This window comes from Chenopodium quinoa, unplaced genomic scaffold (genome assembly GCF_001683475.1).
Source record: "Chenopodium quinoa cultivar QQ74 unplaced genomic scaffold, ASM168347v1, whole genome shotgun sequence".
Lineage (NCBI taxonomy): Eukaryota > Viridiplantae > Streptophyta > Magnoliopsida > Caryophyllales > Amaranthaceae > Chenopodium > Chenopodium quinoa.
In genome coordinates, this window is record NW_018744978.1 from 17,349 (window position 1) to 89,437 (window position 72,089).

The window sequence follows — 72,089 nt, forward strand, 5'->3', positions numbered from 1 at the left end:
AGATCCAAGAGTTGATCAACAAAAAACCGCCTGCTTCAGTCAAAGAGCAGGCGGCCAAAAAACCTTACACTTCACTGAAGAGGAAGCCAGTTCAAGGGCGAGAGGCGACTCCCCATCCTAAATCTAAGAAGCGGGAGCCGTCTGCTCTTGATTTCACAAAACTCCGTTATCCTACGGGAAATAGGAAACCGGTTCGTCATATTCAGGCGGATGGGTCAAAGCAAACGTTCACAGATGCTCGGCACCTGCTAGAGCAGAAGAAGAGTGACCGATTATCAGAGTCGGCTTCTACTTCAAATTTTCAGGACAGTTTGCGAAATGCCTCGATGAGGCCAACTCAGTCGTACCATGAGAGTCAGTCAGGCGGCACCTCCCGACAGTCTGGCTTTCATAGTGCGCAGGCGGTACCAAATTTGCCATTTGTGCCGCAACAACAATATTTTATGCAGCCACCTCCATTTGGTGGACCTGCAGCAAAAAACGTCCAACCTATGGACTGGCAGCTACGGCTGCTTAGACTTGGTGAACAGCCGTCGGCCTTCTCCAAGGAAATTACTGAAGCCGCTCAGCCGGCCAAAGTAAAAAATGTTTTAGTAGGCGCCTATGATGGCACTACTAACCCGGAAGACCATCTGATGGCATTCACCAACCTGATGTACCTTCAAGGGTTGGATGATCCCACTTGGTGCAAGTGTTTCCCAGCAACTCTCAAGGGAATTGCACAGCAATGGTTCGGCAACCTGCCGACTGGTTGTGTAAACAGTTTCAGGACGCTTGCTTACTTATTTGCCTCCAACTTTGCAATGAACATCCCTGCGAAGAAAACGACCCTTGATTTGGGAACAATTCAGCAGGGTGAAAAGGAGGGGCTTCGTTCCTACATCAGGCGGTTCAACCTGATGAGAATACAGATTCAAGGGTTACCGGATGAGGTAGCTTATACTGACTTTTTTAGAGGTCTCAAAGACGGGTCTACCTTCAAATTTGATTTAGTTCGAAAAAGGGTGGCGACTCTTCAAGAGGCCTTGATTGAAGCAGAAGCCTATATACAGGCGACTGATCTGTGTACAATGAAACAGTCGGACGGGAAGAGGTTCGACAATAGAGAAGGACGACAGAAACAGTCGTCCAACAAAGATGAAAAAAGAAAAGGGGTCTGGGCGGCTGATTCCTCTAAACAGCCGGCCAAGAAGAAAAAGGAATTCAAACCATACTCCCCAAAGTATGTGTTTAACAAGGATAACCAGTTTATCCTAAAAGAAATAAAGGGACGGCTCTCAATTGAGAAACCGCTCCCCATGAAGGGTTCTGCGAGCAACCGGAACCAAGACAAAATCTGTGCTTATCATGATGACATTGGTCATCACACCAACGACTGCATTAGTCTCATGCGGTACCTAGACCGCTTGGCTGATCAAGGTGATCTTGACACTTATGTCAAGAAATCTACGGGGAATACTTCCTCAAAAAAGCAGTCGGCCAAAAAGAATCAACAGGCCGACAGTTCCGATACAGATGATGCAGTCGTCTACACCATTGCAGGCGGCTTCTCAGGAGGCGGCCCCACTATTAGGGGCAACAAAGATAATATAAGGCGGTTAGATGTAAATTCCGTTCACCAAGAACGACCGTCCAAATATACATTTCCTGAGATTGTCATCACTGAAGAGGATCTAGGAGGAATAAGGGGGCCGCATGACGACCCTCTCGTTATTGAATGTAAAGTGGCCAACCAGAGAGTTGGTCGAATCCTCATAGATACTGGGAGCTCTTCAGATCTCATCAGCAGCAAATGTCTGTCAAAACTGAAATATCAGACGGACTGCATACATCCGGCCTCCCACCCTTTAATAGGGTTTGGAGGAGGAGTCGTCCACCCACTGGGACGAGTTGATCTACCCGTCCGCCTGGGCGAAAAAGGGGAAGGACGACACATGGTAGTCCGATTCCTAGTTGTAGAGGAACTCTCTGCCTACAACATGATTCTGGGTCGCCCAACCCTGAATAGTGCCAAGGCTGTTATAATCCCGTCACTTATGCTGCTTAAGTTTGAAAGGGACAATGGAACAGTCGGCTCCCTAAGGGGAGATCAGAGGATGGCCCGAGAGTGCTATCTCTCGGATGTCAAACCCACTGCTAAGGCCACTGGGTCAAGTGGAGAAAAAACAGACCTTGACAATGTCAAGGAAAGTGCGCCTGTTCAAGAAACAGGCGACAGAAAAAGAAAGGCGTCCCAGACAGAGTCCGCCAGAAAGGCAAGAAAATAGCAATCATTGGCAGAGGACCGGCCGGATGAGTTCCGCCCTCAGCCGGCTGGTGAGCATACGGACCTGATATTAGACGACTCCCGCCCTGACCGAACAGTCAAAGTTGGGACGACTGCTCTGGGAAACCTTGGTGATGACTTTCACAACCTGTTGAAAGAATACAAGGACATCTTTGCATTTGAAGTCCATGAAATGCCAGGCATTAGTCCTGATCTGGCAGTACACAAACTCGCTGTGGATCCGAAAAAGAAGCCGGTACGGCAAAAGAAGCGGAACCAGGGTGAAGAAAGAGGTCAGGCGGCCGCCGCCGAAGTCAAAAAATTACTTGATGCAGGGTTCATTCGGCAATGTTACTTCCCAGATTGGGTTGCAAATGTGGTACTTGTTAAAAAGCCGAATGGCACCTGGCGAATGTGTGTAGACTACACAGACTTGAACAAGGCGTGCCCCAAAGACAGTTACCCTCTGCCAAAATTGATAACCTGGTCGACTCAACAGCCGGCCATGCCTTGATGAGTTTTATGGACGCCTATTCTGGTTTTCATCAAATTCCTTTGTGGAAGAAAGATCAGGAGAAGACGGCCTTCGTCACTGATCAGGGATTATACTGTTATACGGTCATGCCGTTTGGTCTTAAGAATGCCCCGGCTACATTCCAACGAATGATAAACACAGTGTTCTTTGATCAGATTGGGAGAAACGTCGAGGCATACATTGATGATATGATTGTTAAGACTAAACTTCAGAAAGATCATCTGACGGACCTCCGAGAAACTTTCGCCACACTCAGGCGGCACCATGTCATGCTCAATCCCAAGAAATGTGTATTTGGAGTTGAGTCTGGGAAATTTCTCGGATTCCTTATCAACCAGAGAGGAATAGAGGCGAACCCTGAGAAGGTACAGGCGGTCATTGACATGCAGTCGCCTCGTACCGTCCGAGAGGTTCAGAAGTTAACAGGTTGTCTGGCGGCCTTGGGAAGATTTCTAAGCCGATCAGGCGACAAATGCCTATACTTTTTCCAGGCAATTAAGAAAAAGGCAAGGTTTGAATGGGGGCCGGATGCTGAGGCCGCCTTCCAGAAATTAAAGGTTCACTTGCATTCCTTGCCAAGGCTGGTCAGCCCTTTGCCCAAAGAAAATCTCTACATGTACCTGGCCGTCTCTGATCATGCGTTAAGCGCGGTGCTCCTTGCTGAAAGGGACGGCTGTCAACTTCCGGTCTACTTTGTCAGTCACGTACTGAAAAATGCCGAGTTGAGGTATCCCCTAGTGGAGAAATTTGGTCTTGCACTCTTCATGGCTGTTAAAAAATTGAAGCCCTACTTTCTGGCACATGCAGTCGTCGTGTATACCGACCAACCGATCAAACGGCCCCTTACCACCATGGAGTCCTCCGGACGAATGATCAAATGGGCCATAGAAATGCAGAGTCTCGAAGTTACTTTCGAGCCTAGAAAAGCAGTGAAGGGGCAAGCCTTTGCTGACTTTATTGTAGAGATGACTCGTCCTCCTGACTCTCAAGTTCCAGACCAAGTCTGGAAGGTATATGTGGACGGAAGCTCTACTTCAAACGGTTGTGGAGCAGGCGTCGTATGTCAATCTCCAGAGGGCGACAGGTTCGAGTATGCTCTACGCTTCAGTTTCCAGGCTTCAAACAATGAGGCAGAATATGAAGCTTTACTAGCCGGGATCCGCATGTGTAAGGCGGCCGGGGCAAGGAAAATAGACGCCTGTTCTGATTCACAACTGATAGTGAGTCAGTACAATGGCGAATACGAAGCAACACATCCGGCCATGATCAAATATTTACAGGCGGTCCGACAAGCAGTCGGCTCCCTTGAGGATTTCCATCTGATCCAAGTACCGAGATCAGAAAACAACCAGGCAGATGCACTCTCGAAATTAGCATCATCCGCCTCCTCCGATACTCCTCGAACTGTGTTTTGGGAAGTAATGGAGAAGAGAAGCATCGAGGAAAATCCTATTGGAATTCTAGACAGAAGCTCAACCTGGATGGATTCAATCAGGGCATATCTGACAAACGGTACACTGCCGGATGATCCTCAACAGGCGGCATCACTGAAAAAACGAGCCTCCTGTTTTGAAATGATACAGGGGGAACTGCACAAGAGGGGGCACCTTCAACCCTTCTTAAAGTGTGTTACTCCTGAAAAGGGACGAGAGATACTAGATGATCTTCACTCTGGTTTCTGTGCTTCCCATATAGGTGGTAGGATGCTTGCTCAAAGGGCAAGGCGGCAGGGCTACTTTTGGCCTACTTTGGAAGCAGATGCAATGGAGATGGTGAAAAAATGTGACAAGTGCCAAAGGTTTGGCAAATTAATTCACCGTCCGGCTACTGACCTCACTACCATTCACAGCCCACTACCGTTTGCTAAGTGGGGCATGGACATTCTGGGTCCATATACGCCTGCTACAGGCGGCAGAAGGTATATACTTGTTGCCGTTGACTACTTCACTAAATGGGTAGAGGCGGAGGCTGTAAAGGGAATCAAGACGAAAGATGTAATTTCATTCATTTGGAAAAACGTCATCACTCGGTTCGGGGTTCCCATGTCTATGGTTTTTGATAATGGTCCCCAATTTGAGACGCCTGTTCTCAAAAGCTGGTTGGGAGACCAAGGAATTGGACATTACTTTGCATCTGTCGGCCGTCCACAAGCAAACGGCCAGGTAGAAGCCTTTAATAAAATCATCTCAGACGGTCTCAAGAAAAAAATTGAACGAGCAGGCGGCCTATGGGCAGATGAACTACCACATGTTCTTTGGGCCATTAGGACGACTGAAAAAGGGGCGACTGGAGAAACTCCATTCCTCCTAACTTATGGTGCAGAAGCTGTTCTTCCAATAGAACACTACGAGCCGACTCTTCGAGTAATGCTATATGACGAAGAGGCAAACTGGGAAGCTATGCGCCTGGCATTAGACTCACTTCCTGAAAAGAGGGGCAATGCTGTTTTGCGCCATGAAATCTACCGCCTGAGAATGACTAGATCATACAACAAAAAAGTGCACAGGCGTCCACTCAAAGTAGGGGACTTTGTACTTAGAAAAATGGAAGCAGTTGGTAGGGCTAACGAGTCTGGCAAACTAACTCCCAACTGGGAAGGACCCTACCGAATCTATGCGGAAGTCAGGGACGGTACCTACCGTCTGGAAACACCAGACGGACAACCGTTGCCTCGAACTTGGAATGTAGATAACCTTAAGAAATATTTCTTTTGAATGATGTAAAGTAAAGAGCTACTTAATAAGTTGGCACTTACTATTCAATTTTGTATTACGAGGGGCATGCCGTCTGTACCTTTACAGTCGGCTACTCTCCATTGAGTTTCACTCTTTATCTTTACAGGGGCACGCCGTCTGTTCCATTACAGTCGGCTACTCTCCCTCGAGTATTTTACTCACAATACTTAGCTAAAAAGTTTAGGGCCTGGCCGATCCTGTAACTAACAGGCGGCTACCCTTCTTTTACTTAGCACATACGTTCACCAAGAACATACCAAGGCCACTGGCCGAATGATCAGACCAGGCGCCTAGTCAACTGATCTAACTTTTAAAAACTAATCCGACCTGTCCCAACATTATAGCAGGCGTCCGGCGGCATCCATTCGGATGAAATTCGTCGCAGAGAGCAGCTCCCTTTTGGGTGGAACATTGTTCTATAAACTAATTACACGGCACCTATACGACTGTCCCAAAGGGCAACCACGTAGCCGTTTTTGAGACAAGGATAACTCTATCACTAACCAAACCAGTGGTAGCAGTTGACATCTGAGTCAGATGACCGCCTGTATTACTTGGGATAAATGCAGGGGGTACCTATTGAGTTAATAGCCAACAAACGTTGGCGAATCAAGGGGTCTAGCCGGCCTACGCCGCCTGGTACCTCTACTTCTCAAACAAAAGTGACGGCGACTGAGTAACTCCAAAGTTAACTCATAGTCACTCCTTCAAATTTGGTATGGAACCTAAAAAGTTTGAGTCGTCCGCCTGTTTTATACAAACAAGGGCACTCGAACCCCTATTCCTACTGGATAACCTATTGAGTAAATAGCCAACAAACATTGGTGAATCAAGGGGTCTAGCCGGCCTACGCCGCCTGATACCTTTACTACTCAATCAAGATTGTGACGAAGACTAAGTAACTCCTATGTTAACTTAATAGTCACTCAAACTTAGTACTGAGCCTAAAAGGTACGAGTCGTCCACTTGTTTTTAATAAACAAAGGCTCTCAACCAATACTCTTGCTAGGTTAACAAATAACAAATTAGAGGCCAACATTGGCAATAAAGGGAAACAACCGGTACCCGCCGCTTGTTTTCCTACTTAAATTCCTTGGCTACTTGGTAATTCTATTTACTTGGTCAAATTGAATAAAGAGTTCGAATACCGATTGATTAAATGGCCGACTGATCATCTATCCTGGAAACAGACAACCAGTCGTCCAGGGGCATAGGCGGCATACTTACTATTTGTACCTGTCTTAACGTTCGGCCATACACAACAGTCTGTCTAGTGAGCAAATTTCAAATACTTAGACAAATTTGAACAAAAACAAAAAATTTGATTAAAATGAGCCGGCCATAAAAGACCAGCAGAATATTCAAAACCCCGGCCCCCTGGCCGGGTAATTACAAAGCAAACGGCACGCAGGCCGTGAAAAGAAAAAATATACTTAAAGCTTAAGAAGGGGGCAGTTCAGTATCAGCAGCAGCCGCCTGGTCAGCACTCTTCTTGCTGGACTCGGCCTTAGCTGCATCATCTTTTGATGCCTTACCCCCAAGTGGCACAAGCGCCACAACCGGCTCTTCCTCCTCCAACGCAACGTCCATCGCCTCTTCTTCAGCAGCCGCCAGGATCTGTTGATTATATATTTCCGAACACTGGCGGTACGTTCTTTCCCATGAGGCAAAGTCGGCACTGGGGAACAGTCGTTCCCAGGTCATGCGTTGGATTTGGGCGGAGTCTTCCACCATCTCCCGGACGAGCTCTTGTTTTTCTTGCTCGGCCTTGTCCGAGAGCTCTTGGGTAAGACTCTTCTCCTGGTTCACCAGGCGTTCTTTTACGTTAGCCAAAGATTTCTCCATGGCTTCGTAAGAGTGCATTTTCTGACGAAGGGGCTTCAGCTCGGCTTTAAGTTTGGTGACGGTCCCCTCCAGCTCGTCAACCTTCTTTTGGGCCGCCTCTAGCTGAGCCCGAACAGCGGCGGTCGCCTGCGCCTGATAATAAAGAAGATCAATGGTCAGTACTTCATTTTGGGCAATTTGAAACATTGCTTTATCACAGCTGGAGGCGGCCATAGCCTTTGCGGCCTTTACCTCTTTGTTTTTCCGATCAATCGGCTTGCGAAGGCTGTTGACTCGGAGCAGGGCCTAAGTACAAAGAAAAACAGGCGTCAGTTTCCAATCATAAGGGTTAACAGGCGTCCTGGAACTTCAAAAGGGTATACCTCAGCTAGGATCCCCGAAATTCCATCGAGGTCAAGGGTGCCGGCACCCTTGACCGCCTCCCTGTCAGAGGGAGGAACTACTTTAACCATTGACTTGGCTACCTCAACCAAGTCAAGTCCCTGGGGGCCGGCTGCATTAAGCAGAAGGAAAAACAAGTTAGACCTAATCAAGAAGGAAGCAAGAGTGAGTTTTTACAAGCAAGTGTCCATACATCTAGGCGGCCCCGCCTGGGTTTTTGAAGAAGTGGCCGGCTGCTTCTCAGCCGCCACTGTTTTCCTGGAAGACCCAGGAGAGCTTGCAACAGTCGTTCTCCGGGCCTTGGGGTCCGGCTGTTGCGAGGAAGAAGCCCTTGGAGTGCCAGACTGAAAACAAAAAGAGTTAGTATATGCATAATACAACTAAAAGGAGAAGAGTTTTCAAAGCTTACCAAGGGTGCCTCCTTGCTGGGGGAGTCGGCATACGACTGCTTCATTAGCGAGACCCGCAGCATGGCCGCCGCAGTCTTAGATGCTGTTATTTTACTCATGGCGTCGGCTGAAAGAAATAAACAGCAAAGTTAATAAAAATCCCAAGTAAACAAGGCGTGAGAAAACAGAGTATTCGTCAGGCCGGCTACCTCTAGAGCACCGACTGCCGAGGCCACAGGCGGCCAAGAAGTACTCATCATAGAGCCACTTGAAGCTCGGGACGCAGTGTAGGGGTACTTGCTCTCGTACCCCTGAAGTAGAGTTCACCCTAGTCTCTACTTTGAAGAGTCCTTTGTCTAGGATCTCTCTTTTAGCCTTTGGGGGAACAGGCGGCATGCTGCGGCCGCCTGCAAGAAGAGGCGGATCCCTGTTCCACTTGTTAAAACGTTTGTTCAGCCCCGTGTCTGAACTCTCGATAATAAGGAAGGTGTTCCGCCAATCCTTCCATTTGTTTGCCTTACCTCTCGTCATGAGGTAACCCCTGTGGCTTGTTAGTTGATACCAGCCGGTACCTCCCGACTTAGGGGTCCGGCTGAGATAGTTCATGTGGGCGAAAGCCTCAAAACTTGGCTCCACCCCGTTCAGTTCGCACCCGGCCACATAGCCGAGTACGTTTACCCAAGAGTTGGGGGCTAACTGCCATAACCCCAGATCATACCCATCTAAAATCCGCTGAACAGCCGGATGTAATGGGAAGCGCAGACCAGCTTTGATGGCCGCCACATAGCAGCCAAAACAGCCGTCACCATAGCTGGTACCAGCCGGCCAGACGACAGTATCTTCTGGATCCGGCACAAACAGTAAATACTCCGGGCTCATTTTGTGGTTAGCAATAAAGCTCGCCACGTTGTCTCGCATGGTTGCGATCCGGCCCCGGGGCACCCTGCAGTAGTAGGGGGTGTTTTCCTCTCTGTAAGAGGCGGACGGCTCTGCCCAATTATCCCCCTTCTCCACTGCATGGGAACTTCTCGCCTCTTGTAGGCGGTTATGTTTTTCTTCTGAGTCAGAAGAACTATGGTCAGAAGAACTATGGTCAGAAGAGCTGGAATCGGACTCGTCCCCTGACGAGTCCGAAGAGGACGACTCCTCCCCTCTCCTAGAGGGGCCCGCCTCCTCTCCCTTAGAAGGAGCAGAAGGTAAATTAGACATGTCCACGGTTAGATGAGAAGGGAACACCTTGGTCCCTCTCTCAGAACTGTCAGCTTGACAGTCGCCTCGTTCCACATCTGGCGCCTGGTCAGATGTTTCGCTAAGGAGTACCCTTTGGGAGGAGCCGTCTGAGTTTGATATTCTAGCAGTCTTTTTTGTTCTGGCCATCACGTTCTGCATAGACACAGATTCAGTCGGACTTTGTATAAAGGGCAAAGATGGGTCCAGAAAAGGGCAGGCGGCACTCCTAGTCCTAGATTCAGCCGTCCCCGGTGACCGGCTGATCACTAACTTAGGGCGTGTCGTGTGCTTCCATGGTGCCATTTCAAAAAATAAAAAGAAAATTAAGAGTAAGAGAATTGAGTTACCTGAACGGATGACAGTTGATGAAGTCCTGAAAGTTCGGGTCAGTCGGCTTGTCAGAACAGGCGGTAGGCAGAAAAAGTCCGAAAATGTCAGAGCAAGTTCAGGGGTCCGAATGTTCTCGCAAAAATTCTCAAATGTGAAAATGACCAAAGTCAGCACTTCCTTTTATAGGCAAAATGAGAAGGCGGAGGGTCGCTTCCGAATTCAAATTTGGGCGGAAGAATCTCCCGGCCGTCTGCAAGGTGACACCTGTAACGGGCCGTCGCCTGTCACCGTGCGACACCTGTCACAGGCGACACGTGACCAGTCGCGTGCCCCCTGTGAGGGGCAAATGATTAGGGGATTTTTATCCACCAAGCGCCGTTTGACAGGTGGACCAACCAGGTTCCGCCACGCGTCCTCCACGGACCACTTAAGACACGCCACGTGTCCACCCATGCCAAATGGGACAACCGGCCATCAAGGCCCATTTCAGTCTAGAAGCCCGTTCGGCCCTAGGTTTACCTTAAACCTAGAGAGTTGCACGCTTCCCAAGGCTATAAATACTCGATTAATCCTCATTAATCAAGGGACCGAATAATTTACGGAACACACTAATAACCGGCTGATCTCGCTAGCAAAGCAGATTACCTACATTAAATACTCTCACCTAGAGAGACCTTATTACTTTAATTTCTGTATTAATTACTCCTTAATCAGGTACTAACTTGACCGTTGGAGGCGGAGCTCTCAGGAGTCTCCGTTATTTTGCAGGTACAGGCGTCCGGTTCCAGTCTCGGAATTGTAACTCTCCCGCAGGACATCAGAAAACCCCAAAACAGTTGGCACCCCCAGCCACCAAAAAACCGAGCGAAAAACCCACCTAACCCATCCTTGAAACACCCCAGCCACCGAAAAACACCCTAGCCGCCGCTAGCAAGGAATGGGGTCGCAAACTAGGGTGGGGATCAGGGCGGGGGTCGTCGTGCAGGCGGAGTTCTGTGGGTCGTCGGGCAGGCGGAGTTCGGTGGGTCGTCTGGGTGTTGGAGTTGGTGCGGTGGGGGTATTGCGTGAGATAATTGCGGTGGCTAGGGTGGTTTTTGGGGAGGAGGAAGGGGGGATTAGGTGGAGCCGGCGGTTTTGGTGGGGTCAGGGGGTTTTGATGGGTTCCGGCAGGAGGTCAGGGTGTTCCAGCGGGAGGTCAAGGGCTGTCGACGGCTTTGGTTGGTGGTTCCATTGGTCGGTGGGGTTGGGTTGGGTTAGGATTTAAGGTTTTTTTCTTTTAGTTTTTGTTTTTATTTATCTTTTTTTTTAAACAAATCGCTGAGTGACACGTGTCCACAGTGAGCCCTACTAACGGATTCCATCCAAAAATCCGTTAGATGATGGTGAAATTAAATTTTTTTATTTTATTTTTTGTGGTGTTATAATAATAGTTTGAGATTTTGTGGTGTTATAATCCATTTTTGTAAAATTTATGGTGTTATTTTCTAATTTTTCCTAAATTATACTACCCCAAGTTTGAGATTGGCCACCTTAATTCGGAATTTCTTTGTCATGCCGATTTTCTATAACCTGGACAAGGAGTAATTAACATAGTGTTTCAAATATATTTTGATCATCCATTTGGGCACCATTGTCATTTTCTAAATTTAATCAGGAAAGAAAATAATATTACTATCATATCAATTAAAGTGTGGTTTTTAACTTTTTATTTGCCTTTGGTAGAGTAAATTTCTAAAGTATGTAAACCAAGGAGGATCGAAAAAATCCTTATGAATGAATAATGTTACATTGTATTATATTATAATGTAAATTGTAAATAAAATAAAATGAAACCTTATTATATTCTAGATATGGTGATTATCACGCTGTCAATATGACTAAATGATAATTTGGTGTCTTTTCATGGAAGACGTAGAAAGGGTGTCAAAATTTTGTGAGGGAAAAATAGATTTTTTAAAATAAGTAAATTTGATACCAACCATCTAATGTTCAAAATTAGGTGTCCCTGAAAAAAAGCTAAAACCATCAAATATATATAATTCTAATAAGACATATTTGTTGTCCTCCAAAGAATAAGGAATCGATCGACCTAACATTCTACTCTATTTTCTTTGTCTTGTTTAATTTCTTTCTAAGTATAAGAGAAAATACCCTCCTTATTCCAACTTTTGCTCTCTCCTTTCCAATCATAAGACAACAGGCCTTCTTATTGGGCGATAAAATAAAATTATAAATTGGAAAAATAAAGATAGATATTAAGTTTGTGTATGTTTTTCCTCATTAGGTGCATAATATTTGATTGAAGAGAGGGAGGTCTCTCTCTTCCTATCCATCCAAATGGGCTCTAGTGGAGAACTCTCTCTAGAGCAAATAAAGAACGAGAATGTCGATCTTGTAAGTACCAATTCAATAAGAATTTGAAATTGCTGAATGAGAATCATTTAATTTATTGTCAAGTAGTGTTTCGCATATATATATATATATATATATATATATATATACATTGGCGGACCTGCCCTTGTGCATGGTGAGTCAAATGACTCACCAGGGCCCAAAAAAAATTTCTAAGTTTTTTTTTTTTAAAAAAAAAAATATTATTTTCTTTGGTTGATTTTGTTGTTGTTTGTTTGGTAAACTTTGAACCTTTTGTTAATGTTGTTGGGTTTTTGATGAAATTTGAACCTTTTTGACCATGTGAATTGTAATCAGTGTTTATTTAGGGTGTTTATTGATGTTAATTATGTCTGTCAAATTGTCAATACACCATTGACTTTGGTAGATTTATATGGGGTTTTTGCATATGTGCTGATTTGATTGGCGATTCGGACGATTGCTTATGATATAGTCGACCCACCCTAATGATATAGTCAATTATGTCTGTCAAATTGTGAATACACCCTAATGCTTGTACAGATTTTAATCTTGTCAATTATTAGAGAGCTAAGCTTGTCATGTTGTCAAAAATTTTTTTTACATATTTGGTTATCGATTGTGACTCATCAGTCGGAAATTCCTGGGTCTGCCACTGTATATATATACACATTAAAAAAAACAGAAGAAGAAGAAAAAAGAGTTTCTAACGGTGAATGCATGGGTTTTAATATAATGTAGGAGCAAATCCCTGTGGAAGAAGTATTTCAACGATTGAAATGTACCAAAGAAGGCTTAAGCTCCACAGAAAAGAATGATAGGCTCAAAATATTTGGCCCAAACAAACTTGAGGAAAAGAAGGCAAGAAACATGTACTTATATGATTTGTTTCACGTTCCTTGTTCTCCAGTTTTTTTTTATAATTATTGTCGAGCTTTATATAACATGGAATGCATGAATAAGAATAAAACAATTGATAAAAATTGTGCAGGAATCCAAAATACTGAAATTTTTGGGGTTCATGTGGAATCCTTTATCATGGGTGATGGAGTTGGCTGCTATCATGGCCATTGTTTTAGCTAATGGAGGAGGCAGACCTCCAGATTGGCAAGACTTTGTTGGAATTGTTGTCCTACTTCTAATCAACTCAACCATTAGTTTCATCGAAGAAAACAATGCAGGAAATGCTGCAGCCTCTCTAATGGCCAATCTTGCTCCCAAAACCAAGGTAACATTGTGTTTTAATTTAATTTATTTTATTTTTGTTATAAATCTCCTTCATGTTTTTTCTTCCTAATTAATGCGTGTGTGTCCAGGTATTAAGAGATGGCAAATGGGGCGAGGAAGATGCATCTATTCTAGTTCCTGGAGATATTATTAGCATTAAGTTGGGAGATATCATACCAGCAGATGCTCGACTCTTAGAAGGGGATCCCTTGAAGGTAGATCAAGCTGCCCTTACCGGTGAATCATTGCCTGTCACTAAGAACCCTGGCAGTGGAGTCTTCTCTGGTTCTACCTGCAAACAAGGTGAAATTGAGGCTATTGTCATTGCTACCGGTGTCCACACTTTCTTTGGCAAAGCTGCTCACTTGGTGGATAGCACCAATCATGTTGGCCATTTCCAAAAGGTACGGTTATGATTTTTCTTAAAGATGATAATTAAGCTCTCTAAAGCGTATGTTATGTGATTGTGAGCTAATATTTAATTAATTTTTTGAATCAATATAATATGCAGGTGTTGACTTCCATTGGTAACTTTTGCATTGTCTCCATTGCTGTTGGTATGTTGATTGAGATTGTAGTGATGTTTCCCATTCAACGTAGGAGGTACAGGGAAGGCATTGACAACCTCTTGGTTCTTCTAATCGGAGGGATTCCAATTGCGATGCCCACAGTGTTGTCAGTGACAATGGCTATTGGTTCTCATCGACTATCCCAACAGGGAGCTATCACCAAGAGGATGACAGCCATTGAAGAAATGGCTGGTATGGATGTCCTCTGTAGTGACAAAACTGGTACCCTTACCCTTAATAAATTAACTGTTGACAAGGCCCTTATAGAGGTCTTCTCCAAGGGTGTAGACAGGGACACTGTGGTCTTGTTAGGCGCACGTGCCTCTAGAGTTGAAAATCAAGATGCCATTGATGCTTGCATAGTTGGGATGTTAAGTGATCCTAAAGAGGTGCATATACACTAAGATTATACATATTCCTCAATATATACTACTTATATATATTGTTTGATCAACTGTTATATATAGTTGTAGATTTAACTTCTTCAAAATTTCTTTTGTCTTATAGGCAAGAGAAGGAATAGAAGAGATACATTTCCTACCTTTTAATCCCGTCGAGAAGCGTACTGCCATTACTTACATTGACTCAAACGGAATTTGGCATAGGGTTAGCAAAGGTGCTCCTGAACAGGTAATAACTACCAAGAGAAAAGATATGGATGATTTTTTATACTCTAAAAAGTAATTTAGATTTAAAAAACATTCTCTTTATTCTTTTTTTCCCCTCTTTTTGTACCTTGTACAGATCATTGAGCTTTGTGACCTCAAGGGCGAGGCATTGAAAAAGGCTCATGCTGTGATTGATAGTTATGCTGATCGTGGACTAAGATCTTTAGCTGTTGCTAGGCAGGTAATGTATGATTTTTTTTTTTATTTATTTATTTTTATATTCTTTTTAAAGGGGAAAGAGAAACAGAGTATTATTTCCTTTTATATTTAATAAGTATTTTATTATAAAAAAAAAATTAATAAATTAAATTTACTCTGTCTTGGCTTAGACCGTGCCAGAGAAAACAAAGGAGAGTACTGGCAGCCCATGGGAGTTTGTAGGCCTCTTGCCACTCTTTGATCCTCCAAGACATGACAGTGCAGAGACTATTCGCCGGGCACTTGATCTCGGCGTCAATGTTAAGATGATCACAGGTGACCAGCTTGCTATAGGAAAAGAGACCGGTCGTAGGCTTGGCATGGGCACCAACATGTATCCTTCTTCTACCCTTTTAGGACAAAACATGGACGAGTCTATTGCTTCAATTCCTGTAGAAGAGCTCATCGAAAAGGCTGATGGTTTTGCTGGAGTGTTCCCCGGTATAACACGTACCCTTCCTGTCTCAAAATTCAGAACCAATGGCTTATCTTGTTTTTTTATAACACAATATATTATATGCAGAACACAAGTATGAGATTGTAAAAAAGCTGCAAGAAAGGAATCACATTTGTGGTATGACTGGAGATGGTGTGAATGATGCCCCTGCGCTAAAGAAGGCAGACATTGGTATTGCAGTGGATGATGCGACAGATGCGGCTAGAAGTGCATCAGATATTGTGTTAACCGAGCCAGGCCTGAGTGTGATAGTTAGTGCAGTATTGACTAGTAGGGCCATCTTTCAAAGGATGAAGAATTACACTATATATGCCGTTTCAATTACCATCCGTATAGTATTTGGGTTTCTCTTAGTTGTCCTTATATGGAAATATGACTTTCCTCCTTTCATGGTCTTGATCATTGCCATCCTCAACGACGGTACCATAATGACAATATCTAAGGATAGGGTGAAGCCCTCACCAGTGCCTGATTCCTGGAAACTCAATGAGATCTTTGTCACTGGAATCATTCTCGGCAGTTACATGGCTCTCACTACTGTTGTATTTTTCTTCATGGCACATGATACTGATGTATTCACTGTGAGTCAATCTAATTAACTGATATAATCTTAGAGTCGGATCCTAATTTAATATCCGTATCTAACTAGTAATATGTTGGTTACGTTGTGCAGGATTGGTTCGGTGTAAGACCAATCAAGGCCAATGATGATGAACTAACAGCAGCTTTATACCTTCAAGTGAGTATCATCAGTCAGGCGCTCATATTTGTTACCCGCTCAAGAAGTTGGTCTTTTGTAGAACGCCCGGGTATTCTTCTAGCTTTTGCCTTCCTTGCTGCTCAACTAGTAGCTACACTCATTGCAGTATACGCAGAGTGGGACTTTGCTAGGGTGACTGGTATTGGATGGGGATGGGCTGGAGTGATTTGGCTCTACAGCATTGTCACATACATACCCCTTGACATCCTTAAATTTGTTGCTCGTTACTCCTTAACGGGTCAAGCATGGGACAACATGATCCAAAATAAGGTAACATTAAACCATACTACACCAATCCAATGCTCATATTTGAGTATTTCATATACATTTAATTCCACATTTTGTAGACTGCTTTCACCACGAAAAGAGATTATGGCAAGGGGGAACGAGAGGTGCAGTGGGTCGTAGCTCAACGTACCCTTCATGGTCTCCAATCACCCGCAAATGATGGCTTGTTGAATGACACCAATAACTATCGAGAGCTGTCTGAGATAGCTGAGCAAGCCAAAAAGCGAGCTGAAATGGCAAGGTATATTTAATCTTTAGGTTTTAATTTAGTCTTCTTTTTCAAATAGTTTACACTCTTAGATTTCATTGGGGTTTTCTCTCTAGGAGATATCTTTTTCAAAGCATGCATGATGCGAAACAATCTTATTCATGATTAGAATTTTCTTGTGTAATTTTTTATGCCTAAACCGAAGATATATTCAATTTCTTTGATAAGGTTGTGAGCGTGATCACAACCCCAAAAATAATTTGTTATCACGTAAAATTACAAATGGTTCGAACAAATATTAATGAAGTTATTAGAGTGCAGGTTGCAGGAATTGCACACTTTAAAAGGACGCGTTGAGTCTGTGGTTAAGACAAAGGGACTGGACATTGATACCATTCAACAAAGCTACACTGTGTAAAATGAAGTGAATAATTCCAAGCATACAGAGGAATATGAATGGAAGTGGAAGAGACAAAGTAATTAAGAAATAGTTACTATGCTTTAGGAATTAACTATTAGTGATTAAAATTTCATGGCATAAGGTTGTATACTTGTATAGTTGTATTAGATCAAAAAAACTACACAAAAAATGTCTTATAATATATGGAATGAAACAATTTTTCTGCACATTTAATGCATGCATTAAATAAAAATAATTCATACCAAAAATTAAAGTTCTCTAACTCTGTAGTTCCGTAGTTGATACTCTAGTATTTGATAATTACATATGTCTATTTCCCTATTCTGTTGAGAGCTGATACACATACAATATGTTGTCCCTACATACAACATCATTAGAAATTTGACACATCATCAAAAGAGGAGAGAAATATTAGGAATCAAATATAAATTGAATTTTCATGAAGTTGGGCCCATTATTCAAGCCAATAAAAACATGATAAATTAAAGTTGTATGTAAGGACCATACACAACAATTGTACGGGCAGTCTTTACCTTTGCATGTGAAATAATGATCTTGTTATCCTCACTTGACTTTTACCGAATTTAAACAATCTTTATTGTTTTGAGTTTTACTTGCATTTTCTGTGGTGAAAACATGGACTAATATGGTGACCTAAAATGAGGTTTTAGTATATTTCTTAGTTAATTAAGAAGATTACAAATCCGCTCTTGGGTTAATATATATTAATGACAACCATGAACGAAGGGTGCCGGATCCAAATGATAGAATCACATATCATAAAATGATAAGATAGCGAAAAAAAAAAAAACACACTTCAAGGCTTCATCCCATAACAGGGAGATTATATGAACATTGATTAAAGTTTCAAGTGTGTCAATTAAGGGATGGAGGAAGTATAAAATACTCGTAGTTGAATAGAGTCGTGAAGCAAATAACAATGAGAATCTGCACAATTATCCGCCAATAAGAGTAGGCTCAAGTGGTAAGCAGCTTGATGTCCCTTAAGGAGGTCTCGGGTTTGAGCCTCATCGAATGCAGAAAACTCTTGTTGGGAGACTTACCCACCATAAGCCAAGGTGTGCAACCCTAGACAGATCCGGATGTAGTCAGAGCTAAGCTCCGGTGAACCGCGTGAAAATTGGCAAAAGTTCAAAAAGGTACTTCTTTCAAGTACTACTAGTTAAACTTATAAAAATACTACCTATATATAAATAAGTGCATTACTTTCTCTAAAGTACGTGTCGATGCACAACTTAACCGTTATTATCTTTAATTTTATATTAGTTAAACTTACAAAAATTTCGATTGATGTAAATATACATTGTAACTAAATCAAAAGTTTACATATTAACAATTGGTAAATCAAATCTATATGATTAGTGCAAAAATCAAAATATGAGTAATACACTCATTCAAATACGGAGATAGTAAAATGCATAAAATGTAACATATAATCAGTTTTTAATACAGTAACCCATGTGGCCAAGTTTTGTATAAACTAAGACAATCCCCTGTCACAGGGAAAGACCATTAAAATCTAAAAGTCTCCCCATCACAGAAAAGACTAATAGATTAAAAGAAAAAAGAACAATACACTACTAAAAAAAAATAAAAAAAAAAAAATCACTTATATCAATATATGTATATGTTAATGTTAATACATCGTCTAAGATTTTGGGCATATGTTATAAGAAATTCACTTAAATACCCTGCATGACTACAAGTTTACAAGAGGGATACACTACCTTACAAAAACATTTTACTGTATCATTTGCAGTAAACTCGTATTCTTCACTGTATAAGAAACTTCCGAATGTGTACTATGGTAATCTAACAAGCAAAGATATAAGGCTCTAAATGTTTTCTGTGGGCGTGAACTAAGTCAGAAATACAATAAAGTACAGAAAAGGAATCTCATAACCGTCAAGTGAGAAAAGTATTCTGCTTCAAAAACAAGCAGAACTTCCAGCTTTTAAGATCCGTTCTGTAACAGTCTGGCAATGCCGTCACTGCTACTGGCTTCCAATCCATTCATGTCAAAGCCCTGCATAGAGTCCTTTCGATCAACTGGCGGTGCTTTCCGGCAATTGATCTTTCATTGGATCAACAGTCCACACATGGTATCATTAATTGGAAGCACCATACACAAGCTGTGCCACCAACATCATCAATGACAGATTCAGATTTCAGTTTTACATTCAGGATTTACATATTACAATTAGAAAAGCGTACAGTGGTACCATTGGCACAAAAAAAAAAAATCCCAATTAACTTGGATTGTACATTGTCCCCAACTTGTAAATGCTACATCTTGGTAAGTTTGAAGCCATTACATATGGGATCACATTGCTGGATAAAGCTCTCTGGCCTACCAGAAGGCAAGCCAGGAATAGGGCCAAGTGACAGCAAATGAATGCTATATATTCATGCTTTTAGCTGCTAATCCATCTCCTTTTCCTGGGCGGCCGCTCATGTTTGACTTCGGCATTTGCGGGAGTATCATTTTGAGAGGAGGGCAAAGGTTCACTCTCCATCTTCTTGATTGCCAATGGATCCTTCTCACTTGTCAATGGAAGCTTGAAACGTTCACTCCGCCTCTTCAATTTCTCAACTGTATCCAGGTGGCGACCATCCAATGCTCTTTCATCTCCATCCTTCCCCTCTGATCCTCCACCCTCTTTTCCTCCAGCCAAAGACTGAATACTATCGCAAGCCTCAACCTTCTTGGCAATCTCATCATGAACACCAAAAGAAGATCCAGAGCCAGTATTTTTATTCTTGCTAATTTCCTTATTCTTCAAAGATGATGACTTTGAGTAGAGATCATAATCCCTATCCTTATGACTTGTCCAGCGTTCTAGCTTGGACCGCCCTCTCTTTGAATCATGCTGCTCATCATCGGAGGAAACATCTCCTCCGACCTCTCCAGTAAGATTTTGCAATGAGGTATCATGCTCAACCATAGATTGTTCACTCCTGCCCTTCATATCAGCCTACCAAACGCAAACCATATATTGAAAAAAGGTAGACTTCACATAGACATGAAAGGAAGTTAAAAAAAATAGATTGGGATTAAAAATAATCCACATGGCACATAGTAAACAACACAGGCAGATTAAAAAAAAAATATATATATATATATAGAAAAAACCATACAGATCTGAAGCAATACTTTCATCACATGAACAATTTCAAGGATTTGAAGCAAAATAGAAGCCAGTTGCGATTGCTGAAACAACGCTTTCATAAAGCAGGTATTTAGGGAGTATTACACGAAAAGCTGCTGTAAATCCCAAGCTATAAGTTATGGAGTACTCAATGGTCATGCGTGACAGTTATTTCTACTTCTTATATCAGCTACTCAAATCATCAGACAATTCTACCACTCAGTGGCAGTTATGAAGATAACCAAAACCAACCTTGTTAAAAAAACATCAATAAAGGACTGCTTGATTTGCTTCATAGTATCAGGTATCAAGCCAAGAGTAAAACCAACGAGTTCGAATCAATCATCGTTGGAACCTACTTCCCATCTTCCAACCCTCTTCTGCCACCTTCTCCCCCATCTCAACCGCATCCCACTCCTCCTTCCCCTCTTTCACCCCTCCCACATGTTTAATATACCCCCCTTCTGTTTTCTCCCCCACCTCCTTAACCACATCCCTCTCCCCCCCCCCCCCACCGTCTCCCCAACCTCCTTAACCACATCCATTTCTCCCACACCTTTAACCACATCCCTCCTCCCCCCCCCCCCCCTCTTCTCCTTAACCACATCCCTTTCCCCTACCCTTTTTAACCACTTCCCTCTCCCCCACCTCTACAGCATCCTCTCTTTGTCCTCAATATCCACAATTAGGTGAAGCATAACTTTGATAGTTGATCTTGCTAAAAACCATAATTTCACCAGGATTGTGGTGGTCAGTAACAATGATCAAGTTGGTTCATATCAGCGAGAAATGATGATTAATTGACATGGTGATTGTATGGGAGGTGACGATTCAAAGCGTTGAATGATTTTTAGGTTGATTACATGGGTGGAGATTTGGATGGGTACCCTTCTTCCCCAAGGTTTAAAAAACCCATATCATAGGCACTACAAGTATCAGCTATGCTAAATTGCTAATTGCATGGCATAAAAAAAGTTACAAAACTTGTGGTATGAATTAGATAGTTCCAACCCATACCTGAAGCGCAACCAAACACCCCCTGAATTATTAGTTCAAATAGATGAAAATGAATTTAGCAAGAAAAAAAAAGAAGTTACTACATCCAGGGACTAGTAACAGCATGCTATTCTCTGCCTGCCCAACAAGCACTGACCCAATAAATTTGCATGATAAGGTCAACGACCAATTTTCATTTGCATCTTGCAGAGTTGCATCACATTACAGCAAACCCTTTTCCACAATTACAACAAGAATATATTCCCTACAAGGAGCCTAAATTTAGTTCCTATCAATTTAAATATGGTGGATCTGTGTAAATGAGAAACCAAAATTAGGGAATTATATAGAACGTACCATCTCATTTGATAAGCCTTTATCTCCCTGATATCTCTTGGATGACCCTGAAGTACTGTGGCCTTCAGATTCTCTAGTCCTTTTGACATTTTCTTTGTGCTTTTTCTCATGCAACCTCAGGCTTTCTGAAGCATCGATGGCACGATTGTTTCGAGCACTGGACCTCTCTTGCCTTGATCTTTTCCCCTCACTAGCAAATTGATTTCCACGTGCATAAACATCCTCACCTCCTCTATGTTGCAAACTAGGCTCGTCTTCAACTCTCTCCCTCCTCTTAAGCTGTTCACCGTGCCTTCCTGTATCTTTATCGTGACCCTTGTACTCCTCTCCACGAGAATGGCCAACCCATGTTTTTTCTTCTAAATTCCTACTGCTTCTGATAGGAGCTCTTCCATCTTCTCTCTCCCTTCTGGACAAAGTTTCCTCATAAGACTGCTTAGCCCGATACCATTCATCTCTATCTCTTTGCTGTTCAGCCCTCTCTCTCTCCCTCTCCCTCTCCCTCTGTACCCAAACATCATCCTTAAGCCTAACCAAATAATGATCATCCACGTTGTCTCTAATCCTTGGTTGATCTTCTCGCTTCCGTAAACTTAGGATCCCGTCTCTTTCTCGCTTTCGACGAGTACTGCTGCTGTCTCTGTGAGAAAGCAAGAGGTCATCTTTTTCAACATGATCCCTTCTTGCATGCTCATCATCTTTCCGTCTCTTACTGTGATGATCATCCAAGATCTCGTGTCGACTTTTTGAAACATCATCCTTCTCCCTGTAACGAAATCCTACATCTTTGTCATGATAACCTCTCCAAATACCATTATCCAACACTTTTCTTGAATGAAGATATTCATCTTTGTCGCTTCTATCAACTTCCCTGGCCTTACTCCTACGCCTAGATACCATTTCATCAGCACGCTCCTGCTTCCTAGCATCTTCAGCTCTAATCCTCCGTCCATGTGGATCTTCATCTCGTCGTTGCCAGCCAGCTTCGGAGAGATCCCTCTCTTTCCTCCGGTCACTACTTTCTGATCTTGCATGGAAATGGTTGACCGCATGAGGATCCCACTCTCGATGAGAATAATATTCCTCCCTTCCTTTTGCTAAATTGTAATTTTTTTCCATCTCCACTCTCCCCTCACGATCTTTTCTCCGCGAATCATGTCCACCTTCACCATGATTCCGCTTGACATCACCTGGGTAGGTGGAGCGCCCATTTTGCACAACTTCTTCATCAACACCCTCACGCCACTTTTGATGATCTCTGCTGCTTCCAGTTGCCTTACTGTTGTCACTACTTCTGGAAGCCTTAAAGTCGCCCACTTCATCAAGTTCATTATTTTCTTGTGGCTCAACTTGAGAACTTATTTTTTGTTGCTTTGTGTGACTTAGACTATGTTTGTCCTTTGAGGTATTACTAGAAGCAATCACATTAGTGTCTTCTTTTCTTTTTCCAGAATCTATATCAGCTGTATTATCTTCCACTGCAGCAGCTTTCCTTTCCAAACTTCCTTCTCGAGCATCTTCCAAGGGAGTGGCAGAGAACGATTTGGGACTGTGCTTACCTTCCATGCTCTCTATAGAATCTTCCCTTTGATAATCAAGAGATCTTCTATCCAATGCACTCTCACCTGAAGACATATGAGGAGATCTCTGACGTGCCTTCTCCTTGGTCCACCTGATGAGAAGTATATCATTAATCATAAACAATAGACAAACAAAGGATTTGTAAGGTTCATATTAACATAAAAACATAGTCATTTCTGTGCAATCGTATAGTGGTTCATAATTTCAAAATATCTCTTCCAAGGAGGCAGTGGGATTTGACTTTCCCCTGGGGGTAGGGTATAGTCAAAAGAAGTTGACCATGGATACTTAATAAGCCAACTATCTAGTATCTACCCAAACCAGTAAAAAACTGCACAGGCTTGAAACTTGTCAACTTATATATTACAACACTTACGGCCTCAAATATCACTTCAAGAGGCATAGCATCAGCACAAGTTATGACATTCATAAAGACAAGCATCGAGCATGAGAGTGGTTCGAAGACCTGTTTGTATAATAAAAAGGCCTCAGCCACAATAGAAAACCATCAGGTTTAATTTAGACAGCAATTAAATATGAGTCATATAATACCAAGTTAAACAACAACAGCAAAACATCATTACATCCCTCCTCAGTAAGAAGATAATATTACACTGGAGCCTCCCATACCCAATTTACACCAAGATAGTAAGCACCCTGACAGTCTCTGAGGAAACAGTATGGCAATGTATGGCCCTGTATGGTTTTAGTTATATTAGCCACATAAATTAGGAAGTGGATGTTGCTTCGACATGGATGTTTGAACATTCATTGTACTACGTACTAACTCTGTTATTTTTTTAGTGCATCACTTTGTTTTTTGCACTATTCATACACTAAATTTGACCAAGTATTATTAATAAAATATATAAATGTGATTTTGATTATGAAAAATGGAAGTATTAGATTAGTCACAACGCATATTTTCATAATATCAACTTTGATGTTTTTTTACTAATGGACTATAAAAGATAACGATGGTCAAAGTTGTGCACTAGCATGTGTGCCGGTCAAAGTGATGCACATAAAAAAAACGGAGGGAGTAAAAATAACAGCCACGATGATAGATAAAAATGAAGAGAAAATGCATTACTAAGAATGTAATAGCATCCAATTGATACCTCTCTTCATAAGGCGAGCCAATATTTTCAGAAGAAGCGTGATCTCTTGAACCAGGATGCTGATCACTTGGAGCTCTTTGAGGTGACAACCTGGCCACTTCCTCTATATCAGCGTTAGAATTTATGATAGGATTTTTTTTCCGAGAATCATCTTCCTTAATAACATCACTTCCCCGTGGATAACCATTAAAATATCCATCCCCACACTCAGGACCATCCTCATCAACTACAACTACCTGGTCATCCTCTCTAGCAGAGTCACTATCTGGATGCTCTCCGCCATCATTACCAGCAGATTCATCTTCAATAGAATCCTGCAAGACAATCTATTTTCCCAAGCACCAATTCATCAATACTGACCACACGGTGAGAAATCCAATGCTATTTACAACTATTTACCTCAATGACTGCATCTGAATCACGAATGCGTGGTGGCCGAGTATCAACAGAGGGTAGGCGCTCTCCATTGCCAGTTTCCACTTGTATGGCTCTGCCAGTTGGCTGAGAGAAGAAAAAAGATAACCACTGAGCTCATCTATGCAATGCATGGTAAATGTAACAGGAAACTAGCAGAACTTACCAATGCCGGCCGCACACGAGCAGATCCTTTAGCCAGGTCACCTTGTCCACCATCAACTTTCACCATATCCACATTTTCAGCTGAGTCATGAATACCAGCTGCTGCTGCAAGTTCTGGGGGCATATCAGGATCATACTCCTGATTTCAACAAACAAGAAACATAAGCTTTCTACATACTTCATTGCAAGTATATTTTAGGATCAAAAGTAATTTACCTGTTCCGTACGACCACTCTCGTATACACGAATTTTGCTTTGCATAGTAGACTCCAAACGCAGTTGTTCCTGGAGAAACAAAAACCAATTTAATAACAAACCCTCTTTTGACCACTATAATCTTAGACTCAATAACATTGGATCAAGAGCTACATTCATTTCATGCTTCTTACTTTCTTAGATACAGCTGAACTTATGGGTTAAGTTTCCATTACTATCAAGAATCTTGACTAATCATCCAAAAAGGCCAAATAATCTAATAAGAAAAAGAAAAATACACTTTAATAATCCCAACTTTGCCAAATTTACTTTAAATAATCCCAACTTTCGATGATTCTGCAATAATCCCAATTTTTGCATGCGTTTTCTTTCTTCAATCCCGATTACCGGTAACCCGGAGAGAAGGTAAATTTTTTTGTAAAAAATCATAATTGCCACATGTCGCTTGTTTATTGGTTCAAAAAAAAATTTAACAACTTTTTTTAAAAAAAAGAAGACTTAAAAAAAAAAATTCAAAACACCAAGCCTGCCATGACCACCGCCAGTAGCCACGGCCTCCCCAACCCAGCCCAGCCCGATTTCCAGCACTGATTTCCGGTGCCCACCACCAATTTCCGCCCCCTCTCTTCCCCCATCCTGTAAACCTATCCCCACCGCAACCTAGCTAGCCCCAAAACCGTAGTCATTGACTCGTTGGGACCGATTTCGAAGTTAGGGGAAGGGAAGGGGTCGATTTCTGGGTTGGGGGAAGGGAAGGAGGGCCGGTTCGATGATGTGGGAAGGGAGGAGGCGCCGGTTTCAGTGATGTAGGAAGGGAGGGGGTCCATTTAGGGGTTGGATTGGGGATGGGAATGGTATCGTGGCGGCGTTTTGAAGGGCGGTGGAGGTTTCCGAGGTGGGGTTGGGGTGGGGGGCCGATTTCCGGTGTTAGGGGCTGGTTCGATAGTAAAATCCGGTGGCAGGGGGCTAGGAGGGGTGGTTTGGGGGTTGGCTCGGAGAAGGGGCTGCGTGGCCGGTTTTTTGGATTTTTTTAATTTTTTTTTTCTTTCTTTTATTCTTTCTGTTTTTTTTTTTGGACTAATCACGTGTTGACATGTGTTAGGTAACCTAGAGTAAAGGGTAGTTGACTTTTGTTGACCGGATTGGGATTGAAGAAAGAAAACGCAGCTGAAAGTTGGGATTATTGCAAAATAATCGATAGTTGGGATTAATTAAAGTAAATTGGGCAAAGTTGGGATTATTAAAGTGTATTTTTCCTAAGAAAAAAAGGAAAGAGTAGGAGTAAAGAACAAGATCCACACACCAACTGCTTGCAATATTCTTTCCAGCTCTCCTCATTCAAGCCAAAATTGAAAAAACCTGATACATCTACACCAGTATATTTCCAAGGTTTTTCCTCAAAGCTATCAATGTCAACATCAAAGATAGTCCTGTAGAAACATCAGCAAATGACATAATAAAAATTAGATCCAAAGTCAAAATTGTTTTTGTTGATTAATAGTATTTAGGCTATCAACTAAGATTTTTATGAACTGAGAGTGCATGTCTGTATAAGCTACAAGACATTACACTTTCATTCGCCAGAAATTTCCTGCCATCACAGTAGAAAATTCCTGAAACTTCTTCTGCTACAAGTCAAATATTCCAACAAAGTATAATGGAGTTTTCTACTGTACTGCCTTTGTAATATCAGCAGGTATATGGGTATACCTAAGGATAGTTCACACTTGCTTTCCAATTAGAGAGCCATATAATCATCACCTTGCTCTCCAAATATTATTGACAAACAATATTTTTAAATAGGGAGAAAAAGTACCACAGCACAAATTCTTGACAAAATAAATAAGACAATAAATAAAAGTTAGCCGCTGAAAAGTGAAAAACTTACTCATCAAAAACTAGACAGAGAAAGTGATCCCTTCATATGCAGCAGTACATATCTTATAAAATTTCTCAAATAAAAGTTGCGGAATGCAGACAATAAAATTTTCATCCAGTCCAATACACAAAAGTGCAGAACCAAAGCAATGACAGCACATCCATACCATAAGCTCATACTCTACCTGCCCCTAATTTTTTAACACTTGGGCTTGACACAAAGATTAAGAGCAATGAAAAACAGAACCAGAAAATAAAGTGGACGGAAAGAGAAAAAAAAAAAAAATTGATGTGAGAAAAATTGTGAAGTATGAAGAAAATTTTGGGACAGCTGAAAGAGGAAATTAAAGAGTGGAGAAAATTCACGGGTGGAGGGAGGAAGAATCAAAAAAGGTCACAACAATGGGGTCAATGAATGTCACTCCAGCTCAAAGCAAGAAACATTTCTTGTTTTTAATAGAGCATGAACATATTATAGCTGTGCGTGGGAAAGGGGAAAATAAAGTTCAATTATTTTCCCCCTGCCTTCCAAAATAGTGTGAACAAAGAAAAGGCAGAGCATACTGGAGTTCCATCAGCCTTCTTGATGGATGATTCACTAGTTCCCACAGGGGATTGTCATAAAGTTTTGTCCACAACTAGCATAGCATGTCACTGCCCAGATAAATAGACAGTGACATGACATCTTGACAAGAAGTTAGAATTGCCCCCCCTCGGTTTCAACTGGGAGAGGAGGGGTCAGTATTAAAAGGAAGTATTGATGACAAAGGCAGATAACACCTCAGACCTGGCAGAAGGGCCAGAAGGTTGAACCAAATCACAACTAAAGAAAACGAAACAACTACTTTGCATGGTAGATGATACAAGGGTTCATCAATATGAAGCACAATTTGCCAATGTATGAGTATGACAATGAACTCTCTAACCATGCAATCAAATACAAAATATAAAAGAAAACAAAAGGCAGAATTGAATACAAAATAGAGGAAGCATCATCAGCTCCAAGTGAGACTCTGGAGAAATCAAAGAGAGAGGAAGATCCTTAATGTTGTTGGAATGTTTAAGGCATGCAGTTTAAAATAGAACCTTTCAGAGGATAAGATGTTGGCCCCACTAATAGGATCAGAAACGAGATAATGATCAGCTAGGCCATCAGATATCCCATGTTAACTTTAATTTATTTTATTTGTTCTTTTCCTTTTGCTTACATGAGAGAAAAATATCTGGATTTTGCCTGTAAAAATTAATGAGAACCAAGTGGGTATAACTGGAGATGTCTCCTGTACGAATTCTCAGCCAGGATGATGAGTCGATGCGATTATTGATAGAGGAAATTCTTCGGGTAGTTTAGCGGAAGTCAGGTGAGGGTTACAAGAAATTTCTACAGAGGACCAGGAATACTACGCAAAAGATTCACAAAAAGAGAGATGGAGAAGGCACTGAAGAGAATGAAAATAAGGAAAGCAGTTGCCTCAGATGTTATTCTTATTGAAATTTTGAGATGACTGGGAAAGGTTGGTATTGATTGGTTGACAAATCTTTTAAATAAAATTGGAGGACAAACAAGATGCCCACTTGATTGGAGGAAAATCACTTCGGTACCTATTTTAAAAAATGAAGGCGGCGCACAAGACCGTTTAAACTTTAAACTATAGAGGGATAAAGCTTATGAGTTATATAATTAGATTATAGAAGAGGGCGACAGAACACAGAATACAAGTATAATTATTGTGGGTATACGTAGGGACAATCTTCCATAGAAGCTAGCCAACTAATGAGACAAAAGACGGGGTATAACAGGGCGAGAAAGATGTACATAGTCTAACTTATTTAGAGTAAGGCATATAGTAACAAGGTCTTAAGAAGATACAATATGGTGATTGATGTTTGTGGATGATATTGTGTAGGTTAATGAGACTAGAGCTGGAACTAATGCTAATCCGTATACCCAAATTAATTATCACACCAAGCTTTGTGCATAAATTATTTGATAAGTTGCTATTGGTCGATCTACTATATTTTAATAGAAAGGTAGATGAGATGGGAAATGCTAAAGGGATTTTTAGTAGAATAAGATAGGGTAGGGGCCTTAACTTTTGATAGTGGGAATAGAGAAGTAACAAAAAAAAAAATAGTGGGTCCATCAATCCTTGCCATATAAGGAATTGTGTCATTAAAATTGGACAGATGAAAAAGAAAATCCAGACAAAAAAAATTCGAGTCATCTTAAATCTAGTCATCTTAGGAACAAAAGTTAGAATCATGATGGTTTAAGCTAAATAGAAGTAAAACTGAACACATGATGTGTCCATTTACGAGGGGGTGTAATGAGGATGATTGACTTTAGATGAATGGAATTACCTATTTGTGAACGTTTCAAATAACTAGGAACAATTTCATGGTGTGCCTTTAAGGTTGACAGACACATTCTTTAGGGCATCAATACGCAATTAGACTGGCATTATTGTATGAGGTAGGCATTTAGGAAGAAGCATGGTAAGAAGATGAGTGTTGTAGAGATGCGTATGCTGAGATGGAGTGTCGGAATACCCTAAGGGATAAAATCAAATTTTAAACATTATATTTGAAAGAAGATTAGAGTCATGGGTACTGAGGATAAGAAAAGGGAGAACCAACTACATTGGTTTGGGCATGTTAACGTCATGGTAAGGAAGTTGGAGAATTGGTAAGATAGGGCTTTCAAAATAAAGTCAAGGGAGGCTAAACATGAGGAAAATGGATTCCCAAGAGCATGTAGCAACTAGCACTCAAAGAAACAAATGGAGAAAGGGAGGGATTTAGATGACCCTTACTGATAAATTCTTAGTTTAAAATCTTTATATACGGTAGTTAATTCCATCCTTTTTAGAATAAAGCTATGATTTTGTTGTTTGATGGTGTTGCCTTCTCAAACCTAACCAAAAGAACAATGGGATTTTTGTATCTATCTTATGAAAGAAAAATAAGATATGAAAATGAAGAAGTTGAAAAATACAAAAGAATAAAATGCACTCCCTCCATTTCTTCTTAATCTTCATGGTTACCTTTCCCTTTCTTTTTATCAATATTAAGCACTAATTACAACGCTTTACACAAAAAACAAGACAGCCTCATATTCCTCACCCACTTTTCACTTTTCACTTTTCCTTGGTTTATGTGAAAAGTAAACTTTGTAAATTTAAACTTAGGGCTTGTTTGGCATCGTTTTATGTTTCTAGTTTTCTTTTTTTAAAAAAAAAAAAAAACAAAACAAAAACCCAAAAACAGGAAACAAGAAAAAGGTGTTTTCATTATTATGTTGTCAATTTTCTAATTATCATAATTTTAATAAGTTTGACTATATTTAGTTCATTATATGACATATTGTATGGTTTTGAAAAACAAAAAACCAAAAAACTGAAAACCACAGCCATACCAAACGAACCCTAAGTTAGCGAAAGCTAAAAATTAAAAAAAAAAAAAAAAAAAAAAAAAAAAAAAAAAAAAAAAAGGATAAAAACAAGAATTATTATATACTCCCCCCTCCCCCTCTCCTTTTTAGTTTCAATCACTTCCCGTTTAGTCGGTTCTCTTTTATTCTACCCAATTTGCTTTATCCTATTTTGGCTTACCCCTTTTACAATCTCACCCTATGTTGCACAAACACAGATTTGGGCGTTCCGACATGGTATCAGATACTTCAACACCCCAGATTTTATAAAATTTCATATAAGGCCATTCTATATTTGGGTGTTGTGTCGGAGGACCAGACACTGGACAGTCCAAGTATGGCAGGGTGTCGCCCTTTCAACCTCAAAATAATCACATATTTTCACACACACTCTCTTTCTTTATACACCTTTTTCTTACATAAACCATCTTTTTACATTCTCTCTTACTTTATCCTACTTTATCTCACGCTCACCTTGATATTTTCTCAAATTGCGTCGCAATATCCTAAAAAAAGTCTTTGAATTGCGAAAAGATAATCTACATAAAGTATTCCTTGCAACAATGCAAGTCTTGGCTCCAAGGACTTTGGTTTGTCTAATTTTGTCTGAAAATATACTTCCTCTGTTCCCCTAATATTTCAACAAGGGAGGAAGGCACGGAATTTAAGATGTGGAGATATAGAGTAATAAAGATAGAGACCCATGTGATGAGGAGAGAGATAGAGAGAAAGAATGTGCATATATGGTAATGGTTGCAATATTTGTGAAACTTCCTAAAATGATAATTGTTGCAATATTAAGGGAACGGAGGAAGTATTATTCTAGAACTTACCTAAACTTAGATAATTTTGTCCAAACTTATCTCAAACGAAGTAACCCAGCAAAATATCATCTAGCAAAACAGAAAAAAGCCAACACAGTTGCAAACTCACTTGTGAGACGGAAGAGTGAATTCCAAACCACGTCCAGGCACATTACTGCCCCAAAAGCCCGTATGAAAACCCTTCTGCACTGGAGGACCTTTCATTCCAGGTGGCCTCCAATCACCCCTTCCACGGCCAGCCATAGTGCTTATACTGACTGGGGGACGAACTTGGCCAAGGGCTCCACCTGAACCAACGGAAGGTCCTCCAGGCAGAGGTGCTGCACCAGGTCTTATATACTGCAAAACCAGCCAGATGACTTATTCAGTATTAAAATGAAGACATGCCAAACACAAATAAAATTGCATAGCAATCATCGTATAGTTGCATTATTTACCGTTTTGCCCCTCTCATTAGAAACAAGGAGAGACATAGAATTAAAACAGCCCAAATTAAGAATATAAGGGCATACGATAGATGAATTGATCAAAACAAAAGTAGAATATACAGGATGACAAGCAAGCAATCATACACCTCTGACTGAAAAACCTCGCTTCAAAACAAAAATAAAAGCAGGTAGATCATTTCGAGAAGAGCTCATAACATAGGTATGCCCTAAAAAACTGGTCATACAAGGAGACATAAGTACAAACCCACTAAGTACTCTCAAACACTTATCACATGACAAAATTCATAACCCTATTAAGTCAAGAACGTAAAAGTTTAATATAAATATGAAGTCGGCACAGAACCAAGGGAGCAAATACTGTCTTTACCCAACTATGACTTGAATCAAATTTCTTTTAAAGGTCAGTTCTTGGCTTGCTTTCAGGCTTTTAACACACAAGGTGTTATGAGCAGGAGAATCCCAGAGTATCAGCATTATTCCCCAATTGCATATCATGGAAACATGTATTCTGAATAACAATGCCTTTCCTATGCATCAGTCTAATCCCTTCCTCAAAGCATAAAAATCTCACAGTAGTCTTTTGCCCTTGTCCACAATACCAGGATCCATTGTCAAAAGGGAATTCAAAGTAGCAGAACGGAAAGATTGCATTCGACATGCTCCATGTGTTTCTTAAAATAGACAATGACTAATCTGGAACAGTACCAACCAGAATCTCTTCCCTGGACAATACATACTGGCATCGGTGCTTATATTATATTCAAGTGTATTTGTATATATTGCAATAATCTTCTGACTGACTAATAAAGGAAAGGCATTGTTCACAAAGTAATATATGAGCAAGAGCTTATCCAGCAAGTAATGGAGTCAGAATGCAGTTCGTGGCCAATTCGAACTCTGAGTCGTGAATTGGAAAGTATACAGCAAACCAAACCAAATAAAGGAAAATAGTATTTCTGGATCTTCTGGAAGATCAGTCACAGATATGTCCTGAATAGAATCAGACCTTATTACAGAATAGAACAAAAGTATTCTTACTACTGACTGTAATGAGTAGAGCTGTAGAGCAGGCACTTAATTCAAACCTACACCCGATCTCATTATACGTAAAAGTAAAGCGCGAAGCCATAATAATTTGGGGGTAGCAATAACTAAACACGTCAGAAAAAATTTAAGGAAAGTGATGGTAATTTATATCACTGACATATATAAACACATACAGGAAGTATTCATCTTGTGTAATCTAATCTCAATCTGAATCTTAAAAAGGTATAATTAGACTATACAATGAAAGAATTACAATAAAAATGTGTGATGTAACGAAAAGGGGGGAAAGTTACAGAAACCCCATATAAACTGACCTTAAACTGAGAATGAAAAGGGTGATAACCATAATTGCTATAACCAATTTTGGGAGCGGTTGGGAGTCCTGCATTAGCATTAAGTTTAGAAGCATCAGTAGTCTCTTTGCCTTGAGAAGATTGTCCAGCCTCGTCTCCCCAATCTTGGTCCTCCACAGGTTGAAGAACTCCAGCAGCATCGTCATCGTCAGCCAGAATAACAAGTGGGTCACCATCTTCATCCTCATCGTCGCTCCCAACTATCATAGCATTGGGCGGCGGAGGAGCATGGCGAGCATCATTCAGCACAATTTGCAAATCATCCTCACTATCACTATCGCTGTCACTGTCCCACTCATCACCAGCAGCAGCAGCGGATGATGATGCAGGTATCACGGGTTCTGGGCCTAAATCTTCAATGGCAAAGTTATGGTCTTTGTCCAATTGATTCTGAAACGCATCTACATCTACCTCTACATCTACTAGTTGTTGGTCGTTGACATCGGCAGTCAGCAAAACCCTAGTTCCGGCGGCGGCGGCAGAATTGTTGAAATCTTCTTGACCCGTATTCTCTTCGGACTTATCAACACGCTTATTCGAATAGGAGGGATGGGAATCTTCATTATCATTGTCATCAGCATCAAGCTGCTGCTTCATATGGTAGTAATTTGAATTGGGAATATCATCTGTATCTTCTGATTCAAGATTGAGATCAATCGGACGGGAGGGAGGTGGAACGGCGGGAGGTGAAGGTTGCAACGCCGGCGACGTCGCCGCGAGGGATGATGACGATGAAGGGAAGGAACTGAGGACGTCTGTGTAGAGATCTCCGAACTCGTCGTCATCCTCCATGGCAGGAGCTCAAATACTAGAGTAATGAAAAACAGAAATGTAATAATTGCATAAGATTGCTTTAGCTTTGATATAATTTCAACAAGAAGGAATTCGAGAGAACAGGGAAGGAAAGAGAAGCCTCACTGCAACTTTTACTCGCAACAGGAATTCGTGATTTTCTCCTCCACCTCCTCGCTCTTCAACCTAATTTTATATTGGGCCCTAATTCTACCTCATTTTGCGAACAATTTCACGCTCGGCTAGTCCGCTCAACCTTTTTTTTTTGGTTTACAGTAAATACAAGTACATCAAGAATCACCAACAAATTTAGGTAGAAAATACTTGATTATGTTACCCTAACTTCGTCCCGTTTTATTAGAGTTTAGCATAAGCTTCAAATCTTGATATCATGTTAAAGATTCACCTATTCAAAAATTTTAATTAATAATAAAGACTTATGATTAGCCTTTTTTTTTCTTTTTTAATAAAACCCCAACGGGGCTCAACTTCCACGATCTAAGTTTAAATTATAAGCTATTACCATATTACATGGTATTTAATAAAGATTAAATATTAATAAAGAACATAAAATATACCTCATTGAATGGAAACCACATGTATTACCAACTTAGCTAGAATTAATTCATGCTCTACTAATCCAAATATACATATAAATACATACATGTATTAGAATGTTGAATAACTTATTGTTGTCATTGTATTCTAATTTACCCACGTTAGAAAAATTAATAAGTTTTTTAATGCGTTTGATATAAAAATGAAATTATTCAAAGTATCACCTGGGGCAAAGCCCGGGTCACACACTAGTTCAACTATAAAAAGCTTACATTAGTAGGAAAAACATCAGTCCAAACACTACTACCCAGCACCCAAGGTGACTCATGAGCAAGAGCATGTGCAACCTTATTAGCCTCCATTCTGATCCACACCCACGAGATTGAGTAAACTTAACTGCAAGCTGCCAAACATCTTCTAGGATCAAATGGACAGAACTGCTACCCTTCTCTCTGTCATTAATTGCCTTGATGACGATCTCACTATCATTCTCAAGTATCATATCACGCATCCCACGCTCCAAAGCCAGCTGCATACCCATCAAGATCGACATTGCTTCAACAAATTTTGTATCCCACACGCCCCCCATCTTTGTGCTAGCACACCAGGTCGCAGTTCCCTCAGAGTTTCACGCAACAACACCTAGACCACACCCCACTTCCTCAAGGCTACCAACATCCACGTTGATCTTCAGCTTCCCAATAGGAGGCACACACCATTTAACTCTGTCCCTCGACTGGTGCATAGGCCTACTCGCAGAATTCCCTCCCTCCATCTCAAGCATCAGCTTACTCACATACTCTAAAATTTCAGGTGGCTGCTTCCATTCATTCTCGAACAAACCCCGGTTGCTCGTATCCTAAATTGCCCAGCAAATCACAATTACCCACCTCCTTTCCTATTCACCCAACTTCACAAAAACCTGGGCAACCCAGTCCAAGAACAAACGCCACCTGCCATCCACTGATAGAGTTACTAGATAATTATTCTTTGATAATTATCTCTTCCTTATTATTAGCTCTGTATTTATTATTAGCTGTACACTTAGCATAGCTATGTGATTATCTTTTTGTTGTACATAGCTTATTAGTTGCTTTGCTGTATAAATATAGGTTGTAAACTCTGTTAATAATTAATTTAAGCAAATACATTTATCTCACATGGTATCAAAGCCTTAAGAATAATTATCTAGTAACTCTATCATCCACAACCCACCCAAAACCACTCTCCTGCCAAACATTAATAGCGTGGGGGCAGCACAGCAAAGCGTAAGCAACATCTTCCTCATTCTCACCACACAAGTTACACATAGCAAGAATACTAGAGACCCGAATATGCAAACCTTTATTAGTTGGAAGGGCTACTTTACAAGCTCTCCACATGAATGTCTTGATACGCGGAAGGACCGGTTCACTCCACACCCTTTTCCACACACTTCTTAGCTCCCTGACATCTGATCCACCCTCATCTCCACTAGCCCCAAAAATCAAATGATAAGTCGACTTGATAGTATAATTTCCCCGCTTATCATGATCCCAGAATAGGGTATCAGTAGGCGCTCTTCTACTTATAGGAATTGCCATGGTTCTGTCACGCTCAAAGGGGAGGAACAAAGTTTCAAGCTTCGTAGAATCCCACCCCAAATTATTTTTAAAAAGTAACTCACTGACCATCATATTTTCACAGCCCACCGGACACGAAGAAATTAATTTTCGAGTCTGAGTCCCCGGCACCCACCTATCTCCCCATACCTTAACCTATTGTCCATTGCCAATCTGCCAACACATTCCTCGATCCAAGACCCACTTAGCCTCGAAAATCCCACGCCAAGTATAGCTTGGGTTTGAGCCTAGAGAAGCCTCCAAAAACGAACAATGAGGAAAGTATCGAGCCTTCAAAACTTTATACAAAAGAGTGTTCGTGTGCTTCAACAATTTCCATGCTTGTTTTCCAAGGAGAGCCCAATTGAACAACTTCATATCTCGAAAACCAAGGCCCACTTCCGATTTTGGTTTGCATAATTTGCTCTAAAGTCACCCAATGAATTTTCCTCTCCCTCCCTTTTTTGGCCCCACCAAAATTGTGAAATGAGGGAACGAATTTCATCACAAGACGAGGAAGGTATTCTAAATACACTCATCACGTAGGTAGAGATAGATTTGGCCACCGCCTTTATCAAGATTTGTAATCCCTTGTATTTTTACATATTCTATAAATGAAATTTTATTTTATTTATAATATTTATTTGTTTTCCAGAATTTAATTTTCAAATTATTAATTTGGGTTAAAAATTATTTTAGGCTAAATTAATTTATGAATCTATATCCTACAATCCATTGTTATTAAAAAAAAACCTAACCCCTTTGTTTATTTAATTGGCCCATTATTTTCATGAGACCCAATCCAACCCTACAATTCTCTCCTATAAATACCCCAGCCATGAATCCCCAAATTCCCCTCCCCCCCACAAAAAGGTTAGTCTTATTTTCTTCCTCCTTTATTTCTTATTATTTTCATAAAGCTTATGTAATTGATTTTTTGGTTTTGGTTTTTTATTGCTTGAAATTAGTTTATTTAGTATCAAAATCATGTTTTTGATGTTTTAAACTAATAACTTCAGATTATAATTGTTGTATTAATTTTCAGATTTTGTAATTGTAAACCTAGGGTTTTAATTTAGTTAAATTGGGATTTTAGGGTTCTAATGATCAATTAATTTGGGGTTTTTGTTCCTATTGAATTTCTAATGATTAATTAAGCATAAAAACAAATTTTCAGTTTTCCGTAATCAACTTATGATCTCCATTCTTAATTTGTTTTTAATCACGTTTAGATTAATCACTCTCGTGGCCAAATTCAACCTCTAAATATGTTTAAAATAAATTTTCAGATTTTTATAAAGCTTTAAACTTGTTGTAATTTTATGAATAAGTATGTATATTAATGTTTTTATGTAGGAAATTTTAAGAATAATATATAAACTTTTAATGCTAGCAAAAAGGAAGGTTTTAAAGTGTTGTTTAATTGAATTTTGAAGGTTTGATTGAGTTTTTATGAAACTAATTGAATTCTAATTATATATTCCAAGTTTAGATTGTTGCATTCATACATTCTACTATTAATGTAAATTTTCAGATTTTTAATCTTGGTTTTAAAGGTTTTAAATCATGGTTTTATGATGGATTTTTCGGTTTTTAACATACTAACCTACTATATAATGATTATTTCAAGTAGAGATGTTTATGAGGTTGTTTTATATTCTTAAATATAATTAAATTTCCAATTATAATCCTTACTTTAAAGCTGCTGGAATTTTATGTTATAAGCTATATTTTCATGATTTTAGCATATAGACTTATAGTTGAACTATTGAATTATTAACTTTGACTATTGTGAGTAATTTAAAAGCATTATTTCAATGGTTTAAGGGGTTTTAAAGTAAGTTAGTATTGTTGTAAATTATATTGCTTGGGTATGGATTGAATTATTATTGCTTGGTTTAGGAGAGGACTTTGTAGAAGGCGAATTTTAGTTCCTAAAGTAGCCAACCAACTCGTTTACTCAAGGTACGTACAAGGATACGAAACCTTGACTCTAGAAGCATGTTTAAGGGCTTGGAAGACTTAGCATCATGCTAGGAAACTTGTGGATTGGTTGGAATTGTATGGTAGTAAGTTTGATTGGTGAATAATGTGATGATTGGTTTTGTTTCATGTATGAGAAATGTGTATTACTTTATCTTGTAAGCATTATTTATGCATTAACTTGCAAGATGAGCTTAGAGTAAAAGGTACGTGAGTATATGGAATGAATTATTTTATTACTCGTTCATGATTAATGAAATGGAATGAGTAAAGGGAGATTTAAAGTCTTATAAGACGAGGTCGAGGATTTGAGGTGCCTTATGCATTTAAGGTGTTTATACACCGAGGTAGTTAAAGGATTCAATACTAAATATTGTTTGTCACTAATAAATCAAGAATTGAATTGGAAATTTGAATTGTTTGAATGATTGGTGTATGATTGGTTGTATTGTTTTGCATTGAGTCATCACCAAGTTTAAACTTGTAGATCACGTAAGTGCAAGATGGATGAGCAATAAAACTCTGGATTTGTGCACATCTAGAGTATTGACAATCAGGGGTTGGGGTTCACGGGGTATTAGCCGTGTACTTTTTAGAGGTCGTCTGATCTACGAGTCTCTTGTTTATAAATGTTTTTCTAAATTATAAGGAGTTAGATGAGATCTCATACTAGCTATGGCCACGGAGTCGCGCCCGTCTGCCATTGGATGTTTATTAATGTTTCCGAAAGGAGGCATAGGGTTTTTCTTTTATTGATGTTCCGAATTGGAGCATGGGGAGACAACTTGGTCTATTGCTTAATCCAACCAATGAATGAAATGAATTATTGTTAGTAATTAGTGAGGTCTTAGTAATGTTAACAGTTGAGGCATGTGTGTTTGAGTCAATAATCAAATTGTGTGTGCTGATTAATTTTTAGTAACATGCTAGGGATTCTTTATTATATTTCGTGGCTTGTATGTACTCAGCGTTGCTGATTGTGTGCTTTTGTATGTCTTTTTCCTGGTCATGGCCTTCGCCTTTTCAATGACCCTGTAATGATCCAATTTTTACACTTGTAATATTAGGGAGCAGATTAATCACAGGTTTTTACTTAATCAGAACTTGCATCCAGGTAGTGGGATTTTGAGTGGAGTGTTGGATATTTTCACAGTTTATTGCAACTCTTAAGTTGGATTTATTTTAACTCTGATTTGATTCATTTACTACTTTTATTGGGTTTTGAATAAGGGCCTTAATGGTTCCAACTTGTAAGACTAAATTTGGTATTGATTTTTGGTTTTGAAACTTATTTATAACTGAGTTAGTTTTTCCGGTGCTAAATTTTAAACTAGCTTTAACGTTTGAACATGTGGCGGTAGCACGTCAGTAATTCTCTTGCAAATTAATAAAGGTATTTACATGCTTTAAAGAGAGAATTATTGGGGTGTTACAAGATTTCCTTACCCGCTTTTGAAAGACAAATTCCCTTCCACCCTTGCAACTTCTTCCACTACTTCTCCTTTATGCCCCTTGTTAGCACCTTCTTTGACCTTCCTACCACCGTCAGAATGCCAAGGTACCGATCATGGATATCGACTACTCTAACCCCCAAAATGGCAGCCACCTCAAGCCTCCTACCATCATCCACACCCTTTCCGAAAGACACTGTGGTTTTGTTCAAATTCACCATTTGTCCTGATGCTTTCTCATAAACTTGGAGCACCTCCTTAATCAATTTGGCTTCTTCAACATTCGCTTTAGCAAAAATCACACAATCATCCGCAAAAAGCAAATGTGATATAGCCGAAGCCGAGTTAGCCACCCGAATCCCATGTAAGGAATTTTCCTCCAAAGCTTTCCAAAGTAAACCCGATAGAGCCTCGGCTACAAGGATGAACAAATATGGGGATATTGGGTCCCCTTGACGAATACCACGCGAGGGAGAAAATTCATCACTAGGAACCCCATTAATCAAAACCGCAAAATTCACTGACTTTACACATTCCATCACTCTATTAATCCACCCCATATTGAAATCCATACGAACCAAGACTGCCTCTAGGAAGTTCCGTTTAACCCTGTTATATGCCTTTGCCATGTCCAATTTTAAAGCAAGGTGCCCCTTTTTCGCCGTTGAAGATTTCATGTGATGAAACATCTCAAAAGCCACTAATACATTGTCAGTAATTAATCTCCCTTGAGTGTAAGCACTTTGGTTTTCCGAGATGATATCATTTAGGAACACCTTTAGCCTATTTGCCAAAACCTTCGACACTAGCTTGTATATGACATTGCAAAGACTAATGGGGCGGAAATCAGACATTTTATTAGCATCCTTCGTCTTCGGAATAAGCACAACAAAAGTTTTATTCAAGAAAGTCGGCATCGAGTTACCCCTCAAGATTCCCAACACAAGAGCACAAACCGAGGGACCAACAGTATGCCAATAAGTTTGGAAAAATAAAGGACACATACCATCGGGACATGTGGGGAATTTTAAAACATCAACCTTGAACCCCACTGAGATCATGCATTTAAGCATGGTGGCGTCCAAAGGGAAGGAAGCTAGAGATAAAAAAAGTCTCCAACAAGGTTTAGGAACTTGTAAACCGTTCACGAGTGTGAAGGTTACATCCCATTCACAATCACGGAGATCGCTAACTCCATAGTGGTCCGGAACCATGACTGGATATTCGAGGATGATGGTATAAATCCAACCTAAAAGAGATTGAACCCGCCCTAAATCGGCCTCTACTTAATTCTTATGATATACATGTGCGCTATCTGATCAACATACATCCAACAAATTAGCCCTAAACCTGTTTAATCTATGTTGGTTGATTATTAATGCACAAATAAACCTATTATTGGCGATCACTCGAATTAAAATCATATTAAGCCTAAATCAAATTATTAATTATCTTATTAGGCATGATTTCAAGTACTAATTCCCTTTAAACCTGCAGAAAAGGCGTGATCAAGCAATAGCAATAAATATTGAATAATCTAGCAACATATAATTAACACAACAATCATCATCATAATCAAAATTCTCAAAACATGATAAATAGCAAGATTATAGGCATGATACTAAACGGATTAATAGCAAACCCTAGCATGTCACTAATAAAATCATAATCAAAGCATTAGCCTAAACATGATACTAAAAAGCATGACATTAGGAATATTAATTAACACCCTAAACATGATACTAGGAATCAAAATCAACATCCTAACATGATACTAGGAATCTATAAAGACATCCTAACATGAATTAGGAATTAAAATAATATTCTAAGCATGACTTCTATATCAAAGGAATAAATAAGTAATCGAATTACTTACTTTGATGCCTTGTATCTCTTTCTATTAAAACAATACACACGTTAGTAACTTCAAGAAATATCAAATCAAACAAATAAATCAAATAATAATTGAAATATAGATTAAGGACCAAACCATCAGAACTATCAACCTTTCACATCGAGGTCAAAGGCAACTACGAGATTGGCTTGAAGTATTCGAGGCTCGTGATGGAGGTAGTACGTATGATATCAAGAAGGTGTTGGGATGTGTTTAGGCTAGGCTAAGGCTAGAAAGAAAGAAAGAGAGAGAGATAGAGAAAAAAAAGCTTTTAGCTTAGAAAGGGAATTAGATGATGATTGTTGGTGATCAAGCTTGTTGATGGTTGAAAACGGGGTGAAATGATCTCTATTTATAAGGAAAAATAAGGGTCAAAGATCAGAAAAGAGTCAGAATCCGACTCAGAGTAAAACGATTTCTATCGCGACGCGATAGATTTATTGCCGCGTGATAGGCTTATCGCAGCGCGATATTTCTATCACTCAGCGATGCTTTTAGAAGATAGAATCCGTACGGAATCCGACTTCCAATCAAATTGGGTTAATCGATTTTTCCATACGTATTCTAATTTTATGAGAATTAAAATCATTGAAAAACAAGTGTTTTATCGGAAGTACAATTTTTAAATCTTTATCTTTTCAAAAACAGGATAAATTAGATTCTTCTAGAGGAATTCCAGAAGCTCATAATAAATCCTAAGGGATTTTGGATTGAAAACAACCTTCTAGAGGATTCTAGAAGCTTATAATAAATCCTAATTGATTTAGGAATGAGGTTAAGGTTAAAGGACCCTCCACATGGTCATTAGGTCGTAGGTAAGGCTCGGTTTGGGCCCAGTTTAGTATTTTGGCCACAACTTCTTCGTTATAAGTCGGATTTGTGCTTATAATATATCACTGGAAAGCTCTTTTCAACCCTATCCAATTGCACAATAATTGGACCAGTATTATGGACCAAAATAATCTGGTTTGGAAGTTTTTATAAAGAGGATACGAAATGAATGATTTTGAATTAAAACATTTTAAGGAAATGTTGTAAATGGTTATGGCTAAAGGGAAATTCATGAGACTCTTCAACTCTTTCACCTAACTCGAGAAAGGTACTCATCACTAGGTTTGGTTTTTTGGGAGACACAATCAGGTGTCTATAGGACCCGTGGCAATTTTCAATTTTCAATTTTCCGGAAGACAACTCCACGATTCAGGGACCAGATTTGTTTTAGGGTTCGCTGACAAGGGTTAAATCGGTCGCTACAATCTAACTCTCAATCAAACAATACTTATACGAACACCCTATAACCAAGTACAATGGCAAATAAAGGTTCGGTCCACGAGGAACGAGAGTAATTGCAAATCAATCTTAAACCTAAGCTAGTTCGAAATCAATGGAAAATGGTGTTCTAAAATACTACTAATAAGATGGAATAAATCAATAAACTAAGACACTAGGGAGAACGGGAATCCGCCTAACCATTGGTAACTAAGCAACAAGGAATCACAGAGACAAACGGGATATGCAAAGACTATAAGTCTGATCAATATCATGTGATAGGAAGACAACGGGCAATACTAAGCTTGGATTTCTCATGCACTTAACATTACTCGATACATAATCAAACCACATTCAATAATGAAATACTCAATTCACAATCTCTTGTTCAAATCAAGAATATCATGCAATCAAATTCAAGATTCTAGGTTAGCTAACTCCTATTATAATGAATTAACATGCAATCGCATATAATCAATTTAATCACAATCCGTTTATCAAAATCAATCCTCAATTACATAGATTACCTAGGCCGGGTTTCATCCCAAAACCCTAGCTAGGAGACTACTCACACATATTCATAATCAAAGCAATAATGAATTCCAAAAGCATAATGATATAAACATGAATTCTGATTAAGGAATAATAAAGCTTGATTAATAAACAAGAATGAATAATACCAATTGTATTGATGCGATTCAATGGAAAAGTTCAGAACTTTGATATCCGTCGTCAATGAATAATACAAAGAACCTTCGCAAATCTTGCTTCAAATCAATCCAAGAAAACTAAAATCTCTAGGAAATTCTCTAAGAAAACTAATGAATCTCTAATACTAAGAACGTTCTCCAATAACTCTCTACAAAGGCTCTCAAAACTATCTCTAAAACTCTCTTTAAATCCTCTTAAAGTCGGGCCTTATATACGTCTTCTAATTCGGAGAAGTCAAGCGCGCAGTTAACCCTGGATCAGCACGGCCGTGCTGTATTTGGCACGGTCGTGCTAGCTTGTCAGTAAGTAAACCGGGTTTCTTCTTCAAATTGGCACGGCCGTGCTATATATGGCACGGCCGTGCAGCTTCCTGGCACGGCCGTGCTAAAAATGACACGGCCGTGCTGAATATGCTCTAGCACGGGGCTCATACTGAAGCTGACACGGGCACGGGCAACATCTGGCACGGCCGTGCTAATGTCCTGCACGGCCGTGCTGGTGCGTGGATACTGACACGGCCGTGCTATTGGCTTGCACGGCCGTGCTGCCTTGCCTGGGGTTGCTTGCTTATAGGCCAGCACGGGTGTGCCTATGGTAACACGGCCGTGCTGCCTGTGCTATGTAATCAATGCACGGCACTTGAACTTCCTTAACTCCTCGGACTCCGGTCAAGGCTAGCTCGATTACGCATTAAGGGCTCGGGATCCGATTAAACTCGGTTGATATTACCTGAAAACACATCAAAAACAAACCGAAAACCCGTGAAGCACGTAATATGGGGAACGTAAGCATAACAAGGTAATAATCGGCCAAAGCGGCCCCCAAATACATCCAAAATCATCCTAAAATATGCTCTAAAGCGCGCCCTAAAGTGCGCTTGTCATTCGCTGCAAGGCTTCAAAATTAAAAGAACGAACCGTCAAAAGTTTTCCCACCAATTAAAGGGCAAGTTTCTAGTCCGAATTATCCCCTTCTCCATCACCTAAATCCGTAATATCATCTTCTTCCGTTGTGATATTTAGTTTCTCCCACTTCTCTACAATCTCTTCAGCCATCACTCATAGATCAAAACACCTAGAAAACCTCCCGCAAGAGAGGAGCAATGCTTGTACTCGCAAGAGGGAAACACTTAGACCTCCGAGCAAAGGAAAACTCAAGACTCTAGAGCCAGCCTCCTAAAATAGCTCCACTTATATGGATTAAGGATTAGTTTTTTTTTTAATCTATCTCAATTCCCAATTATCTCGAATCTTTCATTCACAGTTATCTCACCTCTTGGAACCAGGAACGAAGCCATAAATTAAAACTCGAGAGGGCCAAGACTTATCTACTCCCTCCGTCCCTAAAAGAACGACCTTTTGGTCAAATTTTGGTCCCAAAATGTTCATCTCATTTGCATTAAAATACCCTCCAATTTGCAATAATATTTGTGCAAAATTAGCTTCTCCAAGTAAATTTGTTTTTTCCATGTACTTTTATTACTTTCTCTCTCTACTTTTTTACAAATCTCATGTGAATTTACCTTTTCAATTTACTTTTATTAGCTTCTCCATACACTTGTACTTCCCACTTAAGTTTCTTAATACCCGTGAAAAATGCCTAAAAGGGTCGTTCTTTCAATAATCCCACCTTTTACCTGCATTTTCTTTCTTCAATCCCAAACCGGTCAACATAAGTCAACAACCCTTTATTCTAGGTAACCTAACATGTGTCAACATGTGATATGTCTAAAAAATAAAATAAAAATAAAAATAAAATGTAAAAAAAATGCAAACCACCAGCCACCAATGAGAGGCTCAACTCCACAACCTACGCTAGAACCAACCAACCACCAGCCACTAGCCCCAATTTTCACTGCCAAACCACCCCAACATTGGAAATCGGTCTCCTCTCCCCAACCCCACCTCGGAAATCGCCATTGCCCTTTACAACGCCACGACAATAATATTCCCCTACCTAACCCAACCCCCTAAATGTACCTCCTCCCTTCCTACACCGTTGAAACCGGAGCCCCCTCCTTTCCCACACCACCTATATCGATACCCCTCCTTTCCCTCAACCCAGAAACCGACCTCCTCCCTTCCCCACCTTCGAAAAAATCAGTCCCAAGCTCCCTACGACTACGGTTCGGGGCTAAGTTGGGGTGGGGGAAGCAAGGGTGGCGTCGAAAATTGGCTATGGGCACCGGAAATCAGGAATCAGGATACGAAATAGGGCTGGGCTAGGGAGGCCATGGCCACCGGCGGTGGTCATGGCAGGTTGGGCTTTGATTTTTTTTTCTTTTTTTTTAAACTTTCTTTTTTTTAATATACATATTAATTTTCTTTAACCAATAAACAAGCGACATGTGGAAATTTTATTTTTATACAAAAAATATAACCCCTTTTCTTTAGGTTACCGGTAAATGGGATTGAAGAAAGAAAACGCAGATAAAAGTTGGGATTATTGAAGAATAATTGAAAGTTGGGAATTTAAAGCAAATTGGGTAAAGTTGGGATTATTAAAGTGTATTTTTCCATATAAAAATTATAACTCTCTATCTTTTAATTTTGGAAAAATTGGCAGCAACAGCACCAACTATGAAAAAAGTGTATGTAGGATCACAACCTTTTGGGAATCGGAGCTGTTTAGGGGTAGGGGATGTTTCCGTGGTTGAGAGGGAAGGTGGTTTCTGGCGGGTGTGGGGTGGGGAAGAGGGTTGCCGAAGTGTGGGTGGGTAGAGATAGGGCGGTCGTAGGGTGGGGGTTGGCTAAGAAGGATGGTGTGGGGTGGGCTTAGTTTTTTATTTTATTTTTTAGTTTTATTTCCTGTTTTTTTTTACCAATCACGTGGTGACATGTGTCCAATAACATATTATAACAGGTTGGGTGACCGGTTGGGACCAATAAAAACAAATACCCTATAGAGTTCGGATTATTAAAAAATAATCAAAAGTTGGAATATTCAAAATGAACGGCTCAAAATTGTGATTATGAAAACCAATTTTCCTTACTGTAAAAACTACAATTCTCTATCTTTTAAATTTGGAAAAATTAACCGCAATAGCACGAATTATGACAAAGGTGCATGTAGCAACACAACCTTTTGAGGGTACACTCCACATCACAAACTATGCACTTTGGTGCACATAACAACATAAATGACACCGGCAAATTGATATTCCGTTAAAAAGTGAAATCTTCAATATTTTAAAGCAATTATAAAAAAATATATATATTTATTTTTGTTGAACTCCATCCCACTTGATTTTCCATCTCACGTGACTAAGTAGTCTTTAGAGGTAAAAGTTTGGTTTGCGGTTTGGATTATAGCCAAAACCGAATCCAATCCGAATTAATTCGATTTTGAATTTCTCAAACCAAATCCAAATCGAATTAAAATTCGGTCCAATTCATATCAAACCGAACTAATTCGGTTTTTCTAATTTGAAACCAATCCAAACAAAATTTTTTTTCCTTCTTTCACAACATTTGTAACCGAACTTCACTCAGATGATTCCTGCAATCATTTAACCTTTTCTTGTTGTATACATTCACTTTTAGTGTTCATTAACAATGTCGAAGAAATTGAGAGAGGAGGGAAAACTGGAGAAGATATGGTCGGTGAGCTATGACCTTTATGAAAGAGTGAGAGACTAAGGAAGTCTGGAAGGGGAAATGGGAATTAGAGTTTTTTATTATTATTTTGGTTTATATATGAAACGAGAAAAAGGGCTGGGATACTTTATAAAGGAAGATATGGGCTTGATACAATGGTTCGAAATTTCGCTTTATAATTCGGTTTTTGGTTTTTTAAAACCCCAAACTGAATCCAAACCGCAATTCATATTTTTAAATTTTTCCGAATCGCTCGGATTCGAATTAAAAAAAATCCAAATCGAATTCCTAATGCAGTTTGGTTTTCGGTTCGGTTCGGTTTTAATCCGAATTACTTTCACCCCTAATAGTTTTCTCTTCCATCAATTGTAACACCCTAGAAGTTAAATTTCCCCCTTTTGAAATACCTGTTTTACCCTTTTAAAAATACGAAATAGGAAATAACTAAGACATTACCGCCACCGCGATAGCGGCTAAGACTTTATCAAAGACACACAGCGGAAGACTCTTTTTAAAATCATTCAAAATAAAACAAAGTCCAATAGTCAAATCAAACGAAAGCAAAGTCAAACCAAAACCAAACAAAGTCAAACCTATAACTTGGAACCATTGTAGACCCTTTTAAAAACCAAACCATTATTTGAAACCAATATGTTAGTCTCCACAAGCAAATAAATAATATCCAAACAAATAAAGTAAATCATATTCTCATAATAAAGGCTAAACAAGATTTACTCTTCACTCTTTTCTCCAACATGGATATGCAGCATCACTTGAAAAGCTTCTCTTTATTCTGTCCCTACTAATAGCCATAAGAAATGGATCGTCGTATGGCCAAGATAAAGACAAGGCCAAACAAACATATAAACACAACAATCAACAATGCTAAGTACATAAGCATAAACGAAATACACTAACATGCTTACAAGTTACAACCTAACATCGTTCATTTTACTTTTAGCCTTGTGTTCAACATACAATCAATAACATAAACATAAGATAACTCATTTGTTTATTTATTTTATTACGTATCGAACGGGTTTCCAACCAAATCCCTGCCCCAAAGAACTGGGGTGACCACTCCGGGAGCTAACCAGGCCAGGTAGGCACTAATGTCACTTATGAGTGACGGACGTCCCTGCGCATAATTATAATAATAAAAGGAAAGTATAGCGTCTTGTACCCCCAGAAGAAGCTATGGTTAAATATAAAATCTCATAACTCTCCCATATGTTCATACCCAAGGTATATACGTTCCGAGAGTTTAGGTGCGTAACCTCTTTCACTTTACGTTATTTACATGTTTTAGACTTTGTGTTGACTCTCAAACAATGAAACAATCAATCAACATGAATCATTCAAACAATCAAACATTTCGATTTAACTCTTGAATAATTAGTGACCACATTTATTTTAGTGTTGAACCATTTTTAAACTACCTCGGTGTAGAAACACCTTAAGCGCATAAAGCACCACAAATCCTATCCCTTGGTGTGTAAACATCTTAAGTGTGCTTAGGCATCGCAACATGATTTATCCCTGTGTACTAAGACATAAATATCTCAAATTCCATGCTTAAAGCATCAATAAAAATTATGTGAACCATAATCAAATTCCCTTTCAATGTTTCAAACTCCATTAAACATTTAGTTTGATTAAACATCCTCTCAATCATGCCAATAATAAAAGTGTGGTCCATATACAATATTCAAAGATCACCAATTCCAACAATAATTTATTTCAAATAATCATGCCTCATAAACCAATCATCAAATCCAATTCAATTCCACAAACCAACCAATTCCTAGCATGATACTAACTTGAAATTAATCAGAATATATTCTAGCATGATTTTACACGCTTAATAAATATCGAGTACACGTACGTACCTCGAATATGATCTCAAAAAAATAATGGCTAAACAAAATCACTTACTTGAAACTCTCATACAACAAACAATTACCTAAAGGCATTAATACATATCCTTAGAAAATTTCCAGCAATATAAACATGTGTAAAAACACCTTTAAACCTCATAAAACATGCTGAAAATTAATTAGAATTACTTAGTTTTATTCCCAATTAATGGGTAATTAAAATTCTTTCAAGAAACTCATAATTTGGCCTCTATATTAAAATTACAGCAATATAAGACCATTAAAACTTGTTGAAATTAGTTTAAAAACATCAATTTCAATATTCTAAACCAACCACAACAAATTCCCATCAATAATCATCAATTTAAAAACCTAGGGTTTCATGAATTTGGGGTTTTTAATACTAAACATAATTTGAAAATTATTTTTATAAATCATCATTAAAATCATCATAAACTCATTACACAACATTCATATTAATAATTAATCAAAACTCATGCACGCACACAAGGGGAAGGGGAGGACGGCTGTTGTTGCCTCCTCGTGGCTGCTGCTACTGCCGGCATGTGCTAGTGGAGGTCGACTGTGGTGGTGGTGGTGGCAGCCGGCCACCGGTGGTGGGTGGTGCATGTGGTGTGCGTGTGAGGGGAGGGGAAATGGAGGAGAGAAAATAAGAAAATAGATTAAAAGATTAACGTTATTTTTTTGCTTATTACGAGCTCAATTTAGACCCTTAAGACCTAAATGACCCCCAAAACCATAACTGGGCATTTTTCGGCACGCAAATCAAAAAATAAAAATTTAATTCACTAGCTTCGGCAAGTATGATGGCCGGAAAATTCACTGAAGGTACGCTTTGTACCCAAGTCATTAGTTTGTGGCGTTTAGGCTATTACACAAAGTATAGGGTGTTGGGCGCACCTAAGCCATAATTCAGAGTGTTGAAACCAATTTTGACCAAAAAAAAAAATAGGTACCAAAAATCAAAGTAGGTATTTTAGTGGTACCAAAAGTTAATAATTCCTAAAGATAACTCAGTCTAGAATGGTGAAAAGTTATAAAACTTTGAAAATTTTATATACATTGATGGGTCAAAATTATATTTTTCTCATTTGATAATTAAGCCCCTGTTCACTTCAACTTAAAAAAATAATATTCAGTAAAAATAATTTCAGTTCAGTAAAATTAATTTCACTTCAGCAAAAATAATTTCAGTTCAGCATAAATAATTTCAGTTTAGTAAAAATAATTTCATTTCAGTAAAAATCTGGTAAACTTAAAGAAGAAATATAATAGAAAATCAGCAAAAATAATTTCAGTTCAGTAAAAATAATTTCATTTCAGTAAAAATCTGGTAAACTTAAAGAAGAAATATAATAGAAAATAAGCAAAAAAAAATTTCAGTTTAGTAAAAATAATTTCAGCTCAGTAAAATTAATTTAAGTTCAGTAAAAATAATTTTAAGTTTAGCAAAAATATATTCAGTTTAGTACAAATAATTTTAGTTCAGCATAAATAAAGTGAAGTGAGGGGCCTAAATGATCAATAATCATCCTTTAATTAATCATCAAAATAAAAACTTATTGGGTGTATCTTAACAAGGCCATGAATACACGGCCACAAGCTCACGTAAAACTTTATAAATTTCAAAATTAATCCATTCAGAATTTTATTAATGAAAATAAACATATTTATAAGGCATACATCTCATGTCAACTATGCTTCGAAAAGATAAAATTAATCCTAAAGTAATCTATCCCTAAAAAAGCGGAAATCTTAATTACTTTCTCCGTTTTTTAATACTTGCTCCATTTCTCCTAAGCACGTATACCGATGCAAATCTTTGATCAATTATATCTTTAATTATTAACAAGTATAAATTATAACAATTGAAAATTAATAATGTATTCATTGAGACGATTCCAACGAGTACCCACAAGACTATATTTTTTCTTATGTATAAATCACAAACATTAGTCAAAGTAGGATAAATGAATAGTGCAAAAAGTAGAAATGGAGCAAGTATTTAAAAACGGAGGATGCATATCTTATTAAAAGATAAAAATTCAGATTTTCCTTACACTAATTTAATTCACGCATGTCTTAAAAAAAAATCTAATTCACGCATACTAATTGATTATAAATACAAACAACTAAATCTTTTAACCATGCATAATTTTTAGATTGACGCCACTCAATTTCACAATTAATAGATCAATCAAAATTAAAGAAAGTAGTTAAAATTCTAATCATGATGCTTTTGATCCGCATCATTAAGCCCCTTTCTTATGCTTAATTCCTTTATTCTTGAAAAAATGTTAGAACTCCTTTTTAATATGAATTTCAAGTTATCATTCATAATTAGCCTATTTTTTAGGAAAAATACACTTTAATAATCCCAACTATGGGCGATTTACTTCTAATAATCCCAACTAAGGTTTATATCTAATAATCCCAACTATGGGGTTAGTGTGCCTCCAATGGTTCTAATAATCCCATATAAGGTGTTGTGGTGGCCAGGGAAAGGGAACGGAAACACCTAGGGGAAGTGGGGAAACAAGTTGTAAGGATTTGGGGTAATGGAGAAGGTAAAGGGAATGGGGGGAAAATGCCAAACAAACAACAACAAAGGGAATTAGGGCAGTTGATTCTCATTCCCTTTGATGAATACCCCCAACCAAACGGTCCCTTAGTGTTTTATCTTGGATAAAAGGGTTGTTCAATGTCATTGTAGCATGATAAATTTCATAAAAAAAATCTAATTAAAATTCTCATCTATACCTTTTAAAAAGTATGAGCTACTTATAAATGGAGCGTGTTCGGCAAAATATAGTGGAGGTAGTTGTTAGCTGTGGTGGTAACTGCTGTGCAAGTAACTATTAGCTGTCAGCAAGCTGTTAGCTATGAAAATATATAATTAAAGTATGAGGGTTCGGTAAAGTAAGGCACGGTTGACTAGCTATTAGCTAAAAAAATAATATTTTTTTTCCTAAAATTATAGAATAAATTTTCAACAGCTACCTCTAATCTTCAAAAACTAATATTTATACCTTTTGATAAAATCTACCTTCACCAATAAACACTACCCCAACCACTACAATGTCAAACACATATTTTTTTATTATTAAGTAAAGCTACCTAAAAGCCGTTCAAAAACTATTGTCGAACACGCCCACAGTGTGAGGACAATTACATCCTTAACGTTTGTTTACATAAATGTCTTTATTGATATGATGTTAATTGCCTTTAAGCCTTTCCTTGTGCAATTTAATGATGCTTATTAATAGTGTTTGGAGAATTATATCCTCTAAAATGTTTATTTACTTATTTGCCCTCATTAACGTTATTTTTTTCTTACATCTAAAAATAGCGTGTAGACAATTATATATATCCCTTCACTACATTTAAAAAGTATGAGAAAACATATATGAATCGCGTGAGGACTATTATATCCTTAAAATATTTATTCACTTATATGCCCCTATTGATATAATGTTAATTGCATTTAAGTTTTTCTTTGTGTGATTTAATTATTTAACTCTTATGAATAATGTTTAGACAATTATACCATCTAAAATGTTTATTTACTTATTTGCGCTCATTATGCTAATTGCCTTTATTTTAACTCTTAGTGCATACATTTATATCCCTAATAATATTTGTTACATTTTTCCCTCATTAATGTGGCTAATCCCTGAAGGAACTCTCTAAACATGTTTGGTTATGCACAGGCAATGTTAGCCACCATAATATTTTAAAAACTAATAACTAAAAATAATTATTACTTGATTTTGGGCTGGCGAAATCCAAAAGTACACTTATTTTATTGGAAAAATTGGTATTATTAATCTCAACTTTGAGCCATTTACTTTAACTAATCCCAACTATTAATTATTTCTGAATAATCCCAAATTTAGCGGGTATTGACTTTTATCAGGTCCAAATGACCGGTGACCTAAAGAAAAGGTGAAGTGTTTTTTTTTCAATCAATTTTATAAAGTGCACATGTCTAATCCCTTCCTCAAAGCATAAAAATCTCACAGTAGTCTTTTGCCCTTGTCCACAATACCAGGATCCATTGTCAAAAGGGAATTCAAAGTAGCAGAACGGAAAGATTGCATTCGACATGCTCCATGTGTTTCTTAAAATAGACAATGACTAATCTGGAACAGTACCAACCAGAATCTCTTCCCTGGACAATACATACTGGCATCGGTGCTTATATTATATTCAAGTGTATTTGTATATATTGCAATAATCTTCTGACTGACTAATAAAGGAAAGGCATTGTTCACAAAGTAATATATGAGCAAGAGCTTATCCAGCAAGTAATGGAGTCAGAATGCAGTTCGTGGCCAATTCGAACTCTGAGTCGTGAATTGGAAAGTATACAGCAAACCAAACCAAATAAAGGAAAATAGTATTTCTGGATCTTCTGGAAGATCAGTCACAGATATGTCCTGAATAGAATCAGACCTTATTACAGAATAGAACAAAAGTATTCTTACTACTGACTGTAATGAGTAGAGCTGTAGAGCAGGCACTTAATTCAAACCTACACCCAGCCAAAAAAAAAACAAAAAAAAAATAGTGAAACCACCTCCCCTCCTCCTTCCCAGCCAGCCTCTTTACCGGAAAACAACCAAGCTTGGCAGCCCGCACCTTCCCTCCACTACTAACCAACAAACCAGCCGCCGAACCTACCCTATTCGGCGACCCCAACCCCTGCCCGCGAACCCCCATCCCATGATCTCCCTTCCCCGAACGGACATCCACACACCTAGCAACTACGAAACATCACTGCCCAGCCCGACACACTCCCTAAACCCTTACCCTACAAACGAACTATCCCGGAAAACCCATACCCCACAAACGTCCCCACTCCCTAAACCCTTACCCACGAAGTTGCGAACCCCCTACCCCTGATTTCACCGCTAAACGAATTTGTGGGTGAGGTTGTTAGGTGGGGGTTTGTGGTTGCGGTAGGGCAGTGGAGTTTATGGGTAGGGTCTGGGGGTTGTTCGTGGGTAGGGGAACCCCTACCCCTGATTTCACCGCTAAACGAATTTGTGGGTGAGGTTATTAGGTGGGGGTTTGTGGTTGCGGTGGCGTAGTGAAGTTTATGGGTAGGGTCTGGGGGTTGTTAGTGGGTAGGGGTGTAGTGGATGGGTAGGATTTGGCTGCCAGCAGTGTAAAGTCCCCGATAGTGAGTGGTGTAGTTGTCAGCAGTGGATGTTTCCGGGTTGGGGGTAGTTTAATTTTTTGTATTTTTTAAAATTTCTTTTAGACCAATAGAGTGTTGACACGTAGTAACCGGTAACACCTAATAAAAGTCAATAACCCCAAAGTTGGAATAATTCAGAAATAATCGATAGTTAGTGTTTCGGGGTTTTTTGATGTGTCCTGCGGGAGAGTTACGATTCCAAGACTGAGCTGCCGATGCCGGTACCTGCAAGATCACGAAGACTCCGGTTGGTAGGAGCTTTGCCTCCGACGATCAAGTTAGTATGCGTACAGGAGGAAATAATACAGAATAGGTAAAGTTCTTCTCGCTGATTGGGAGAATTCCGCAATTAATATTGCTCGGTGATAATGTTTGTATTTTTTTTGAATCCCCCATTAATGAAGTTTGCCCTACTATTTATAGTGGGGCACACAAGTCCCCCATGAAAGGTACCAAGGACACATGTCAACAGGGGATTGGAGCCCTGTTGACTAATGGTGATGCACCACGTGTCACCAGCCCATTGGGCCACGTGTCTAGGGTAATTTTTACCCTAAACATTTGCCCCTCACAGGTGCTGACGTGGCCGTGCCACGTGGCACCTGTGAAGAACTTTGGATTATGGCTGTTTGGGTGAAAAAGCGGGAGAAGTAGAAGGTGAAGGGTCAGGACTCTTCGCCTTCTGAGGAGGGGCCTATAAGTAGCCAAGTCCCCTCCCCGAGCCCTCATTTACAAACTTTGCGAATTTTCTGATTTTCGAGAGCAGCCGGTATTGAGAGTAATTCTGAAATTTTCTGATTTTCGAGAGCAGCCGATTTATAACCGTCTAGGGGGTTTGATAGCAAGCCAAATTTGCACATGCACTTCAAACGACACAGCCAGCTCAAGAGACGCTTGTGTCTTCGCAAGCAATCCCAAGAAATTCTCAGCGACCAAGCGGTTTTCTCCTTCTTTCTTTTAGGTACCGCCTCTATTCTTTCAAGCTCTTCCATGTATTTACGCTTGAGTCTTTTGTTTATTTTCTTGTTTATTTGTCCCATAGTTAGATGGACCCTTTATACCCCCATCCGGAACATTATAATGAAACCAGCTGGTCTATTAGTACGGGTGAGTCTAGAACTGGAAACACCGACTATAGCCTCTGGGATTTGCCTTGTTTGTCTCCCAATCCGACCGCCTTCGTGTCTGTGCAGGACACAATGACCAGAACTAGGAAGACGGCTGTGGACCCCAACTACGGAGGCGGTGGCTCTGACGAGTTTCCGCCTGATGAGAGGGCCCCTAATGAGGCGGTCGTGGGATCTCCCGGAGGTACTCCTAGTACGCCTAGTGATAGCATTCTAGGCTCTGATCAGGGAGACGGTGAGGAAGCCGCCTCCGTATAACGAAGAAACTAGTCCCAAGAGGCCTCCTCCTCCGCTTCCGGCTCTGCTCTCGGTCCTGTGGAGAGCAGCTCTAGCTATCTAACAACATCCGTCGATAGCGAGGAGGAGGAGAGACCAACAATAATACATTCACTATGACTTTGCCTCCCCGACAACGGCGCCAAAATTAGATAGGCCGTCGTCGAGCCTACCAAAGATAATAACTCCTATCTTGGTCTCACTAACAATAGTAAGGGTAAGAAAAGGGTCGAACCCAAGAGAGGCGTTGAATCAACCACCGAGTACTACCGTTTAAATAAGCTAAATGAATTCTAAATTGGGTTGGTTTTGAGTAACTTCTTCTAATTCAATTCAACTAAAGCTAAGAGGAGATTAACAATATTAAGAGGAATCTAGGGCTTGGGTTATACCACTCAACTTCATCACAAATCACAATTAGCATGCTACAATCAAGGTAAATTAATGGGACAAATTAGGGGAAGTCATCTAAAGCACCCAACTACTCTCTCAAGCTAGAGGGATTACTTGAATCGTGAATACAACCTACTCTCGTGGTTACATAGCATAAAACAAGTGTTAAAGCATAATCACGATGACATAAACATTCCCTTGACCGGTAATCCCTATTCTCATGGAATTTCGGGTCAATTAAGCATAAGGGAGCTAACTCAAGTTCATCTCTCGATCCTTCGTTGAGAAAGCTTGGATAAATAGTTCTAGCAATGGCCATATACAAGAACTAAGCAATTAAACCACTTAAGCTAAACTAATCATCATCCCACAACAACCAAATTAGCACATGCAACAAGTAATCAGTGACTACATTGAGGGTTTTACCCAAACCCTAGAATTTAGACTACTCACAATCCATGGAGGTTAAAGCAATTAAAGGTTTCAAGCAATTCATGAACAAGTTCAAACTAAGGATTAAGCTAATTAACAATCTAAGCATGCAAGAATTAAGCAAGTAATCAACAACAAAGTAAAGAGAAGTAGAAAAGATGAGTAAGAAATGGTTAATATGAAGCTTCAAAGTGAGCAACAATGGTGGATTTTGTCTTCTACAATGATTGAATTTGAATGCTTCCAAGCTAAAAATTAAGAAGTAACTAATGATTGGAGAATTTAATGTTCTAAGACTACAAACTAAGAGGAAAGCTCTAAACAAAACTGCATAGTCCGTACAAATGAGCTCAAAGGGGGTATTTATAAGACCCCCAAATAAAAAGGATGGAGAAAACAAGAATCGGGCTTGACTGCAGGTCCGCACGGACGTGCCAGATTCGGCACGGACGTGCAAGCATAAGCACGGTCGTGCCAGATTCGCCACGGACGTGCAAAGGGGGCAGAATTGAGGCAGAACGTACTGCTAAAAATCGAGCAGTCCCGCACGGACGTGCAGATATTGGCACGGACGTGCAGCTACATCTGCACGAACGTGCTTAATTTGGCACTCCTGCACGGACGTGCAAGGTCTGGCACGGCCGTGCAGCCTCTTCTGCACGGACGTGCCAAATTAAGCACGGTCGTGCAGGCCTTGGCAGCTTGTTGAAACTTTCTGGAACCTCCTGCACGGACGTGCAAGGTCTGGCACGGCCGTGCAGGGTCTTTTAAGCCCTTTTTTCCATCTTTTCTTCTATATTGCTCCTTTCCTTGGCTTCTTTCAACCATCTTCTTGCTTCGAACCTCGGCTTTGTATCCATGGGCTCCATTTGGTCGTTCTTTTGGACCTAGAATCTCAACAAAAACACCAACAACCCGTGAAGCATAGGATACACAAAAATTGCATAATAATAGAGTAAAAATGAACCAAAACGCAAATTTTATCAAGTAAACTAGGTTCAAAACACCCTAAAATCATATCAAATAGCAAGTTATTACAAACTAAGGGCGATCCTTTGATGATCACCGTCTCTACCAAAGATAGGGCCATGATGCAGAATAATTTGGTTGATTTCATCCTCAAACGGACCCTTGGAACGGGATATAGACTGGTGGTCCCGCCTGCGAAGGGGACAATTGCTTGGGAGGATGACCAGCGCAACGCAGACGACTGGTTTGGCTGCTACGAGGCGGCAGTCTTGGCGGGGCTCCGCTTCCCTTTTCATGACACAATAAAGGCCATACTAAGGGGGTATGGCCTGGGCATCTGGCAACTCACCCCCAACTCTTGGGTGAATATTCTCGGGTACATCGCCGCTTGCGAAATGCAGGATCTGAACCCCGGATGGGAGGCGTTTGCCCATATGCACTACTTCAGTAGGAGACCAGGTGGCTGGAGAGCCTTGTACACCCTAACCACTTACCCCCTGTACTTCATGACGCTTGACAAACCGTCTAAGTGGTCGGACTGGAAGAGCCGCTTCTACCTGGTCAAGGCTCCAACAAATGAGGAAAACAGAGAGTTCCAGACATACAACCGGAAACCGGAACTTTTGGAGTAGAAATGTCGGTTGCCCCCAGTGCCGGAGAGGGATAAGGAAGCAATCCTAGACTCCCACTTTTTTGAGCTCGTCTCTTCCACCCTCTCAACCAGAGAGGTAATAAGGGTGCCTAGAAACTGGGTGCCCAAACATGAGTTTCTAAGGGACGAGGCCTTTTTGTCTGCCTGCGGGCTTAGCAGCATGTTCGGAAAACGTAGGTTAAAAGCCTCATCCGGCGTGTTTAAGCCGGATGACAATTTTCTTTTGATTACAATGCATGTTTGCTATCGTCCTGACCTTGACCGGACGTATTTGATTTGTGTTTTGCAGAAGAAGCAAAGGACATGTTGCCATCAGAGAAAACGCCTGCTAGGAAGGCTTCAGACATCCGCAAGGAGAATCTGTAGAAAAAGCTTGCTGCTCAGGCGGCTAAGAAGGTTAGACCGTCAGACTTATCTTTGATTTGTTTGCTTTATTCCCGTTTTGCTCGTTTCTTCGCCTGACCGTTTGTTACTTCGTTTCAGGATGGGAGCAAAGCTCCTCGCTCCTTGTAGAAGCAGATTCGGCCGAGGCCGACTTTAGTGGAGCCTGCATCTAAGGTGCAGAAGACCCCATCCACCTCCCGGCCCTCTACAGGCGGTAAATCAATAAAGACCCCCGGCGGGTCTACTACTGAAGCGGCCTCGAAAGAGGTCACACCAATAAGGACCTCAGTCGGTCCTTCTACTGACGGAGGCCAGAGAGGTCTCCAACAACAAGGTACCAATCCCTTCAACCTCGCGCTACTTGACCTGCCCATGCGGGTTAAGTCTTATTCTCAGTCTCAGCCGAGAGATTCTCCAATCAGCCGGCAATCTAAAGGCGGAGCATATGCAGCTTTCTCACCGTCTGTTTCTGGTGTGGATAATTCCCCCCGCTGGCCGGATGCAGCTCAGTATGCCCGAGCCATGCTGAAAGTCGTCCCCCGGGACGAGAAGGAGGCGATCCCTAGGATCAACACCTTCAATGCCGACTGTGTAATGGTCGAGCTAGCTGATGTAAGCTGGAAGCACCCACCCGGCATTTTATTTGATGTTACGCATCCGGTTTTTCTACTGACGCCGGTTGTATTGTTGCAGGCACTGCTGCGCGTGGAAGGGCTCAAAAAGGCCTACATACGCAAACATGAGGAGGTAAGAAGAGCCAAACTCTCTGCGGATGACGCACATAACGTTGCTGAATATTCAATGATTGTGCATGACTTAGAAACTAAATCTATAATCATGCGACAGGCGGACCAGATCAAGACCCTCCAGAAAGCCCTCAATGAGTCCAAGGTCAAACTGGACAATCTCAAGGTGGCGCTGGACAATGCCGAGAAGGAGCTCAAGGAACATGAGGAGCCCCTCAAACGGCTAGATAAGGCGGAGAAAACCAGCACCCGCCTGCAACAAGAGAATGACCGCCTGATCAAAGAGGCGGCTGCTGCAAAGGGCAACTTCCAGGCCACCCTTAAAGCAAAACAGAACCGGCTCATTAAGGAGAATGAGGAAGACTGCGAGAACAGAATGAAGAGGGCGTTCTCCATTATCCATCCGGGTACAGACTACAACGTCTGGGAGCTCGCCTACAAATGTGCAGATCTCGCCATTCTGGCTGAAGAAGAGGGTTAGCCGGGGCCTGAACCCTATGAGAAGTGGGTTGAGGCGGAGTTCAAAAGGATGGAGGAGGAAACGATTGCTAACGAGGAGGCTATTCAAGATGAAGTTGCCCCTAGCTCCGTCCCCATTGACCCGTCAAACCCGGAAGGGACTTAGGTTCCGAGTGACTGTGCAGATAGAATAGCAACGACCTCCCGGCCTGCGCGCCGTGCATTATTTTGTAATCGCGCTGGATGAGTCGGCTTATTCTGCCATTGTATTTTATTTTGAATATTAATATATGTATATTTTCTCACCGGCTGTGCTGGTTTTGTTGACTGATTTCTCCTTATTTGCACTTTAAATTTTTGCTTAGAAATTTCTTCACGTACAGTTGCCGTGCGAAACAGAGACTGGGTGGGGTTAGGAATATTGCCCCCCGGATAGGTGACTGGTAGGGCTGCACTCAGCTAGGCGGCTATCCGTATGCCCCCGATTAGGAAGCGATGATATTTAAACACGTACAACCCGGGCGAGAATGCGACTTTTAAGTACCGTGTAGATTTTATTTTGCTAGGTTGCCGGCTGCGTTTTTTTCGTTAGGTTCCCAAAGCTAGCATTGATAGCGAACTGTATGAGGTGCTTTTGCGTAGAATTGAGTTAGCATTAACATATTTATCCTACGCCTGCCTCTTCAGATGGGGCAGACGGCGGTTTAGATGTACTGGGAGTACCGGCTGCCTTTTTCGGGGCTAGCTTTTGACTGTACTGCTTTTCAAAGAAAAAGGCGGCTGTACTTTTGGGAGTGCTAGTCAGCTATTCTTTCATGCAATGGATCATTCAGGCGGATATAACCGACTTGATTTCTATTTATTATATCCACCTGAGTTTTGACCACTAGAACAATTTACCACCCAAAAGGGAGATGCTCTCTTTAGTGAATTCACCCGTATGGGCGTCAACGGACGTGCTGCTTGGGTAATGCCCAAGACATGGCGCATCAAAATTAAATGATGAAAGCCGCTTGTGTTAAGCACAAGACCTGGCATATGAAAATTAAATGATGAAAGCCGCTTGTGTTAAGCACAAGGCATGACATGGGTATACAGAAATGTAATGAACCAAACTGTATCCATTATTCATACGGTAATTACAAGAGATTTACAGTTCTTAGAAGTAGTACTTTTTCAAGTTGTCTACATTCCAAGTTCTAGCAACTTCCTACCGTTTGGGGTCTCCAGGCGGTATGTGCCATTTCTAACTTCTTCAAAAATCCGGTAAGGGCCCTCCCAATTTGGGGTTAGCTTGCCCTGCTCATTTGCCCTACCGGTTGCCTACATTTTGTGGAGTACAAAGTCCCCTACTTTCAAGGGCCGCTTGTTTACCCGTTTGTTGTAGGCTCTAGTCATTATCAGACGTTAGACCTCTTGTCGTAAGGTGGCGTTACCCCTTCGCTCTAGAAGAGCATCCAGGGCAAGACGCATGGCCTCCCAATTGGCCTCTTCATCATACAACATGACACGGAGAGTTGGTTCATAGTGCTCAATAGGGAGAACAGCCTCAGAGCCGTATGTCATAAGGAACGGGGTTTCACCGGTTGCCCCTTTCTCAGTTGTTCTGATAGCCCAAAGAACATGAGGCAACTCCTCTGCCCATAGACCACTAGCCCTTTCAACATTCCTTTTAATGCCGTATGAGATAATCTTATTGAAGGCCTCAACTTGTCCGTTTGCCTGGGGCCTGCCTACAGAACGCAAAGCAATGGGAGATACCCTGATCCCCCAACCAGCCCTTGAGCACAAGCGTTTCAAATTGAGGATCATTGTCGAAGACCATAGACATAGGGACCCCAAACCGGGTGATGATGTTTCTCCAAATGAAGGAGATCACATCCTTAGTCTTTATGCCTTTAAACGCCTCTGCTTCAACCCATTTGGTGAAGTAATCTACGGCTACCAAGATGTAGCGCCGACCGCCTGAAGCAGGCGTGTAAGGTCCCAAGATATCCATCCCCCATTTTGCAAACGGGACCGGACTGTGTATAGCTGTAAGGTCCGTTGCCGAACGATGTATCAACCGGCCAAATCGTTGGCACTTATCACACCTCTTTACCAGGTCCATGGCATCTGTCTCAAGAGTGGGCCAAAAATATCCTTGTCGCCTTGTTCATTTAGCCAGGGATTTGCCGCCTATAAGCGAGGCACAAAAACCCACGTGCAGATCTTCCAAGACTTCCTTTCCCCTTTCAGGGGTTACACACTTCAGAAACGGGTGTAAGTATCCCTTCCGAAGAAGTTCTCCTTGGTGCATAACAAAGCTCAAAGCTCGCTTCTTGAGCGCAGCTACTTCTGAAGGGACATCCGGCAAAGAGCCGTCTGTTAGATAAGCCCGGATGGGGTCCATCCAGGTGGCGCTTCGGTCCAAAATTCCAATGGGATCATGCTCTATACTTCTTTTATCCATGACTTCCCAAAAGACTGTCCTCGGCGCATCGCAGGAGGCGGATGATGCCAACTTGAAGAGCGCATCCGCCTAATTGTTTTCAGACCGTGGCACTTGAATCAAATGGAATTCATCAAGTGACGTAGCCTCTTCCCTAATTACCTGCAGATATTTGATCATAGCCGGATGGGTGGCTTCATAGTTACCGTGGTATTGGCTAACGATCAATTGAGAGTCTGAACAGGCGTCAATTTTCCTTGCTCCCGCTGCCTTACACATACGCATGCCAACTAGCAGGGCTTCATATTCTGCCTCGTTATTTGAGGCTTGGAACTTAAACCGCAGTGCAAACTTATCCCCTTTCGGAGAATGGCAAATAAAGCCTGCACCACAGCCGTTTGTTGTAGAACTACCGTCTACAAACAGCTTCCAAACCTAATCATGATTTTCCTGTTGCACCGGCCTAGTCATCTCAACAATGAAGTCAGCAAACGCCTGACCTTTCACTGCCCGCCTGGGTTCGAAAGTTATCTCCAGGCTTTGCATTTCAACAACCCATTTGATCATTTTACCGAATGACTCTATGGTGGTCATTGGGCGCTTGAGTGGCTGATCAATGTATACAGTTACCGGATGAGCCAGGAAATAGGGCTTCAACCGCTTGACTGCTTTGTAGAGGGCCAACCCAAATTTTTCGATCATAGGGTACCGGAGCTTAGCATTTCTAAGGAAATGACTGATGAAATACACCGGGAGTTGATTGCCGTCTCTCTCAGCAAGGAGAACAACACTAAGGGAGTGATCTGAGACGACTAGATACATGTAGAGAGCCTGCTGGCGCAGAGGGTTCACTAGCCTTAGTAAAGAATGCAGATGCTGCTTGAGCTTCTGAAATGTCGCCTCAGCCTCTTCACCCCATTCAAACCTTGACCTCTTCCTAATTGCTTGGAAGAAATAGAGGCATTTGTCGCCAGACCGGCTGAGGAATCTCCCCAATGGCGCCAGGCAACCGGTGAGTTTTTGGACTTCTCTTACAGTGCGAGGTGACTACATGTCAATTACCGCCTGTACCTTTTCCGGATTAGCCTCAATTCCCTTTTGATCAATCAGAAATCCGAGGAACTTCCTAGACTCAACACCAAAGACACACTTCTTAGGATTAAGCATGACCTTGTGCCGCCTGAGTGTGGTGAACGTTTCTCGGAGGTCAGCCAGGTGGTCCGTCTGTAGCTTGGATTTTATTATCATGTCATCGATATACGCCTCTATATTCTTGCCTATCTGATGGCGAAAAACTGTGTTTATCATTCGCTGAAATGTAGCAGGCGCAATCTTCAACCCAAACGGCATCACTGTGTAACAGAATAACCCCTGATCAGTGACGAATGCCGTCTTTTCTTGATTTTTTTTCCAGAGAGGTATATGATGGAAGCCTGAGTAGGCGTCCATGAAGCTCATCAAAGCATGACCGACTTTAGAGTCGACCAGGCTGTCGATCTGCGGGAGCGGGTAACTGTCCTTTGGGCATGCTCTGTTCAGATCTGTGTAGTCTACACACATCCGCCAAGTTCCATTCAGCTTTTTAACCAGGACAACGTTTGCTACCCAATCCGGGTAGTAGCATTGCCGAATGAACCTAGCATCTAACATCTTCTTGACCTCGGCGGCTGCCGCCTGAGATCTCTCCTCGCCATGATTTCTTTTTTCTGCCTAACCGGCTTCTTTTTTGGATCCACGGCGAGTTTGTGGACAGCTAGATCCGGGCTTACGCCTGACATCTCTTCCACTTCAAAGGCAAAAATGTCTTTAAATTCCTTCAGCAGTTGGAGCAAATCTGCCCCCAACACCTTAAAAGAAACTGTCCCAACCTTGATGGTTCTGTCGGACCGGCTGTCGTCTAGGACGACATCAACGCTCTCTCATGCCGGTTGGGGTCGAAAGTCATCCGACCTTTCTCCGGCAAGTGATTGCTATTGCTTTTCTTTTTTTACGGGTGTCAGTTGGTCCGCCTTTCTTTTCTTACCGACTGCCCTTGGAGTCGGGACTGCTAGATCGTAGTTATCAACGTCTATGGGATCACCTTGACTGGTTGTACCCATAGTTGGCTTGACGTCAGAGAGATAGCACTCCCTAGCCATCTTCTGGTCCCCGTTTAAGGAACCGACTGTACCATCATCCTTTTCAAATTTGATCAGCATGAGAGACGGGATGATGACTGCCTTAGATTCGTTGAGGGTCGGACGGCCAAATATCATGTTCTAGGCGGTCAGTTCCTCCATAACTAAGAACTTGACGACCATGTGGCGTCCTTGCCCCTTTTCACCCAACCGGATAGGAAGGTCAATGCTTCCTACCGGATGCACCACTCCTCCCCCAAAACCGACCAAGGGGTAAGGCGCCTGTTGCATGCCGGAGGGTTTGTACTTGAGCTTTGTCAGGCACTGATAGCTGATTAGGTCAGACGAGCTCCCGGTATCTATTAAGATCTGGCCAACCTTCTGGTTGGCAACCTTGCATTCGATGACGATGGGGTCATCTTGAGGCCATCTGACCTTGCCCCGGTCCCTTTCAGAAATAAGGACCTCAGGAAAGGTGTCTTTCGACGCCTGTCCCTCATCCACTGAGTTGATCAGCTTCCTGATGTTGTCTTTTGTACCCCGGATGGTTAGGCCTCCTCTGGCAAAACCGCCTGCTGTTGTGAAGACTGTCTCTTCATCCGTTTCGGAGTTAGTAGGGCCGGGTTTTGCCGTCTACCCCTTGTTTGTTTTGGGGTTACCTTTGGGCAGGTAAGACTTTAGAGCTCCCTCATCAGCTAGACGGTCTAACAGCCGCCTGAGGCTGTAGCAGCCATTAGTGTCATGGCCAACATCCTCATGGTATTGGCAGTATTTGCTCTTATCTCGGCTGCTGGCGGGGCTTTTCATGGCGGCCGATTTCTGGAGGGACAACCGATCCTTGATTTCCATGAGAATGGAGGAGCAGTCTTTTGTGAACTCGTACTTAGGGACGTACGGTTCAGATTTTCTTCTTGCCTTCTGGGCCGGCTGACCAGACCGGTCTGCCGCCCAGATTCCTTTTCTCTTGTCTTCCTTTTTTGCCGGCTGCTGTGGCCGGTTATCTTTCCTGCCAGATTTTTGAAATTTGACGATTGTTTTACAGCACAAAGCTCCGTCGCCTGTATATATGCTTCTGCTTCCATTAATGCCTCTTAGAGGGTGGCTACCCTTTTCCGGACGAGGTCGAACTTGAAGGTCGACCCATCCTTCAGACCGTTGAAGAAGTCTGTGTAAGCAACTTCGTCAGACAGCCCTTGAATCTGAATTCGCATCAGATTGAACCGCCTGACATAGGACCGGAGTCCTTCCTTCTCACCCTACTGTAGTGCCCCAAGATCAAGGCTGGTCTTTTTGGCAGGGATGTTCATTGAGAAGTTTGACGTGAATAAATACGCTAGAGTTCTGAAGTTGTTGATGCATCCGGCTGGTAGATTACCAAACCACTGTTGGGCAATGCTCTTCAGGGTCGCCGGGATGTATCGACACCACGCATCATCATCCAACCCCTGTAGATGCATGAGGTTGGAGTATGCCATTAGGTGGTCTTCTGGGTTGGAGGTGCCATCATAAGCACCTACCAACACATTCTTGACCTTGGGCGGCTGTGCTGCCTGGGTTATGTCTGGCGAGAACGCCGTAGGCTGCTCTCCCAGATTGAGCAGGCGCAGTTGCCAATCCGTGGGTTGGAACAGCTGCTGCCCATGACCCCCGAAGAGGCCTGGTGCGGAAAAAAGGGATCCACCCGGTACATATGGCGGACCATATTGTCCCGGCTGGATCACTTTGGGACCAGATCGCGCGGAGGGTTCGCGAGACTGATCCGCTTGGTCTGTTTCCGAGTGTTTGACTGAGACACTGCGGAGACTGTCAGGGATGGTCGACGTTGAGGCCGACGCAGACAGTTGCTGATTTCTCTTCTCCTGGAGAAACGTCCGGGCATCAGAGAAGGTTTTCTTGGATCCATCCGGCTGTAAGTGCCGGATGGCTTTTCTGTGCTCCACTTGAGGGAAGCGGAGCCTATTTAAGTCAATCTGGGGCCCCTCCCCCGCCTTGGGCTTGGGATGAGGAGTGGGCACAAGATCTTTCAGAGCCTTCTTCCCAAAGGATGAAGGTTTCTTGGCCGGCTAACCCTTCTGGGGGGTGGCTGACCAGATGAGATCCTTTATCTCGCCTTTGAAACTATTCATGAAAGTCATGAGTTCGTTTCTTGTGACAGGAGCAGATCTCGCTGCTGCGTGGGCATCCCCAACCGGCATTCCGGTTGTGTTGTTGGGAGCAGCTTGATTCTCACCTCGTTCCTTCATTTCTTTGGAACGGATGCGTTTGGTTCTAAAGGACCCGTCTAGGGCCACATAGGTGTCGATTTCATAGTCGTCACCACTTTCATGGTCCGTCTGGACCTCAGGCTTGGCCAAGGGCCGTTTGTGCAGATTCGATGGTATAGTATCAGAAGTCATCTTGGAAGTACCCTCCCCACAGACGGCGCCAATGTTTCGGGGTTTTTTGATGTGTCCTGCGGGAGAGTTATGATTCCAAGACTGAGCTGCCGATGCCGGTACCTGCAAGATCACGAAGACTCCGGTTGGTAAGAGCTTCGCCTCCGACGATCAAGTTAGTATGCGTATAGGAGGAAAGAATACTTAATAGGTAAAGTTCTTCTCGCTGATTGGGAGAATTCCGCAATTAATATTGCTCGGTGATAATGTTTATATTTTTTTTAATCCCCCATTAATGAGGTTTGCCCCACTATTTATAGTGGGGCAGACAAGTCCCCCATGAAAGGTATCAAGGACACGTGTAAACATGGGATTGGAGCCCTATTGACTAATGGCGATGCGCCATGTGTCACCAGCCCATTGGGTCACGTGTCTAGGGTAATTTTTACCCTAAACAGTTAGGATTAATTAAAGGTAATAGCCCAAAGTTGGGATTAATAAAACCAATTTTTCCTATTTTATTTTACGCATTTTATTTCACTCACTTGTGATCTAGTTTAGTGATGATGATTGATGAGAAACCTTCATATCCTGAAATAGTTAAGTGATATCCTTGTTGCTTTTGTTAAGTCCACATAAATCAACATCACTGTTCACATTATTTAGATTTATGGAGGCCTTGTTTGGTAAATAACTTTTAAAAGAGGTTATTGGGACTTTTAAAGGTTTGACTAAATGAAAAGGCTAAGTTTAGTAAATAGCTTAGGAGTTTTATAGGCTCAAAAAACTCTTTTTGAATTCATTGTCAAAATTGCTTTGGAGGCTCCCCTAGTGAACACGACATATTGATTCATTAGTGCGACAAAAGCAACAACATTTTAGAGTAGGTCATAGTGGCACATTGTGTGAGTACAATTTTGGTTAAAAAAAAAGTTACAAATATTTTTAATTTTGGTACAATAGTATGATTGCTTGGTATTTTGATACCAAGATATGCAATTTTCGTACTAAAATTACACTACTCAAAATCTCACACAATTTTCCACTTGGAGTTCCCCCGTTTGAAATTGAGCACATTTACTTTTACTTGGAGAGAAGGGAAGATGTTTAAAATGGGATGCATTATCTAAAAAAAAAACAAAAAACAAAACAAATATCTTTGGTCACAACTTTACAAGTTTACATTATAAATACCCAATATATCATTACTTTATAACACATAGGCGATTTCGTATCTTTACCTTGTCTCTTCCTTTTTCCCATTACCAAATAAAATTATGCCCAACCCTATAGTGCAATATTAAAAGAACAGAGGAAGTATTAAAAAACAACGAGTCGTGATTAAGAGCTCAAATAATTTAACACAACTTCTATTTATGATCAAAAGAGCTCTTGAAGCCTTTCCTTACAAAACAAAGAGCCATGTACCAAAAAACAAGCATTGCCACCACGCTGAAGAAAATTGTCTGATGTATACTGGTAGTAGTATCAATCACCCTCATTAAGTGGCCAATTTCCTAACAAGAATCATTGTTAGTATCGTGTTGCTACCAAGGGGATACAACAGGCCTAATACAATTCTTTTGGGGGTTAAACCTTCAACTCTCAGTTTAGGTCGAATAGGGCTAAGTCACTAAGACGATGAATTCCCAAGTACTAACTAAGAACAGAACCAGCTTGTTAACTTGCTAAAATCTCTCCTCCCGATAACAAAGACAAAGCCTAAAACATCAATCCTACATCCTTTAGCCAACTCTTTCATGAGCAAAACTGTCCAAGTTAACCAGGAAGATTAAGTTGGGATGAAGGGGGTATCAAACAATGTAGAATTTGTAGAGCAAATTGTAAATCCAATATGTTTCTCCTGCCAAAATAGGATCTATTTCTAGTATATGATCATCTATTGGTTGGACTACATAGCAGAAACAAATGACTGGCAACGTCATGTGAAACCACCATTCAAAATATTATGGTAAGAATTTTAGATAATCCTCAACTATACGCCTCTTCAAGGAACCACTTATAAATGTGCTTTGCTAAAAGAATAGCCACCTACTCTCATACGCAGCTAGTCAGGGAAAATGTAGGATCTTCTCTATACCATCCTTAGTAACCCTTTAACAAACAAATATGGGCACAATATCTGAAAGTTTTAATAAAACTAACTTTCAAGAACCCCAAAGTGAAACCTAATTTTATGGTAATGTTATGAAACTAAAAAATGCACCCACCAACCAATTTAACATAGTTTGAACATGGAAAGAAGTAAGCAAAAGGAAGAAGAATCAGTAGATTTATGATACAAAGTACCAATTCTTAAGAAATTATATTTAACAATCATATACAATCCTCCTCCAATTCAGAACAATCCTTTGGCTGTCTTACCAGAGAATTGATCATGCTGATTGACAATGTTTTCCAGTTTGTGACCATAAATGATACATAGAACCTAGATAAATCATCATTTGAGGGTTCTAAGGTTCATTGTTATTAAATTATTAAGGTGTTTTTAGTTCTAAAAAAAATTGCTAAGCAAAAACAGAGGACTTCTGAAGGTGATTTCTAATTATTGACCCTTAGAATTGCAGAAGACCAAGCTAGTTTAGCAAAGGCATGAGGCAGGCACTATGCACATTGCACAACAAATAAAACTGGATGGACCAAGCTATATATTTGCATTACGACAACACACTTTGCTCAACAACAACATGAGCTTTGGGCTTCTAAATCTCAAAAGCGGTCACCAAATGTCCACCAATTTCGCTTCCCCTTGACTAGTAGTCCCACTGATATTCATGCTTTCAGTTTTGTTTTAACAGAAGAGATCCTACAGGTCAATTGCTCTAGCCTAAAAAGACCACTCTATAGGGTTGCACCATCTATATCAACCTCAGCTTTGATACTGCTCAGCTATAGTTTCACCCGTAAGAAACTCTAGCTCCTTAAGTACTCGACTAGGCTAGACATCCTTATTATATATGGATATAACTGTGATCTTGGGATTAAAAAGCACCCTTCAAAATGCAATAAACCCACATCCCATAATGGACAAGTCAACAGAGACAATTCCTTGTGTAGTTGTACATAACAAGGAAAAAAAAAAACAAAACAAAACAATCACAATCCTAAAAATTCAAAGTGTTTAAGGAGATATCCAAAGTTTATTTGGTAACAAAAAGCACCAAAAGTACATCATTTAACACAAGGAGGGAAAGAGAAGAAATAGTTGAAGTAAGGGAAGAAAAACACAAAAAAAGATATGATGAACAGGGGAATTGAGCGGCATGTTCCCAGTTGGCAATGGCTTTTCACATGTCTGCCAAAATAGATGGAAGCCATCCTAATAAGCTAGTGTAGTTGAATATATTGGCAGAAAGCAATTAAACAAATAAAATCTAATTAGCGGGTGGCTTGTAGGTGAAAGGTTGTTGTGGAAGAGTTAACGGACCTCTCCTGAGCTCATTATCATCCAATAATCTTTGAGTCCTCTTCTTCCCGCAGTGTAGCCTGTCGAAGTGCTTCACCTGGGATTTGATTTTGATTTTGAAATTAGGTTTAAGAAGAATTAATGATCAGAAAAATTAATCAGAAGAATGAATCAGAAGAAGAGAGAAGGAGATAGTACCCAAGCAAGGCGGCAACTGTTCTCGAAATTAGCCCTAAACTTCTTGCATTCTGCAGGATAGAGAAGGCCCACGGAAGCACATTCGGAGGCAACCTTGCCAGATTCTCTCTCCAAACAAGCGTAGAATTCATCCCGTGCCTGACTTTCAATTCTCAATTAAAACACAAAATTAAACTATCAAATCATTAATTACTGATTACAGATTACCTTGTAGCAAGCTTGTCTCGCACTGGCTAGCACATCGCTATGGACTTTATCAGACTTTTCCGCAGACATGATTTTTGATTCCCGATTTTCTCTCCACTTTCTTATTCCCCAAGGTGGGCTGCATCAACTGGATAACAATAGCACCTCTCTACAATAATAACTAATATAAATAAATAGGCAAAAGCTAACGAACGTTCGGGTATTAGATAAGACAAATTAGAAATATTGAATAAAATTGAACATTAATAACATTGATTGATGCGTGATTTTGACATGCATTTCTAAATTAATACGGAGTACTACTTTAAGAAACATTTTAAATGCATATCTAACATCCAGGGACATTCGTTAGCAAGATCCAAATAAATAAACAAATTGTGAGAATAATTATCTTATAATCCATTTCTTATTGGTGATTGTGGCATACTTTTAGTACAAGTACATGAGAACGGTGCCATGTGAGACATATAATTCTATATAGACATAAATTATAAATTGAGGTGTTTAGTTACTCCTACGAGGTTTTCATTTAGTGAGTATCCTTTTTAAGAGTTAAAAAAAAATTACTAGTAGTTGACAAAAATGCATAAGAAATATTGGATAACCTACTTAACAGGTATCACAAAGCTTAGAATAACACACAACGTGTGCAACTTAGCTTTTTCTGAGCTTTGTAGCACAAATAAATGTGCTTTGTAAATTGTATATTAGATTTATTTAGGATAACTTTTCATAGGATCAGGACTAGGAGGTCGGGCGATGGAGGAGGGGGAATCACATAAGTGACATAACGAGGTAGGAGAGCTACATGCATGACTGCAAGGAGGATGCAGGGGTACTTAAGGCTAGGAGGAGAAGGTTGAATTGGACTAAGGAGATTAGAGACCAAAAATAGATTATATGTTCCTTAACACGTTTTTGCATTGGGCAAATCAGCAACATATAATGCTTTGAGCTGAGATAATGAAAATAACTGTAATGTGTCAACACCATATAATCTTGGATTGTTTAAGTCTTACCAGCAATGAGCGTGGACGGAAATGGACAAAGACTGTTTGCTGAATGACAAAAACAGCCGGTCCTTTTATGATAATCAGATAGTGCATGGACATTTACATAATAAATTGGTTGAGGGGTGTTAACAATATTGAAGCTAGACATGGGCTGGTAAGACTAACTAAGTAACTATATCTGTATAAAGTGCGCACGTTCAACTTCATTTACCCTCAGTCTCTCACAAACCATCTATCTTTTCGAAGTACTTGGATTTGTGCGAGTTAGATCAGAAGCTCTTCTTTTGTTTCTTTTGCTCTAATGAAGTTGGGATTCTGCATCCTTGTCTTGCTAAATGTTGTCTTCTCTGAACGTTGTGTGTGTGTAATCCAGTCTGCTCCTTGACCTCCACAAAATCATCACTGATCAAAGATTGCTGATAGTATCGAAAAGCCACGAACAACATGAAGGCTGCCATGAATATGAAAGGCATCGAGTCAAGCATTGTATATACTGACACGATCTATCAAATTTAGTTCTAAGATCACCACATTCAAGACTTTATTACAAAAGTATCGTTTTAGTATAAGATTGGAGCAAATAATGATTGATGAGGCCTTACCTGCCCATGCACGAGCAACTACTGAAGAAAAATTCCAGATGATGGTGAAGATAGCGAATGCTAGAGCTTTTTTATGTGAGCATGACTCCCAGGCATCTCGGAAACGCCCAACCCAAAACTTGGCTGAAATGTGTCAATTAAGTACAGACCGATTGTTGGAATAGCAGGAGCAAATGACAAGTAGGAGAGCAGGAGTAATTGTATGGAGACATGTAGTATTTTGCCGTTGTTAGCATGGGGATAGGGACATCATTTCATGAATTATACATACCCTTCCTTTTACCAAATTATACTTAAATATACTGAGTATAGTTTCAATCGTTCTCTTTCTTTCTTTTTATCTCCTTTTCTTACTTCCACTAGTACTCAGTCTACTCATTTGCCTTTTTATTCCAATTCTTATTTTATCCTTATTTCACTATTCAATAGTCCTTTTTTTTTACCCTA

General features: G+C 40.5%; 4 protein-coding genes across 4 annotated transcripts in view; 1 reads left to right on the plus strand and 3 right to left on the minus strand.

Moving 5' to 3' along the window:
* Positions 1–11,907: 11,907 nt before the first annotated feature.
* On the plus strand, positions 11,908–17,105 carry LOC110706468 (ATPase 8, plasma membrane-type-like). The gene is made up of 12 exons (XM_021884387.1): positions 11,908–12,105; positions 12,823–12,942; positions 13,073–13,309; positions 13,398–13,712; positions 13,820–14,266; positions 14,385–14,507; positions 14,622–14,726; positions 14,875–15,184; positions 15,267–15,781; positions 15,874–16,230; positions 16,308–16,489; positions 16,778–17,105. Exons 1-12 carry the CDS (start codon positions 12,049–12,051, stop codon positions 16,872–16,874), a joined length of 2,865 nt encoding a protein of 954 aa, XP_021740079.1. The 5' UTR covers positions 11,908–12,048; the 3' UTR covers positions 16,875–17,105.
* Positions 17,106–18,489: 1,384 nt separating this feature from the next.
* LOC110706470 (FIP1[V]-like protein) lies at positions 18,490–33,936 on the minus strand. The gene is made up of 10 exons (XM_021884388.1): positions 33,797–33,936; positions 32,840–33,686; positions 31,139–31,368; positions 26,201–26,327; positions 24,898–24,966; positions 24,683–24,820; positions 24,502–24,603; positions 24,103–24,428; positions 21,401–23,072; positions 18,490–19,873 (listed from the first exon to the last, which is right to left on the minus strand). Exons 2-10 carry the CDS (start codon positions 33,668–33,670, stop codon positions 19,313–19,315), a joined length of 4,056 nt encoding a protein of 1,351 aa, XP_021740080.1. The 5' UTR covers positions 33,671–33,686; positions 33,797–33,936; the 3' UTR covers positions 18,490–19,312.
* Positions 33,937–69,197: 35,261 nt separating this feature from the next.
* Positions 69,198–70,188, minus strand: LOC110706472. Its single transcript, XM_021884390.1, has 3 exons — positions 70,028–70,188; positions 69,821–69,958; positions 69,198–69,719 (listed from the first exon to the last, which is right to left on the minus strand). Exons 1-3 carry the CDS (start codon positions 70,094–70,096, stop codon positions 69,591–69,593), a joined length of 336 nt encoding a protein of 111 aa, XP_021740082.1. The 5' UTR covers positions 70,097–70,188; the 3' UTR covers positions 69,198–69,590.
* An 818-nt stretch (positions 70,189–71,006) lies between these two features.
* The window catches only part of LOC110706471 (reticulon-like protein B21), a 4,849-nt gene continuing 3,766 nt past the window's right edge, over positions 71,007–72,089 (minus strand). Inside the window, exons 8-9 of the mRNA XM_021884389.1 lie at positions 71,643–71,765; positions 71,007–71,491 (exon numbers count right to left, since the gene is read on the minus strand). Of these exons, the coding sequence (XP_021740081.1) occupies positions 71,310–71,491; positions 71,643–71,765 (305 nt within the window). The 3' untranslated portion in view covers positions 71,007–71,309. The remainder of the gene's footprint in view (positions 71,492–71,642; positions 71,766–72,089) is intronic.

Excerpts from the sequence above, each read along its gene's own strand:
- LOC110706468 (XM_021884387.1), top strand. The coding sequence starts at position 12,049 with ATGGGCTCTAGTGGAGAACTCTCTCTAGAGCAAATAAAGAACGAGAAT. Across the intron at positions 14,267-14,384 it reads TGTTAAGTGATCCTAAAGAG|GCAAGAGAAGGAATAGAAGA; the intron begins GTGCATATACAC and ends TTTGTCTTATAG. Across the intron at positions 16,490-16,777 it reads AAGCGAGCTGAAATGGCAAG|GTTGCAGGAATTGCACACTT; the intron begins GTATATTTAATC and ends ATTAGAGTGCAG.
- LOC110706470 (XM_021884388.1), bottom strand. The coding sequence starts at position 33,670 with ATGGAGGATGACGACGAGTTCGGAGATCTCTACACAGACGTCCTCAGT. Across the intron at positions 26,328-31,138 it reads TTCACTCTTCCGTCTCACAA|GACTATCTTTGATGTTGACA; the intron begins GTGAGTTTGCAA and ends ATGTTTCTACAG. Across the intron at positions 24,429-24,501 it reads ATTCAGATGCAGTCATTGAG|ATTGTCTTGCAGGATTCTAT; the intron begins GTAAATAGTTGT and ends TTGGGAAAATAG.
- LOC110706472 (XM_021884390.1), bottom strand. The coding sequence starts at position 70,096 with ATGTCTGCGGAAAAGTCTGATAAAGTCCATAGCGATGTGCTAGCCAGT. Across the intron at positions 69,959-70,027 it reads CGAGACAAGCTTGCTACAAG|GCACGGGATGAATTCTACGC; the intron begins GTAATCTGTAAT and ends ATTGAAAGTCAG. Across the intron at positions 69,720-69,820 it reads ACAGTTGCCGCCTTGCTTGG|GTGAAGCACTTCGACAGGCT; the intron begins GTACTATCTCCT and ends ATCAAATCCCAG.